This window comes from Haematobia irritans, chromosome 1 (genome assembly GCF_050003625.1).
Source record: "Haematobia irritans isolate KBUSLIRL chromosome 1, ASM5000362v1, whole genome shotgun sequence".
Lineage (NCBI taxonomy): Eukaryota > Metazoa > Arthropoda > Insecta > Diptera > Muscidae > Haematobia > Haematobia irritans.
The window spans coordinates 159,025,593-159,097,681 of record NC_134397.1 but is presented as its reverse complement, the minus strand read 5'-3'; the positions used below and the strand labels follow the sequence as shown (position 1 = coordinate 159,097,681).

General features: G+C 34.7%; 1 protein-coding gene across 4 annotated transcripts; it reads left to right on the top strand.

Moving 5' to 3' along the window:
* The first annotated feature begins 16,693 nt into the window (after positions 1–16,693).
* CanA1 (Calcineurin A1) lies at positions 16,694–70,428 on the top strand. 4 transcript variants are annotated; one of them, XM_075292047.1, is made up of 14 exons: positions 16,694–16,838; positions 17,876–18,159; positions 43,880–44,208; positions 44,285–44,396; positions 50,655–50,800; positions 50,864–51,003; positions 51,092–51,169; positions 51,230–51,323; positions 58,050–58,175; positions 58,557–58,638; positions 62,068–62,124; positions 62,613–62,700; positions 68,169–68,266; positions 69,925–70,428. In XM_075292047.1, the coding sequence occupies exons 2-14, from the start codon at positions 18,048–18,050 to the stop codon at positions 70,143–70,145; spliced, it is 1,683 nt and encodes a 560-aa protein (XP_075148162.1). In that variant the 5' UTR covers positions 16,694–16,838; positions 17,876–18,047; the 3' UTR covers positions 70,146–70,428. The 4 variants fall into 4 exon arrangements, with proteins under 4 accessions (XP_075148162.1, XP_075148165.1, XP_075148164.1 ...); XM_075292049.1 differs by having other exon boundaries at positions 16,695–16,824; XM_075292048.1 differs by having other exon boundaries at positions 16,704–16,838; positions 17,758–18,159.
* Positions 70,429–72,089: the final 1,661 nt, after the last annotated feature.

Below are 72,089 nucleotides of genomic sequence, written 5' to 3'. Positions count from 1 at the left end.
CTGCAAGGAGTGTCTCTCTAGACTCCCTATTAAGGGTCTTCAACGACTCCCCAATAAGAGTCTCTAAAGACTTCATAAAAAGTGTCTCTAAAGACTCGATAAAAAGTGTCTCTAAAGACCCCCAATAAGAGTCTCTAAAGACCCCCACTAAGAGTCACCAAAGGCTCTCTAAAGTCTCCTAAGACTCTCCAATAGGAGTCTCTAAAGACGTCCCTAAAGACTACCCAATTAGAGTCTCTAAAGACTACCCAACAAGAGTCTCCAAAGGCTCCCAAAGAAGTGTCTCCAACGACTCCTTAAGAAGTGCCTCTAAAGACTCCTTAATAAGTGTCTCTAAAGACTCCCCAATAAGAGTCTCCAAAGACTCCCCAATAAGAGTCTCTAAAGACTCTCCAATAAGAGTCTCTACAGACTCCCCAACGAGAGTATCCAAAGACTATATACCGCATGTTTTTGAGACATTTTCTTCATATATAGCATATTTTTGGTGCATTTTGATGGTTAGGGGAGATTTTCTGTTATTTTTCGCATATTTCAGGGAGAGTAAACATTTTTTACTCTATATTCTATAATGTTTCAAACATCAAATGCTAAAATATTTTTGAATGCTAAATATTCAAAAAACAAATGCTATACTATTAAATATATTTATTAAGTATCAAAAGCATCGACTGACCTTTAAATATTAGTTTATTATTCCACTGTTGCCAATTTCCACTTTTAATAAGTTGCTGCCTAACGATTTTGTCCTCCTTTCATTACCTATCAATATAAAACAAAACACAAATCATAAGCAAATTTTTTCAAAAAAGAATAGCGTCACCGAATATTACCTGATAATTGAAAATTCCCACAATTTTCATGAAAATTTTTCCAATTAAAGTCTTAACTGAGTTTTAAAAAATATTTAATTAAAAATTTAATTGATTCAACAAATTTTTTAATTGAAACAAAAATTAATAGTATCAATTAATTTTTTAATTGATTTTCAATTAATTTTTTAATTGATACTATCATTTCTGTGATTGAAGACATTTCCATTAAAAAATTATTTGGATCAATTCATTTCGTGATTGAATCAACAAAAAAATTTGTGTGTACATTTATAATGGAGCAACATACTAGCTAGGTAAGGAACATTCCCGGTTCCAATGATTTTATCTTTACACGCTAAAGATTTTGGTATTAATTCCTAGACATAGAAGCGGAGAACTGAATAAGGCTAATTTTAAGACACAATTCTCTTTTATATTTAAGTTTTGCGTACCTGATTCCAGGAAACAAAATTGAATTTATTTGTTTTATTTTTCTTAATATTTTTTATAGCCACCACCATAGAATGGTGATGGGGGTATAATAACTTTGTAATTGCGTTTGTAACACATCGAAATATCGATTTCCTACTATATGAAGTATATATATTCTTGATCAGGGAGAAATTCTAAGACGATATAAGCAAGTCCGTCTGGATGTCTGTTGTAATCACGCTACAGCCTTCAATAATAAAGCTATCTTGCTTAATTTTTGCACAAGATCGCTTTTTGGTTCCAAGCAGGTCAAGTTCGAAGATGGGCTATATCGATCCAGGTTTTGATATAGTCCCCCATATAAACCGACCTCCCGAATCACTTAGTTATAATCTCAAAACGACTTAATTGAAAAATGTATCGACTTTTGGACAAAGAAAAAAACTTTGTCAGGGAAATGCATCTTCTATGCTAACAAAAATTCACATTTGTATTTTAAGGACATGACATCTTTGGCCTCACGACAATATTTTTTTCAGTGTAATGTTCTTCTGTCCATCAAACTATTACATCGTTTTTTTACGATTTACATACATCACATTTCGAAAATGTGGCACTTTTGACTGGAATCGAAATCGCCAAAGAAACATAAATTTGAGGAACGCAATAGGATATGCGCAACTGGAAAATCGATGTATGTAAAAACTATATCGAAATACGATCCGATAAGTGAACACTAAGCTATATTTCCATATAACTCAGATTAAAAACAAACAAGTATATAAGGCCGTAAGTTCGACCAGGCCGAATCTATGTACCATCCACCATGGATTGCGTAGAAACTTCTACCAAAGACTGTCATCCACAATCGAATTACTTGGGTTGTGGTAATACTTACCGATGGTAAGGTATCGTCTTCCAAATTGTAAGTTAGTCCATACGTGGTATATGTTGGACAAAAAAAGATAGCCAGAATTGAAATATGGCGGTCGATTTATATGGGAGGCTATATATGTTACAATTAAGAACCGATATGGACCATTTTGTGTGTGATTAGGGATCGATTTATCTGAGTGCTATATATAACTATATGGACCTAGTTAGTCATGGTTGTTAACGGCCATATACTAGCACAATGTACCAAATTTCAACTCGGATGAAATTTGCTCCTCCAAGAGGCTCCAAAACCAAATCTCGGGATCGGTTTATATGGGGCCTATATGTAATTATGGACTGATATGAACCAATACCTGCATGGTTGTTAGAGACCGTATACAAACACCACGTACTAAATTTCAGATCGGATGAATTTTGCTTCTCCAAAATGCACCGGAGGTCAAATCTGGGGATAGGTTTATATGGTGGCTATATACAATTATAGACCGATGTGGACCAATTTTTGCTTGGTTGTTAGATACCATATACTAACACCATGTACCAAATTTCAGCCGGATCGGATGAAATTTGCTTCTCTTAAAGGATCCGCAAGCCAAATCTGGGGATCGGTTTATACCGATCCATGTACCAAATTTCAGCCGGATCGGATGAAATTTGCTTCTCTTAGAGGATCCGCAAGCCAAATCTGGGGATCGGTTTATATTGGGGCTATACGTAAAAGTGGACTGATATGGCCCATTTGCAATACCATCCGACCTATATCAATAACAACTACTTGTGCCAAGTTTCAAGTCGATCGCTTGTTCGTTCGGAAGTTAGCGTGATTTCAACTGACGGACGGACGGATATGCTTAGATCGACTCAGAATTTGACCACGACCCAGAATATATACTTTATGGGGTCATAGAGCAATATTTCGATGTGTTACAAACGAAACGACAAAGTTAATATACCCCCCATCTATGGTGGAGGGTATAAAAACGGCTTTTACAGAAAAAATTGTGTAGCCTTATACCGATGATATAAAAACAATTGAGAAAGCGGTTAATGGGGGGAGCCGTATGTATGCTACCTGAAACCAAATCTACAGAATTACCCAGCAAAAACATAAATGTTTTCTTTTTGGACTTTTGTAAATAATACTAGTAAATAGATTATCGCAAATACCTTTTCAAATATTTTTTACAAATTTCCATTATTTTATTTGTTCTGACTGATAAGTGCCCGGTCTGACACATATATGGCGTCGCTAGTATTAAATGTATATTATTTTTATATAGTACCAACCTTCAAATGATTCGATTGTAAAGTTATACGAAAAGATGATGCACAGTGCGGGTGAAAAATGGTTAAATTTGGGAAGAATAATTCTCGTATGTAAATTTCATAAGAAATTAACATAAAAGAACCAAATTGAATCATCTCACCCGCCCAGATCTCGCTAAAGACTATGGAAATGTGTAATGGCCAACACTGAAACATATATGTATAGTCAGGTTTGCGGGATGCGTATCTGGCATTTTCTTTTCAGTAACTTAATGATGTCATAGCAGAGAGATAGCAGAGGCCTTAAAGATATCAAAGGTCATATCATTCATCAATATTTGGATATGCGGAAGCTCTGTTCAAAATGGATGCCGCGCGAGCTCACATTTGACCAAAAACAACAACGTGTTGATGATTCTGAGCGGTGTTTGTAGCTGTTAACTCGTAATACACCCGAGTTTTTCCGTCGATATGTGACAATGGATGAAACATGGCTCCATCACTACAATCCTGAGTCCAATCGACAGTCGGCTGAGTGGACAGCGACCGGTGAACCGTCTCCGAAGCGTGGGAAGACTCAAAAGTCCTCTGGCAAAGTAATGGCCTTTGTTTTTTGGGACAACGCACCGTGCCACAAGTCATTGAGAACGATGGCAAAAATTCATGGATTGGGCTTCGAATTGCTTCCCCACCCACCGTATTCTCCAGATCTGGCCCCCAGCGACTTTTTCTTGTTCTCAGACCTCAAAAAGATGCACGCAGGGAAAAAATTTGGCTGCAATGAAGAGGTGATCGCCGAAACTGAGGCCTATTTTGAGGCAAAACCGAAGGAGTACTACTAAAATGGTATCAAAAAATTGGAAGGTCGTTATAATCGTTGTATCGCTCTTGAAGGGAACTATGTTGAATAATAAAAACGAATTTTGACAAAAAAAATGTGTTTTTCTTTGTTAGACTAAGTCCCAGCCAACCTGTTACAGTAAAATTCAAAAAATGTGAATAAAGGAAGCCATTGAAAATTATTCTTTTGGCGGGCTCATCTTGTGAGAGTTCTTCCATCCTATAAAAACAACAATGAAAAGTGAAGAGAAAAATCATTGTCATATTAACCACTCCGTACCTCATTATTGCTATTTTTGAGAAGAGTATGAACAAATTATTTTTGAGAAATAATTGATATAAAGAAAGTTTCATTGGGCTTTTGAGATTCCCATAATGTGTCGGTAAAATAACGACAATTTACTGAAATTTTTGAATTTGTAAATGCGATTTATGAAATTTTTCCTTCTCAGATTTTGTCTTTACTTTAAAAATTTTGGTATTGATTCCGAGCCAAAGACGCGGAGAATACAAGTAAGGATAATTTTAAGACACAATTCTCTTTTAAATTTGGGTTTTGTGTACTTGTTTCCTGGAAGCAAATTTTAATTTTTCGCCTTTTCAGCTTTTTTTCGTCGTATGCTATTAAAGTTCTTTAAAAACGAGTTAACGACAACTTTATTTTCCTAATTAAGACTCGACTTTCAGTAGAAATTATGCTATGTTTCAAGTAGAAAACGTCTTTAAAATAAAGTGTTGAAAAACATGTCCTATATTTGAACGATTTTTTGCTTTGTAGTCAAGATGCAAAAAGACAACAAATTTAAAGACAATTTCATTAAATTTAAAGAATTTTTCTGAATTAATAAAGTCAAATTGACCTTAGCCCAAACATTTTTTCTTTCATGTTATGATACCCATTTTTAAGTGAAATAACTTAACTATAAGGACAATACGACTTCAGTGAAAAGTTTATCGACTTTTGGACAAGGAAAAAAACTTTATATTAGAGAAATGCGTCTTCTATGCTAAGCAAAATTTATATTCGTATTTTAAAGACATGAAATCTTTGACCTCACGACAATTGACCTTAGCCCAAACATTTTTTCTTTCATGTTATGATACCCATTTTTAAGTAAAATAACTTAACTGTAAGGACAATACGACTTCAGTGAAAAGTTTATCGACTTTTGGACAAGGAAAAAACTTTATATTAGAGAAATGCGTCTTCTATGCTAAGCAAAATTTATATTCGTATTTTAAAGACATGAAATCTTTGACCTCACGACAATATTTTTTTCAGTGTAAAAACAAAAATCAACTAAAAGTAAAGAACAACTCATTGGCGTCTAATCATTACCATATTAATCATGCCGTAGTTCATTCTTACTATTTTTGAAAAGTGTGCGAAAACGTTATTCTGTTTCACTAAGCATTGGACTAATTTGTACGGGCATTGAAATTTATAACCATTTTTCGTTCATAAAAATTTCTAAACATAAAGAAAATTTCATTGGGCTGGAGTAAATTTCTTAAAATATTGTAAAAATAAACCAAAACAAAGTCAATTTAAAAACGGACTTTTTCCTGTGTAGATTAATCAATATGACGCCTTAATTTGAGTTGCAGAGTAATTATTTTATCTGATCTATATCGTTTGGAATAATTAAATATATATTGAATATGTTTCGATACGATCTATGATACATCTATCGTACATAAATGTCCATCTACACATATCAAAAAGAAAATACACGACATCAATCGACCTTAAAATCTTCAAAATCTATATCTGTTGTATTAAGTATGTGTCTTGTGTGAAATGTTGTCGTTTTTTTTTCATTTTGTTGTTGTTCTTTAATAATGTGTAGATAAATACATCTGATTTCTTTTTAATGTGGCTAAAATGAAAATGATTTTCATTCGACAAAATAACGAACACATTCCCAAAGCACATACTAATGAATCTAAACACATTGCAGACGTACACGCACACACACTCGCCCACAGTATGCCCCTACAAATGTATGTCAGCCAGAATAAACAACGATGAACGGACTATGAAAACAAACCATATAGCAAACAATAACAACATTCGCATCGAAGTCGACGACGACAAGCCAAAATAACAACAATCACATGAAGAGCGAAAAGATAACAACAATGACATTGTCACAAATTATACTTTCATCAAGCGAGATGAACCATTTCCCACACACATCAATAGCCGCGTCTACATCTGAAACGGCGGCAAAACGCCCAAAAAAAATCTCTGCTCTTCGATATTTGTCCGATAGCCTACAAGGTAGAGTGGCAACCAAAATCAGCAGCATGTTCATTCACACTAGCATTTCGATTTTCCTCATCCGCCATCCCATTACTCTCCCACACTCTCCTTAAACCCCAGTGATCGTTGTAGCATTTTTTCCTTTATCGAAAAATTATTTGCGAATTCACTTCATTTGTATACGAACAAATAATCGAAGCCAAAACGAAGAGTAGCAAAAATAATAACAACAATAATAGAAAGAGATTTCGGAAAATTAAGCAAAATTAAACACCCACATAATTAAAGAGAGCATAATTAAAGTGAGTTGTGAGAAAGGCGAGGGGGTGTTGGGTATATCGATCAAATGTATTTTTTCGTATGAATATTTAATTCACACAAAAGGTTAAACCATTTCCTATGGAAATCTGAATGATAATGAAAACAATTAATAAGGTTTGGGAGCCCATACCACTAGGACTTATATACCATTATTAAATGGATTCCCCTTATCGATTGCCAAGACTGAATACGTTTCATAACATACGGTTCTTAGAGATGGGATGGGATGTGGGTTAGGTTAGATTATAGAGGATGGCACCAAATCCGTAGAAAGGAAACATGGTGTCCACTTGGACCATATTGGTCCATTGTGATTCCTCATAGTTGTTTCTTTCCTCTTCGTTATCTATCTTCCTCTGCCAGGATCAGTCACATCCAATTTCGTTCTTGGAAAAGAAAACTCTTGCCTAGGTCTTCCATCCAGAAGCCTTGATAAAGGCGAGTATATCTTTCAGATTACAGTCACGTACCTCAGTAATATCCTGAAAGAAAAAGGAACCCAATTTCTTGTTTCTTCTAAAAGATAATGCCGGACACTGGCACAGAAAGTGGTAGTACCCTCGGGGTCAAGGCACCATCTACAAATTTCATCGGTCTTTAAGCCAATCCTTACCATGTGCTTCCCAAATGTGTTGTATCCTGTTAGGGTGCCTATTAACGGTCTCAAATCCTCTCTATGTGTCGCCATTACAAATCCTGAGTTTCTACTAATTTTGTCGTTCCATATCAGTTTGGTCTGCTTGCAACCCACAGAGGAAGTCCATCATTCCTTCAACATATAATTGTATTTGACGTTGACCCTGTAAGTATATAAAAATAGCGGGGAAAACGTCCGTGACGATGTTATCCATGCCGCGTGCACCTTCCTTAGCCATCACATCTGCCTCCTCAATGTCCTTTATTCCATAATATCCATGTACCCAGCACAGTGTTATATTATGCTGTTCAGCGAGAACTCTGAGTTCTCTACGACAACGGCTGACTACCTTCGACATTATGTTCGTATTATCCAAGATCTTCATTGCTGCCTGCCTGTCGATGAAGAAGCAGATATCGCATCTAACTATCAGCCTCATCAACAATGGCTCCGCAGCTTTGGCAATATCAAATACCTCCGCCTGAAAGATGCTACATTGCCTGTCCATTCCATATGACTCCCTGATGCCTAACTCCTCGCAGTAGATACAACTGCCCGTACCTTCAACCATTTTCGATCCGTCCGTGTAAATGTTCAGATCTCCAAAAAGTATACGCTTTTCTCGTCTATACTTGGGATAATCAATCTCAGCTTGCCCTCATATACATGCCGAGTCGCCATATAGTCCGTCCTTAAACGTTGCCCAACTGAAGGGACAAGTTCTGTATGCTTGCAGACCGGGTTTCCAAGTGAGTCCAAGCTCTTTAGTCTCATGAGTATCACCTCGACTGTCTTCCTGATATTCACATAAATCGGACAAATTCATATAAAGGCCTCCAGAGCTGCAGTGACCGTTGTCCTCATCCTGCTGAATTTCTATATATGATTCCGGTGGTTCGTAATGGTCCAGCAGACGTTGAGCCATAGGTAGCTACTGGTCTTGTAACCGTTGTAAAAAGCCAGTGAAATATGGAAGGCTTCATCCACCAGCATTTCTCGATCAGCTTTTGGCACACGTACAGTGCCGCATAGGCCTTCTTTTGACGGACTGCAGTATTTTCCAGCCAGTTTAGTCAGGAATCCAAGATAACTCCCAAATACTTGGCCGATTCGTAGAGACTCAATCTCGTCGCTTGAAATTGAGGGTCCTTATACACAGTGGTTTTTCGTTAACGCCCAAACCACAGTTTCTTTCCCCAGCCGGATAGAACCTGCAAGCCTCACTCATTATATCTGAGATTGTGTTCAGAAATTTGGGATGGGATGTAACTTTGGAGGATAATATAGTGTAAAACAGACGGTCGATGTTGGTTTCTGTGTCATAAATGAGAACTTAAGCCAAATATTCACTAATACCACTACACGGTTGAAAAAGACTGTTTTTCATATGTTTGGCTATAAACATTATATGTTTGGAACACAAATTTTTAAACACAATATTTTTGAGTGCAAGCATATAATGTTCATAAACTAGCATAACATGTTTGGGACATATATGTTAATATGTTAGAACATATTATGTTTGGGACATAAAATGTTTGTAAATATAATATGCTTGAATGCAAACATATATTAATTTAGAAATAGCCTATAAACATATATGTGTTTAGTAGCTTGGAGCGCTATTTAACAGGGAGCGATATTGAATTAAGTTGGTGGTTGTTGCTTGTTATTACAAAATTAACATTTTATTTTTCCTTGGGCAATTTATCAGCTACTTCTTTGATCCTTACAAACTGTGTGGTCCGCTGTTCGAATCCCCGTCCGGCAAAAGGTAATATTAAAATAAAAAAAATCATACAATTGAATAATTTCTTCTACAATGTTTGTATTACAGAAAAAGGTGCTAAGAACTAAAAAATCTCGTGGAAGTAAGAAAGATGTCGGGGAATATACAATTGGGCAGAAACAAAATTTTGAGCATTCAGGTCGAAAACCTATGTTGTTAGCACCTATATTACCTGTTTATTTTCATAATTAATTATGATTGTAAATATATAAATAAATAAATAAAATTTTGAGCACAATATTGTTTGGGAGAATTTTTTTTTTAAGCATATACTAGTTTTGGGTGCAAAATGCTTCCAAACATATTATATGTTCACATAATAACATATTGTTCTTTGGAAGACAACATTATTGAATTTGGATGCAAAAATACAAAATGTTTGGAACTTAGACTACCCAAACATATATTGTTTAGACCAATATGCTTTCAAACATATTATATATTGGAAGAGATCAAACATATAAATGTTTGGGCAATACCCAAAAATGTATATGCTTGAAGCAAAATATGTTTGGGAGTATATGTTACAGAAGCGATTTTTTGTGAGCGTGTATAATCAGCTGAGACCTCAGATCTGTCTTAGACGGAGTGAGCCCCTTTAGATAAAGATTCTGTCATTTGCTAAAAGAGAAAACATATCCGCTTTAGAAAATCCGTGCGAAACTAGGATCCTACGGGCTGCTAATCACTACCTACAGCCTCACTCGCACCGCCAATAGCTTGACAGATGTTAGGCATTTTTGCGTATTTTTCCAGTAAAAACTTGCAAGAGAGTAAAAATTTACAACATCACTATTTCTCAAATGTCAAGTTTGATCTCTCTCCTCGGAGCTAAAAGGGAGTCGCAATTTATAGCTTCATATTGCAGAAAGGGCTAGAAAAGTCAAGTTGGCAAAAAAGGACATAAACCTATATGGTATTGCGGTTAGTTGACAGGGATTTCATCAGCCGTCATGTTTAGATAAAGTTTAGGCGTATTTGTGTATCTGAGACGCATTCCATAAGACAAGAACAGATTTTCTTAATGTCATGAGGGATATATTGCTACATTAGGCAAGCAGTCAGCTATCGCTGTGTTTAAAAAGAAAGATATGGGTCCAAGTGCACTGGATTACGCTTTGGCGAAAACTTTAATTCACAAGAAATTTGAAACAGTAATTCCCAACATTGAAACGCGATAAATATAGACCCCGGGGAATAAAAGTTATATAGGTTTCTATACCAATTCCAAATTGGATGGAGAAGTGGATTTTGGTCTATACCAATGTATTAAAGTATTACAAACCTAAGTTCGCAAAAAGATTACCTAATCATTGTAGTTGAGACTTAGGGTCCTACTAATGTTGACATTAATATATAAATACTTGAAATGTGTGTTACTCCACCCGAAAACGGCCATAGACTGTCCAAAGGTCTCAACATGAGCACTGCACCCAGATAACGAATATGATTACCTCTAACATATAATAAACGGTAATGGACGAGTTTGCAAAAGCTATTGGTGGGAAGTACGTATTGTCATGATGTGGAGGAATATGAATCAATCAATCTTGCGTGAGTGTACTGTGAAGCAAGTAAGCGAATTTTAGGGGAATATAGCTTTAGATTAATATGAGATTCGTAATATTAATGTTTTTGGAAAAATCTGTTTAGTTCGACAGAAGGAAAGTAAACGGAAGTACATTGTAAAAATTTGTTACTTCACTCTTGCACAATATTTAATGTTTCGGCATAAACATAACCACTATTACTAGTGAACTATCTTCCTCTAAGAGGAACAAAGAGGGTGTACCTCAATTTTGGTGTGCTTTTAAACATTTATATACCCTATGGGAAATTGGACTGGCACCGGTGATCCAATTTGTCGCAGTTTTTATATAGCGATAATTTAATGATTTCCATACTCGCTTGATATAAAAATCGTACGTTATATGCTTTTGTTTCAGTTACACGATAAAAGTAACGTATGCATATGACGCATGAAGTTGACGAACTTTTAACTTTTAAATGCGTCGAGTGCGTTGACAACATTGAACAACATGTAAACAAATCAACAAGCGAAAAACAATCGAAAATATTGACGAGGAATTATAGAGGAAGTTTAAAAAACACAAAGTCCAATACTTTAAAAAGTGTGTAGAATATAAAAACATAATAAAAAGTGCAGATGCGAGGAATGTAATCAGCAAATTTATTTGTGTTCCGACGCATGCTGTGTAACTCAATTGAAGAACACGCATGACCGCATGGTATGTAATTCCACCTTAAGACCTGTCTATGGAGTGCTACTACTAAAATGCCCCTAGGACGTGTCCTTAGGAACGAGTCCAAGGCGTGTCCTAAAGTGTAAATTACCCCGGAGCCACCGTGGTGCAATGGTTAGCATGCCCGCCTTGCATACACAAGATCGTGGGTTCGATTCCTGCCTCGACCGAACACCAAAAAGTTTTTCAACGGTGGATTATCCCACCTAAGTAATGCTGGTGACATTTCTGAGGGTTTCAAAGCTTCTCTAAGTGGTTTCACTGCAATGTGGAACGCCGTTCGCACTCGGCTATAAAAAGGAGGTCCCTTGTCATTGAGCTTAACATGGAATCGGGCAGCACTCAGTGATAAGAGAGAAGTTCACCAATGTGGTATCACAATGGACTGAATAGTCTAAGTGAGCCTGCCACCTAAGTCTAAGTGAGGCTGCCACCTAACCTAACCTAACCTATGTTACCCCATCAATTAACATGTAAAGTGACCGGTCCCTTCCATACGTATTGACCAGAACTCCATGCACACCAGGGACTATTCCTGTACCGGTCCTGTGGTTGATCCATTTCCCGTAGGGTAGTTAAAGCTTCTCTACCGCCAAATATCAAATGTTCATCTGTTCGAATGATTGTCCCATTGTCACATCCGGTCGAGATTTTAACGAAGAGATGAGATCAATATTATTGATTGCCGACCGGAATCTCCAACTTTTAGGGTCGCGAATTCAATAATAGTTTCGACAGAACACCAAAAGGTTTCTCTAATTTCCGGTCATTTCAAGTGGCTTCGCCATAATGTGAAATAGCGTTTTACTGTCTAAAAAAGAAGGTCCCTTATTATGGAATACATAGGGCAGCACTCTGTGATAAGGGAAAAGTTCATAATGGACTGAATAGTCGAAATGCCACCAGTATACCTTAGCTAACCTACGAAGATAAGAGAAAAGTTCGGTAAATCGATTAATCGTATCGAAACAACTAAACCCATCTGCATTGACTTCTGAAGATATCAGGAGGCAAATTATGCGTCTGCACTGAAAAAAGTATTGCCGTGTGGTCAAAGATTTCATGTCCTTAAAATACGAATGTAAATTTTGCTTAGCATAGAAGACGCTTTTCTCTAATATAAAGTTTTTTTCCTTGTCCAAAAGTCAATAAACTTTTGAATGAAGTTGTAATGTGCTTATAATTAAGTGATTTTACTTAAACATGGGTATCATAATATGAAAGAAAAAATGGTTAGGCTAAGGTCAACTTGACTTTAATAATTCACAGAAATTCTTTAAATTTAATGAAATTGTCTTTAAATTTGTTGTATTTTTGCATCTTGACTACAAAGTATAGGACATGATTTTATTTTACAGACTTTTTTTACTTGAAACATAGCATAATTTCTACTGGAAGTCGAGTCTTAATTTGCAAAATAAAGTTGCCATTAACTTGTTTTTAAAGGACATTGATAGCATATGAAGAAAAAAAGATGAAAAAGCGCAAAATTAAAATTTACTTCGTAGAAGCAAGTACACAAAACCCAAATTTAAAAGAGAAATTTGTATTAAAAGTATTCTTACTTATATTCTCCGCTTCTTTGGCTCGGAATCAATACTAAAATTTTTAAAGAAAAGACAAAACCTTTGGAACCGGGCATGCTTTTTTTCAGTGTGATTGGAGACAACCGGGATAAGAGAATTAGGATTGCATTGAAGACAGTCTAATCCAGTCCAGACAGTCATCCAATCCCCCTGACATCTGATACGACTTCTCAGAGAGACCAGATTGGTACGGTTCCAGCAGATATAAAAACAGTACATATGTCATCATTTTGGTTATACAGCCTCTGTAACTCACACACTCACCCTAATTAAATTAATTACTTTTTTGTTTTGCAATTTTTTTTCTAATTTTGTTGCCTTTGGGAATATGGAAGGTGTTATTTTTATACCTTCCACCATAGGATGGGGGTATATTAACTTTGTCATTCCGTTTGTAACACATCGAAACATTGCTCTAAGACCCCATAAAGTATATATATTCTGGGTCGTGGTGAAATTCTGAGTCGATCTGAGCATGTCCGTCCGTCCGTCTGTTGAAATCACGCTAACTTCCGAACGAAACAAGCTATCGACTTGAAACTTGGCACAAGTAGTTGTTATTGATGTAGGTCGGATAGTACTGCAAATGGGCCATATCGGTCCACTTTTACGTATAACCCCTATTTAAACGGGAGTAACAAAGGCGAAATTTACAAAAAAAAATCTGAGTCAACTTTCCACCATTTATGGTCCACATGGGTCAGTGCAAGTAACTCAGGGATTTGGACTTTCTCATGATGCCGAAATGTTAGACCCATATATAATATTGTGCCCAATTTTTTATACCCTCCACCATAGGATGGCGGTATATTAACTTTGTCATTCCGTTTGTAACACATCGAAACATTGCTCTAAGACCCCATAAAGTATATATATTCTGGGTCGTGGTGAAATTCTGAGTCGATCTGAGCATGTCCGTCCGTCCGTCTGTTGAAATCACGCTAACTTCCGAACGAAACAAGCTATCGACTTGAAACTTGGCACAAGTAGTTGTTATTGATGTAGGTCCACTTTTACGTATAGCCACCATATAAACGGACCCCCAAATTTGGCTTGCGATCGCTCTAAGAGAAGCAAATTTCATCCGATCCGGCTGAAATTTGCTACATGGTGTTAATATATGGGTTCTTGGTCCACATCGGTCCATAATTATATATAGCCCCCATATAAACCGATCCCCCGATTTGGCTTGCGGAGCCTCTAAGAGAAGCAAATTTCATCCGATCCGGCTGAAATTTGGTACATGGTATTGGTATATGTTTTCTAATGAACATGCAAAAATTGGTCCACATCGGTCCACAATTATATATAACCCTCATGTAAACCGATCCCCCGATTTGGCTTGCGGAGCCTCTAAGAAACGAAAATTTCATCCGATCCGGCTGAAATTTGGTACATGGTGTTGGTATATGTTCTCTAATGACCATGAAAAAATTGGTCCATATCGGTCCATAATTATATATAGCCCCCATATAAATCGATTCCCAGATTTGTCCTCCGGAGCCTCTTGGAGGAGCAAAATTCATCCGATCCGGTTGAAATTTGGAACATGGTGTTAGAATGTCGTCTCTAACAAACACGCAAGAATTGGTCCATATCGGTCCATAATTATATATAGCCCCCATATAAACCGTTCCCCAGATTTGATCTCCGGAGCCTCTTGGAGGAACAAAATTCATCCGATCCGGTTGAAATTTGCAACGTGGTGTTAGTATAAGGCCGCTAATATCCATGCCAAAATTGGTCCATATCGGTCTATAGTTATATATAGCCGATCCCCAATCACACAAAAATTGGTCCATATCGGTTCATATTCACGGTTGCCACTCGAGCCAAAAATAATCTACCAAAATTTTATTTTTATGGAAAACATTGTCAAAATGTTATTTCTATAGAAAATTTTGTGCAAATTTTATTTCTATAGAAAATTTTGTGCAAATTTTATTTCTATAGAAAATTTTGTAAAAATTTTATTTCTATAGAAAATTTTGTGCAAATTTTATTTCTATAGAAAATTTTTATTTCTATAGAAAATTTTGTACAAATTTTTTTTCTATAGATTTTTTTTTTTCAAATTTTATTTCTATAGAAAATTTTTTCCAAATTTTACTTCTATAGAAAATGTCAAAATTTTATTTCTATAGAAACTATAAACTTAATTAAACTTAAACTTAATATATACTACGTATGGACTACCTTTTATTTAGAAGACGATGTTAGGAAGTTTTAAGATACCATGCCATTGGCAAGTGTTACCGCAACCCAAGTAATTCGATTGTGGATGACAGCCTTCAGTAGAAGTTTCTACGCAATCCAAGGTGGAGGGTACATATGCTTCGGCCTGGCCGAACTTACGGCCGTATATACTTGTTTACTCTTAAGAGGGAGCCACCGTGGTGCAATGGTTAGGCGGGCATGCGCCTTGCATACACAAGGTCGTGGGTTCGATTCCTGCTCCGACCGAACACCAAAAAGTTTTTCAGCGGTGGATTATCCCACCTCAGTAATGCTGGTGACATTTCTGAGGGTTTCAAAACTTCTCTAAGTGGTTTCACTGCAATGTGGAACGCCGTTCGGACTCGGCTATAAAAAAAGGAGGTCCCTTGTCATTGAGCTTAACATGGAATCTGGCAGCACTCAGTGATAAGAGAGAAGTTCACCAATGTGGTATCACAATGGACTGAATAGTCTAAGTGAGCCTGATACATCGGGCTGCCACCTAACCTACGGGGAGAGCGAGTTAAAGCAAATAGTCAGAAAGTTGCAGAACATACAAGGAAATGGTGTCCTAATATATTTTACAATATCTCTATACACTAAAAACAATATGGTACACAGAAAAAAATGGCATAGTTAAACTAATGCTAAATTTAACAATAAGTCGATAGAGTTCTTAATTAAGGTGTTTTGACGTATTTGGCTTTTTTTCTTGCAAAAATAAAAATTTTGTACAAAAATGTTATTTTGCGAAACAGTTTTGAATTTTTTGAAAGAATTCAAAAAATTGCAAGAAAAGATTTCGCTATACCCATTTTTCAATATCAAGAACACAAAACTTCATTTTTTGCGTTTTAAATGCACTCTTAAAACAATTCATATATTCTTTGGCTCGGAATCAATCGTAGAAAAAAGAGATCTTTTGAAGTGTGCAAGCTTTTGTTCCAGTGTATGTTCAGATCTTTCTGTAGAAAGGTGTTGAATGATGATCGTCAACAAATGATCAATGGCAAATGAGAAATTATATTCAATAAAATCAATCAATATTTTTCGATCAAAACTAAATTATTTCATAATTACAATGTAATTAACACTGTTTATCTTATAGACTAATAAATTGAGACAAAAAATCTCAAAAGAACGAGATAAATAATTATTCTCTCTTCATTTGTTCTTTCAATTTGACTCATTCCATCTTTCTCTCTCTCTCGTTCTCAGTTTCTTGGGGAGCGAAATGGATTGTCTATTACATTTTCAAATGAAAATAACAAAAACAAAAGAAAAAAAATCATACAAATCTTTTGACTGAATACAATTCAAGGGCAATGAAAAATTCAACATTTGTTGGCACATCGATTGTTTAGAGTGTGGTGCCTTCTCAATATTTCTTCTCAGTTTCGCGAATCGGTCTTTGAAGTACACTCACCAAAGACGCACCAAGCAATTTTTTTTGTCGTTTTGAAATAATCCACACACGGATCGTTGTGGGGATGCGTGCGTATTAAAAAGTATTGGAAAGATTTTCAAAAAAAAAATAGATTTTTTACTAAATAATTGTTAAAAAGTGTTTGAAAAAAAATAGTGAAAAATAAAGTGCGGGAAATTGTGCAAATATAAACAACAATCACAACAAGATAATAATAAATAAAAATTGTATAGCCCCCTTTAAGATTACAACAATGTCGGTTTGAATTTATAAAAGAAATAATAAAGACATCAAATAAATTCGGGGGCACAAAAAAAATGTTAAAAAAAAATTATTCGTGTTAAACACATAAAAATTATATTCGTTTAATTTTCTTTCTTTTTTTTTATAAGTTCAAGTTCAATATCAGAAATTTAAAAATATTTTCTAACCAAAAAAAATAAAAAAAAAAATTTGTCACACATTTTGTCCGGTGACAATTTCTTTTTAGTGGGTGTGCAATGTGAAGGAGAACATTTACACATTCACACAAAAAAAAATCCAAAAATTTTCGGTTACATTAAAGAGAAAATTTTTATATTTTTTTCTTAGTTCTTTCACCGAGGTTTTGAGTGACAGAAATTGTCAATTATTTGAAAAGGATATAAAATTTGTTTTTTTTTCGAGGAAAATCAAGACAAGTGACAAATTATTAACTGACGAGAAAATCATTGTGACAACAGCATTTCTTTGTCTAAATTTCCTGTATGTTTGTGTTTTTGTTTGTTGAGTGTGCCAAGTTAATTAATTGTCATGAATAAAATTTAAGAAAAATTATATATATCAACTAGATATTAAAATGAATTTAACAAAGTGTATTTTTAATGAACTAAAATAATATTCAGAAAAGTTCTCATGTCCAAGTGTATTTGCAAAAGTGATTCGGAAAACGAAAAATAATTTCAAAAAATTATACAAATACAAAATCAATTAAATATATATTATACATGTGTCTTCTTCAGCCAAATTCAATATACATATTAAGATTAGAAAATTAAAGCAGATTTTTTGTTTTCGAATAAAAAAACCATATTTATAGCAAAAAAAAAAAATAAATGTTCTCTATTTATAAAAATCTAGAAATTTGAATATAAAAAACACACACAAAACACGGACAACAAATAATATCCTGAAACAACACATAATTCAAAATAAAAATTAGCAAAGTGTTTATTTTTTTTTTCTCGTGTGATATTTGCTAAAGGCAATAAAATATTTCAAAAATTAAAAATATTTTCAAATTTTTGTGAAAATGTCTTCGACAACTACAACAGCAACAGCATCATCCTCATCGACAGATCCCACCACCGGAAACAAACCAACCAAGTGTAAATACACAAAGACCAAGGAGCGTATGATAGAGGGTAAACAAATATTTTTGATCAAGTTTATTTAAACAAATTCGATTCAATGAATTCGTTACACATACAAATACACATACTCCTCCCATCATGCAACACCTCATCAATAATTAATTAGCCAAAAATTAATGGGCCAACCTTTCTTTTGTTTAGTACTAATTCATTATAGAAGTAGAAAAAACAAAATTCTATTTTCTACGTTTTACATTTTCTCTTTATTGCCCTTCAACTATTGGGCTTTCATTGAGGATGGGTTATTGCCATTATCATTGCCAAAGAATTTGTCTACACCTATTCCCACCCACGAGCAATCCTTATTTCATCTTAATAACCATGAAAAATGATCTTGTTGAGAGAATCAATAGAAAACATTTTAGTTTTACTGAAACGCATCCATTGGGAATGAAAACAAATCAACAAGTGTTCGATTACTAGAATTTATGGACGATCACTGTAAATGAAAGGTTTTTTTAGAGATATATACAAATCCCTCATAAATAAGTAAAACATTATGTGAAACGCCTATAGATGCTCTTAAAGGCATACTGTGTGGATTAGGTTACGTTACCCAACAATAAAATGTTGCCAAAAAAAAGCAATATCCTTTTAGGATCCGGAATTGGCGAAAAATTACCCCAGAAGTAATGGATTTTACACGGGCTTTTTATACAGCGGAAGTTCTTCAGATGTGATGCTATTATTCGGATTTCCTTTAAAAAAAACTGCGAAAAACTTTAAAAATATATCAGTCATACAATAGCAGGTGAAGTGCGCCCATGAGTGCTAAAGGGTGATACGGTCAAAATTTGGTCAAGGGAAAACGCGTGTAAATCGGTGAAATCGTTTATTTAAAAAATCAAATTAAATTTCTTTTTCAAGTTCAATTAGTATAAAATTCAGGAAAAATATTCAGTTAGGCTTTCGCTTTTCCAAATCCGAATTGCCGGGCCTCACGCTTGACACCTGCCATCAGATTTTGTACAGCCACCTTGTCCACCTTCTTCGCCGCAGAAAGCCAGTTTGCCTTGAACTGCTGCTCGTCCTTAGCAGTTTTTTTGGTCTTCTTTAGGTTCCGCTTGACAATAGCCCAGTATTTCTCAATTGGGCCGAGCTCTGGCGTGTTGGGAGGGTTCATGTCCTTGGGAACCACCTGCACGTTGTTGGCAGCGTACCACTCCATGGCCTTTTTACCGTAATGGCAAGATGCCAAATCCGGCCAAAACAGTACGGAACAACCGTGTTTCTTCAGGAAAGGCAGCAGACGTTTATTCAAACACTCTTTCACGTAAATTGATTGGTTGACAGTCCCGGAAGCTATAAAAATGCTGCTTTTCAAGCCACAGGTACAGATGGCTTGCCAAACCAGATATTTCTTTGCGAACTTTGACAGTTTTATGTGCTTGAAAATATCTGCTACCTTTCCCCTTCCTTTTGCCGTATAAAACTCCTGTCCCGGAAGCTGCTTGTAGTCGGCTTTGACGTAGTCGTCCATTACCACGCAGTCAAACTTCGTCAGCATCGTCGTGTACAGCCTCCAGGATCGCGCTTTGGCCGTCGTATTTTATTTATCATAACGATTTGGAGTCACTACCTTCTTGTAAGTCGATAGTCCGGCTCGTTTTTTGGCTCGATGCACGATTGTAGACGATACACCCAGCTTATTTGCGGCATCTCGGAGATAGAGGTTAGGGTTTCGCTTGAAACTACTGGCAACTCTCTTTGTCGTCTCAGCGGCTTCCGGATTTCGATTTCCCCCCGATCCAGACTTCCTGGCTGTCGACAAACGTTCCCCAAACAATAATTACATTTGTAACGGTTGATTTGGCAACTTTTAGCGATTTTGCCAGCTTTACGTGCGAGTAGCTCGGATTTTCGCGATGCGCGAGCAAAATTTTGATACGCTGCTCTTCTTGCTTGGACGGCATTTTGACAACTGAAGTGAATTCCAAAATCAAAATAGGAGCAACATTCTACACACACACACCTTCAAATTGAGGGGTGTTCAGGTTTTTTAAATGCAAAATTGAAAGAAATACGTCAAAAGTTTATATTGACCAAATTTTGACCGTATCACCCTTTATCTAATTGTAGGTTTGGCTCAATAACAAAGCACCTGCTTTTTATTTCCAACCCAGCAAAAAAAATTGGAATACTTCCAAAGGCACAACTTTAAAAGCACTTCCAGAAGATGCACTCACAATGATGTGCTTTATTTTAACTACCCAGGAAGTTCTTTTAATTCAATTTTTTATAACTTGGTTTTTTCATATTTTAATGGGCAATTTTTACATCTTTGTTTCAAATACCCAGCAAAAAAAGCGTAGCCAAAAAAGTAGTGAAACTGTTCTTTTTGGATCCGGAAGTGGTGCCAAATTGACGCAGAAGCGATGAATTTAACATGGGCTTGTCATAGGACGGATGTTCACCATTTCAACAGACGCTGCAGTGAATTTGCACCACTTCTTAAGGTGTGAGGTGAATTCAGTATTTTGGATGTGAATTAAGAGTTTTTCTGATATTTTGACAAATTAATAGTTGTTAAATTTTTTTATGATTTTTAATGCATTATAACACTTGTCTGGAACGTTTGTCATCAAATATTTTCATAAATTCGTAATTTTTCTAGAAAGGTTTTAACATTATTTTTTTTGGGTAAATTTAAATAATTTGTACAATTTTTTAATTCTTAATATGTTTTTAGCCTATTTGAAACAAATAAAAATAAATTTCCAATTTAAAATATGAAAAAAGCGAATTATAAAAAAATTGACTCAAATAAACTTCTTGTGCCGTTAAAATAAAGAACATCTTTGGGAGAGCATTTTTGGAAGTTCTTTTAAAGTTGTGCCTTGAGAAGAACTTCCAAATTTTTTTTGCTGGGTAGGTTAAAAACAGAGTAAGAATTCATTAAATGCTACAAATCATTTAAATTTTTTCGAAAAAAAAAATCCTAAGTCCAATCTGAAAAAATTGTGCATTTTTAAAAATATTTGAGGTCAAGCGTTAGAATCCCTTAAAAATTATAAAAAATTATAAAAATGATTTATTTGACAAAATATCACAGAATTTTTTTAATTTACATCCAAAACATTGAACTCGGAAGTGATGCAAATTCACTGCAACGGCTGTTGAAATGGAGGACTTCCGTCCTATGACAAGCCCATGTTAAATTCATCGCTTCTGCGTCAATTTTGCACCACTTCCGGATCCAAAAAGAACATTTTCCTTACTTTTTTGGCGACGCTTTTTTCTGGGAAGTTCTCTTAGAAAGGGTTTTACGTCGCATCCTGGTATCCCCCATCAATTTTTTTCTACTTCCGGTGCAGTTCTTTTCGACAAGTTCACAAACATTTCTTTTAAAGGGCATCTCGGGTTTCACTATCCGTAACAATCCTGGGACAAGTCTTAGAAAGTACGGAATTAAAAGTAATAAAAAAGTAAAAAATAATGAAACAAATCATCCCCGCTGGGATTGGAACTTGTGCCGTTTGACTTTTTCACTTCTATGGAAGTTCTTGTTTTTGCAAATTACGATATTTTTTAATTGCTTTGATTTTTACTGAAAAAAACTATATTTAACAAAAAAATATACCGAAAAAAAAAAACAAAATAAAAACGATTTATAACATAACAGGTTGGCAGATAAGTCCCCGGTCTAACAGAGAAAAACATATTTTTTTGTCAAAATTCGTTTTTATTATTCAACATAGTTCCCTTCAAGAGCAATACAACGATTATAACGACCTTCCAATTTGTTGATACCATTTTGGTTGTGTCCTTCGGTTTTGCCTCAAAATAGGCCTCAGTTTCGGCGATCACCTTTTCATTGCAGCCAAAATTTTTCCCTGCGAGCATTCTTTTGAGGTCTGAGAACAAGAAAAAGTCGCTGGGGGCCAGATATAAAGAATACGGTGGGTGGGGAAGCAATTCGAAGCCCAATTCATGAATTTTTGCCATCGTTCTCAATGACTTGTGGCACGGTGCGTTGTCTTGGTGGAACATCACTTTTTTCTTCTTCATATGGGGCCGTTTTGCCGCGATTTCGAGCTTCAAATGCTCCAATAACGCCATATAATAGTCACTGTTGATGGTTTTTCCCTTCTCAAGATAATCGATAAAAATTATTCCATGCGGATCCCAAAAAAACGGAGGCCATTACTTTGCCAGCGAACTTTTGAGTCTTTCCACGCTTCGGAGACGGTTGACCGGTCGCTGTCCACTCAGCCGACAGTCGATTGGACTCAGAAGTGTAGTGATGGAGCCATGTTTCATCCATTGTCACATATCGACGGAAAAACTCGGGTGTATTACAAGTTAACAGCTGCAAACACCGCTCAGAATCATCAATACGTTGTTGTTTTTGGTCAAATGTGAGCTCGCGCGGCACCCATTTTGCACAGAGCTTCCGCATATCCAAATATTGATGAATGATATGACCAACACGTTCCTTTGATATCTTTAAGGCCTCTGATATCTCGATCAACTTCATTTTACGGTCATTCAAAATCATTTTGTGGATTTTTTTGATGTTTTCGTCGCAACCATCTCTTTCGGACGTCCACTGCGTTCACCGTCCTTCGTGCTCATTTCACGACGCTTGAATTTTGCATACCAATCAATTATTGTTGATTTCCCTGGGGCAGAGTCCGGAAGCTCCTTATCAAGCCACGTTTTTGCTTCCACCGTATTTTTTCCCTTCAGAAAACAGTATTTTATCAAAACACGAAATTCCTTTTTTCCATTTTTTTCACAATAACAAAAGTTGCTTCACAAAAGACGCTCTATCTCACAAACTAACACGAATCATTTGAAGGTTGGTACTATATAAAAATAATATGCATTTAATACTAGCGACGCCATCTATGTGTCAGACCGGGGACTTATCAGCCAACCTGTTAACAAAAATATATATTTTTTTTAAATTTCATTCATCTCAGGAAGTAGTTAGAATGTCATGCCGTGGTGTCATATTAGGTTCATGTCACAATCATTTGAATAGACGTTTTGATGCATCGTGTTCAATGGCGTTTGTGGGTGAGTGTGCTAAGGCGTTCTGTTATGGTGCGAATAGACCCAGGTTCAATCCCGGTGGAAGCGAAGAAGTTTTTCAATTTGTAAAACTTAGATAATAAGAAAATAAAAGTGCAACAAAAAATACTGATAAAAATAAAATGTGAATTTGCATTTTAAAAATATGAAAAAGCGAGTTATAAAAACATTGACTCAAATTAACTTCCTGTATAGTCAAATGAAGAACATCTTCGGGAGGACATTTTTGGAAGTGCTTTTAAAGTTGTGCCTTTAGGAGAACTTCCAAATTTTTTTGCTGGGATATTCTACAGAACTTTGAAAAAAAAAAACAGTTACTTTTTAAAAATTGGAAACATTTTATTTTTTGAGTCGAAATCTAACAACAAATTTATTTAACAAAACGAGTCAAAAAAGTAAAAAAAAAAAATGAAACGTTAATAAACTTTAACCCAGGGGACCAATTGTGGAGGCCCGTTAGTAGGGTTCCGGTCCACTTAGGGTCTCAAAATTTGGTCTCTATTTAGTTAATATCTCGGCTCTAATCATACAAATTTCAAAGAGTAATCGATAACCGTTCCCAAATGACGGACATTTTGTTATTTGTGTTATCCCACCCCTCTATGCAATAAGATATTTTTGATCCCTTTGTACTAGAAGTACATGAAGGAGTGGTCCGATCGGTACCAAGCTTCAAATTTTTCTTAGTTCTGACCATCAACAAGTCCCTTCAAAGTTTCGCTTTTCTATGACACATCCTTCCGTTTTTGTCCGACAGCGTTTAACTAGGAATGGGACAAAATACCGCAGAGCCTCTTTCATGCAGAGTGTGATGGCTTTGTTTGGTGATGGAAGCCAAAATTCGTACCAAAGATAGCCACGTCCAACAAATCTGAACAGATTCGAAAATTTTTTATGTTTTCTATGAGAAATGGATCATCCCCAGGACCGATACAGAACTAATCCCCGGTGTGCATAGACTAGGTCCAGTTCTGATCAAAACATATGGAAGAGGCCGGTCACTTCGACATAGATTTTGTCATTGACGGGATAAATGTACACTTTTGGCAAATTACCCCAATTTCCTGTAGGTTTATTTCCGACATTTTTTTAATGGGTACCACAGAAATTCTGTCAATTTTAAATAAATTTTTTATTATTTATGTTAATTTTTCACAAACGAATGTAATTGTTAGCAACGAATTTTTGTTCATTATTCTTAGCCATTAAAATAGCATTTATCACGTATAAACTAAGCGGTTAATTATTTTCATTAAAATCACCTAAATTGAATTTATTAAACAATTAAAACAACATTAAAATAAATTTATCTTGTAAAATATCGTACAATTAAACTTTTCATTTTATTAAAAGTCTCAAGTTGTTTTTATTATCTGTAATAATCATACGCTCCCCTGGCTGCATTAGCATTGTACCATTGGACGAATGAGTGATATTTTTCAACACATCACAAAATTTTATATGACAAAGAGATATTAATCTTAAGTAATTGTAGTTTAAAGACGATTTAATTTATAATCTATTTGTCTTAGCCACGGTACTGATGATTAATTGGTATACAAAGCAAATTGTGCTTCACCGACACACAATGAACATTTTATGTTTCTATTCCGCCTGGGTGAATGCTCACTAAATACCCCCGCCAAGCCAACCAAAAAAAAAAAACATAAAATAAAAATAAATTTTTAAAAATAAATATAAATAGCTACAATAAGTAGTCATAAGATTTTGGCAAATAAAATAAAACGGCAACTGGTGGTTGGTTTGGAAATGCTGAAAAAGTTGACAAGAATTTCTTTTAAACCATCTGTTAATAAATATATGGTCAGAGTACAAAAACAACGATCGGCGTAAAATATATCTGCTATTAATATCCATTTAGACCCACTTTAAATATGGCAACGGACTCAAACTCCCCTTTTAAGTCATTTCATCATCCGTCCGTCTATTTTCAAAGTATTGACCGTCCGACTTTAACTCGCTGTTGTTTTCAAAATATTGGCCACAACTTTCATCCGATTTTCCTGAAGTTTATTGAAAAGAATATTTGGAATTTTTGCTCAATTGAGAAATTTATGGCCTTTAACAGATGCAGTTTTTGTGATTAATATCAAAGCATTCTTAATTATTCTTAATTAATATTTTGCTTCCCTAGAAATACTCTGTTCGGTTTTCGCGTTGAAACTCCATACAAAACCAAAAAATGCGAAAAACTAGCAAAATTGTTTCCATTTGTGGTACCTAATTTTTTTCGACGTTTATAGCATGGCGCCAATTGCAATGTGAATTAAGAAATAATTTATTTATTAAAACTATTTGTGTGGGTTTATAACGCAAACAAGGATCATATTTTTGTTCCGAAAATATACAAAGGATCAAAGGAGTAGCAGATCAATTGCCCAAAGAAAAATAAAATGTTAATTTTATAATAGCAAGCAGCAACCACCAATTTAATTCAATATCGCTCCCTGTTAGCTAAATAAACACAGCTTTCTATGTGCGAAATAATGGTTTCTATAAAAAAAAATTGCAAGAACATAAAGGGTGATACGGTCAAAATTTGGTCAATATAAACTTGACGTATTTCTTCCAATTTTGCATTTAAAAAACCTGAACACACCTCATTTTGAAGGTGTGTGTAGAATGTTGCTCCTATTTTGATTTTGGAATTCACTCTTCAGTTGTCAAAATGCCGTCCAAGCAAGCAGAGCAGCGTATCAAAGTTTTGCTCGCGCATCGCAAAAATCCGAGTTACTCGCACGCAAAGCTGGCAAAATCGCTAAAAGTTGCCAAATCAACCGTTACAAATGTAATTAAAGTGTTTGGGGAACGTCTGTCGACAGCCAGGAAGTCTGGATCGGGGGGAAATCGAAAACCGGAAGCCGCTGAGACGACAAAGAGAGTTGCCGGTAGTTTCAAGCGAAACCCTAACCTCTCTCTCCGAGATGCCGCAAATAAGCTGGGTGTATCGTCTACAATCGTGCATCGAGCCAAAAAACGGGCCGGACTATCGACTTACAAGAATGTAGTGACTCCAAATCGCGATGATAAATAAAATACGACGACCAAAGCGCGATCCCGGAGGCTTTACACGACGATGCTGACGAAGTTTGACTGCGTGGTAATGGATGACGAAACCTACGTCAAAGCCGACTACAAGCAGCTTCCGGGACAGGAGTTTTATACGGCAAAAGGAAGGGAAAAGGTAGCAGATATTTTCAAGCACATAAAACTGTCAAAGTTCGCAAAGAAATATCTGGTTTGGCAAGCCATCTGTACCTGTGGCTTGAAAAGCAGCATTTTCATAGCTTCCGGGACTGTCAACCAAGAAATTTACGTGAAAGAGTGTTTGAATAAACGTCTGCTGCCTTTCCTGAAGAAACACGGTTGTTCCGTACTGTTTTGGCCGGATTTGGCATCTTACCATTACGGTAAAAAGGCCATGGAGTGGTACGCCGCCAACAACGTGCAGGTGGTTCCCAAGGACAAGAACCCTCCCAACACGCCAGAGCTCCGCCCAATTGAGAAATACTGGGCTATTGTCAAGCGGAACATAAAGAAGACCAAAAAACTGCTAAGGACGAGCAGCAGTTCAAGGCAAACTGGCTTTCTGCGGCGAAGAAGGTGGACAAGGTGGCTGAACAAAATCTGATGGCAGGTGTCAAGCGTGAGGCCCGACAATTCGGATTTGGAAAAGCGAAAGCCTAACTGAATATTTTTCCTGAATTTTATCCTAATTGAACTTGAAAAAGAAATTTAATTTGATTTTTAAAATAAACGATTTCACCGATTTACACGCGTTTTCCCTTGACCAAATTTTGACCGTATCACCCTTTAGTACTGGCCTTTAGATGAAATTCGTAACTTTATGTTGTTTGAGAATAACGGATAATATCTATCCATTTTTATACTCGACACATTTCCGTATATAAGGTCCACCTTACACTCAAAAAAGTGAACCCTCTATTTAACTAAAGCCAATTTAACTTGTTTTTAGTTCATGGAAATATTATGTTTTTATAAAGTTTCCTTTACTCTAATAATTTTTTGCGTACTTAGGTTAAGTGCACTAAAAATCGTGGAAAAATTATACACAAATAAAGCATTATGATTTACTAAGGTTAGGTTAGGTTAGGTTAGGTTAGGTGGCAGCCCGATGTATCAGGCTCACTTAGACTATTCAGTCCATTGTGATACCACATTGGTGAACTTCTCTCTTATCACTGAGTGCTGCCCGATTCCATGTTAAGCTCAATGACAAGGGACCTCCTTTTTATAGCCGAGTCCGAACGGCGTTTCACATTACAGTGAAACCACTTGGAGAAGCTTTGAAACCCTCAGAAATGTCACCAGCATTACTGAGGTGGGATAATCCACCGCTGAAAAACTTTTTGGTGTTCGGTCGAAGCAGGAATCGAACCCACGACCTTGTGTATGCAAGGCGGGCATGCTAACCATTACACCACGGTGGCAGCCCGATGTATCAGGCTCACTTAGACTATTCAGTCCATTGTGATACCACATTGGTGAACTTCTCTCTTATCACTGAGTGCTGCCCGATTCCATGTTAAGCTCAATCACAAGGGACATACTACAAAGGCGCCCATCTTGAACTTCGTATGGAACTAAAGACATTCTTGCAGTTTTTAACTCCAATTGTTTCCTTCAGACTACAAAATGTTCTTTTACGAGCGAAAGAAAAATAATTCTATGTAATAAATATTCTTGAATTTTTCGAAAAATATTTACTTATTTTTGTGATAAGGGCGTGATTTCTACGTTTGTAGTACTGTTTAGTTAAAATTTTCTAAAAATAATCTAAATTTTCTAAAATTAACCAAAATGTTTCTTCCTGGTGGGTTCACTGTTTTTTCGGTGTACTACAGACGCTCACTACATGTAGAAGACTCAACATTCTTTCGATTTTCCAGATATTTGTAATACGAGCTTAGCTGCTAAAATCAAAAATGAATCAGTAAAAGCAAAATACAATTATATAGTTTTGTTTAATTATTTCTTATTTCGGCTTGATGTCTTAAGAAAAATCCTTTTACGAGTTTTAATTATAAAATATATTTTTTTCAATATTTCGACTAACGTCGCACAGAGGGGCAAAATCGCAAAAAATTGAGATTAATTTAAAAATGAGTTTTTTTGGCTAATTGGACAGGCTAATTGGACAAAAACTATAAGCCCAATACCCCAAATCGAGAAATCGGTTTATATGGGGACTATATCAAAACTTTGACCGATATAGCCCATCTTCGAACTTGACCTGCCTGCAACCAAAAAACGAATCTGTGCCAAATTTCAGGACGATAGCGCAATTATTGAAGGCTGTAGCGTGATTACAACAGACAGACAGACGGACATGCTTATATCGTCTTAGAATTTCTCACTGATCAAGAATATATATACTTTATATAGTCGGAAGTCGATATTTCGATGTGTTATACACGGAATGACAAACTTATTATACCCCCATCACCATTCTATGGTGCTGGGTATAATAAACTCATTACTAAGTGAAAATTGTATTAATTTTTTTCCCCAAAAAACATCCGACTGAGCCAGAACTTTTTTTAAAGGGGGCGTGGCGCCGCCCTATTCCACCTTGGATGTACTTCATACTGTACGATCAACATATATACCAAATCTCATATTCATACCTCAGATAGTTCATGAGATATATCCGTTCCAAGTTTAAATGGGCGGTGCCACGCCCAATCATAACCAAGTATAGCCAAGGACTATTAGCAGGCCAACAGTAGTTATGATTGGGAGGTGCCACGCTCAATCATAACCAAGTATACCCAAGGACTATTACCATATCAACAGTACAATATTGGGAAAGTTTCATGACAATCAGTCCATTACTATGGCCGCTAGAGCTATTTTTAATAGTGGGAGTGGCACCGCCCACTTTTCCAAAAGATGTCTAGCGTATGTCACTCAGTGATAACGTAGCATTGAAATAGTGAAAAATTTTTTAAATCGGATAAGTAGTTTAATTAATCTCCATTTTTGCGATTTTGACCCACTGTGCGTCGTCTGTTTTCGACGGTGAATTAAAATTTTAACACATAAACAAAAAGAAGAAAAAGAAAGTTTTCGTCCGTTCCTAAAGAAAGTTAATAAATAAATACATTAAAACAAAAGGTCTATTAAATTAAATGTATATATTTTTGACAGATTCTATTATAACTTGAAAAGTACTAATTCAAAAAGTTTATTTTCTTTAAAAAAAAAAAAACTAATTTAAATGAGCGGAAGGTTATTATAGAAGTTGATAAGAGCAACGATTTTCTTCCATTTTTCATAATTTTTGAGCCAGAAATACATACAAGTTGTATCAGAACTATTTTGTATGATCGTTTTGAAGTCATTCACAAATTGATCATCTTGATTTGCATGCACACACATCATTGTTTATGGTACCCCTTTCCCCGCAGTGAACTTTGTTTGGTTTCAAATAATAATTCTAACAATAAATGACAACTTCTTTGGTCTAAAATATCGTTTCCCAGAAACATATTTAGAAATTTGACAGTTCTCGTCGGATAATATTTAAGGTATGAAGACTAAAAAAAAATTGAGGAGAGGAATAGCACCCCAGTACCCCCCTAGCTACGCCAATGGAGTGAACAGTATTTTGGCTCTCTTTCTTTCTCGTACATGCTATTGCGTTTCACATTTTATTTCATTTTTATTGAAAAGTATCTTCCTTCAAAAGGCTAGTACTATGTTCGGTTTTCGCGCCAAAACCAACCTGTCTCAGAGGCCAATTGTTTTTAATCAATTAATTAATTTATAACCATAGGATGGTGGTTTGTAACACATGGAAATATTGGTCATAGACCACATAAAGTATATATATTCTGGGCAGAGATGGTCTGTATCAAACTTTTTTAGGTTTGCGACTGTCGCAAAGTTGTTAACGTCGTAAACGTCACATACGTGTCGTAAATGTAGAAAAAGTAACAAAAGTCGCAAACCCAAAATACTTTAGTCGCGTCAGCTAGGCAGCAAATTCGACGATATCCAAGACGATGATATGTGCGATAGGGAAATGTGGGGTTTTAGGCAATAGGGAAAATGTGGGGTTTTTATCCCCACATTTTCCCTATTGCCTTTTGCACGAGTACAGGGTAACCGTGGATTTTCTCGTCCTTTCTTAGCTTCAAGTTCAGTCTCCTGTCCAATATAACCCCAACGTATTTTGCACACTCACCAACGAGAATTTTGATACCTCCTAAGAAAATAGGCTTGACCGTGGGAAAACTTTCTCAAAATTCTGCAGAAACTCACAGCGAATGCTGTCAAACCCAAACCCAATAACATACAACCCCAAGGTATTTTGCACACTCACCAACGGGAATTTCGAAAATAGATAATAGGCTTGACCGTGGGAAAACTTCCACAAATTTCTGCAGAAACTCACAGCGAATGCTGTCAAACTAAATTAAAAAATGTTCAGGATTTCTTCTATTCAAAATTAGGTTTTCTACAGTAGGTTTACGACTTTTGCGACATACGTATTATACCGTCGCAAATGTCACAGTTTGTGACAGGCCAACCCTGATTCTGGGTCGTGGTGAAATTATGAGTCGATCTAAGCATGTCCGTCCGTCCGTCCGTCTATTGAAATTACGCTATCTTCCGAACGAAACAAGCTATCGACTTGAAACTTCGCACAAGTAGTTGTTATTGATGTAGGTCGGACGCTATTGCGAATTGGCCATATTGGACCACTTTTACCTATAGCCCCATAAAAACCAACCACCAGATTTGGCTTGCGGAGCCTCTTAGAGAAGCAAATTACATTCGATCCGGTTGAAATTTGGTACGTGGTGTTAGTATATGGTCTCCAACAACCGTGCAAAAATTGATCCATATCGGTCCATAACTATATATAGCCCCCATATAAAACAATCCCCAGATTTGGCTTGCGGAGCTTCTAAAAGAAGTAAATTTCATCCGTTCCGGTTGAAATTTGGTACGTGGTGTTAGTATACTGTCCCTAACAACCATGCAAGAATTGGTCCACTTAGGTCCATAATTATATATGGCCCTCATATAAACCGATCCCCAGATTGACCTCCGGAGCATCTTGAAGGAGCAAAATTCATCCGATCCGGTTGAAATATGGTTTTAAACAATCAGGAAAAAATTTGTTCATATCGGCCCATAATTTTATATGCCCCCATGTAAACTGATCCCCAGATTTGAACTCCGGAGCCTCTTGGAGGAGCAAAATTCATCCGATCCGGTTGAAATTTAGTACGTGGTGTTAGTATATGGTCTCTAAAAACTATGAAAAAATTGGTCCATATCGATTCATAAACATGGTTGCCGCCCGAGTCAAAAATAATCTACCAAAATTTTATTTCTATAGAAAATGTTGTCAAAATTTTATTTCTATAGAAAATTCATTTTATTTCTATAGAAAACATTTTCAAAATTTTATTTCTATAGAAAATTTTGTCAAACTGAATTATATACCTATTTAGCCGATCACCAATAACACAAAAATTGGTCCATATCGGTTCATAATCATGTTTGCCGCTCGAACCAAAAATAATCTACCAAAATTTTAGTCCCGTAGTAATTATCTAAATATTTTATATACACATACACAAATTAAATTTTAGAATGCGCAAAATATTAAGGACAAATTTCTTTAAAATAATGAATTTTAATTAAAATAAAGTTTTTAATCTTAGCTTCAATTTTTTTTTTCATTATATATAGGACACAAATTTTGTAAATTTGAGTCACATGTCGTTGAACTAAGACAAATCTTTCTTAAGTTAAATATATACATTTTTTATTGAAAGATATCGTCATCAAATTGACTGATATATTTGAATCTTTAGATTTAAAATAAATACGCTTCAAATATAGGATTTGCATCTTTGGTTTAAAGTTTTTTTTTTTTTTGGAATTAAGAAATCATTTTTTACCTATTATAATTTAGATTTTTAAACTGGCATTTGTTTGTACGTGAGTAGATTTATTAATATACAGCGAAAGGAGAATGAAAATTTGATAAACGAGATCCGGTGAAAATTAAGACTTTGATGTTGTCAATAAGTCAAATTGGGAGATGGAGCTATATCGGAGTTATACCAGAATATGGACTGGTACTCCCAGCAAATGACACATTTATATGTGGTCCCATACCATTATGAAGTTAAATCGAGAATATGGACTGAGATACGCCATACATTGCAGATCTATTTGTGTTCTATACAATACAGCGAATCGGGTTAAAATTTTTGTGTTTATGAGGGCATATGGGGAAATCGGTCTATGTGGGGGCTATGCCAAAACATGGGCCAGTATCAACTATATTCAACACATCTCTGGTTGCAGCTAAATTAAATAAAAAAATACTCAAGAAATCAAATTGGGGGATATATTTATATGGGGGCTAGCGTGATTACAATAGACAAACGGGCAGACAGATACTTTTAGATAGTCTTATGTAAAAATTTAACCCAGATCCAGAATGAAATATACTTTTTATGGTCGAATATGGTCAAATCGAGCAAAAGTGGATTTTGAAATCCTGGTTTTTTACACACATTTGTTTTTGTCGTTTAATTAAAAAACTAGCGCCAAACAATATAGGTTGAATTGAAATCATGTCAGTTACTCTGTATGTGGGTCATTTCAAAATTTGAGACGATTTGCATGATCAATGCCATTTATCATTGTGACAATTGGAAACAAGTATATACGGCCAGGTCGAATCTTATGTATCCTCCATCATGGATTGCGTAGAAAATTCTACTAAAGACTGTCATCCACAATCGAATTACTTGGGTTGCGATAACACTTTTCGATGGCAAGGTATCAAAAAACTCTTAACACCGTCTTCTAAATTGTAAGTTAGCCCATACGGGGTATATATTAAACAAAAAAGTCAGATTAAATACAGATTTTACAAAATTTTCTATAGAAATAAAATTTTGACAAAATTTTCTATAGAAATAAAATTTTGACAAATTTTTCTATAGAAATAAAATTTTGACAAAATTTTTTTATAGAAATAAAATTTTGACAATATTTTCTATAGAAATAAAATTAATATTTTCCCACTTAAGTTGTCTCCACAATTTTTAAATCACCCCCCATATATTATTAGATTGCCTTATTCAAATTCTATTTTTTAGTTAAATGACGTTCATAGCTAGTGTAAAATAATTAACATCTGCTTGTATTCCCAAAATGTATGCACATAATAGGCTTCATCATGTGATGTGCATATCTTCTGCACTCATATTGCTAATGATATCTGTCATTAGGATAGAACAGAATAGTTTGTAACCGCAATCATTTTCGAAACACTTTGCTTGGTAAAATACTTATTCTGCCATACTATCACACATTCCCAACTCAAACAGACATAAATTTTTAGCAAATGATGCCAAAATTTATTTAAATGCATTACGGTAGTTTTACTTCCCGGAATTGATTTAAGAATTCCTTCTATACGTAAAACATAATTGACAACACTAAAAAAAGTGAAGCATCTATTTTACTAATGCCAATTTAACTTTATTTTAGATCATGGATTTATAATGTTTGGAGAAGGTTTCCCTTAACCCTTATCCTGTACTTAAAAAAAATACCGCATATTGTATTAGTGGATCAAATTTGTCCAATATAATTTTATAATTTTGACCCACTTATACAGAATGCGGAACTTTTTTTATAGGACTCAGCTAAACAGAGCTTTAAACTCAACTAGTGCTTTGAATAAAATTCTAGGAAAGTCTAAAGTCGGGCGGGGCCGACTATATTATACCCTGCACCACTTTGTAGATCTAAATTTTCGATACCATATCACATCCGTCAAATGTGTTGGGGCTATATATAAAGGTTTGTCCCAAATACATACATTTAAATATCACTCGATCTGGACAGAATTTGATAGATTTCTACAAAATCTATAGACTCAAAATTTAAGTCGGCTAATGCACTAGGGTGAAACACAATGTTAGTAAAAAACAATATGGGAAACATTTAAATCTGAAGCAATTTTAAGGAAACTTCGCAAAAGTTTATTTATGATTTATCGCTCGATATATATGTATTAGAAGTGTAGGAAAATTAGAGTAATTTTTACAACTTTTCGACAAAGCAGTGGCAATTTAACAAGGAAAATGTTGGTATTTTGACCATTTTTGTCGAAATCAGAAAAACATATATATGGGTGCTATATCTAAATTCAACCAAATTTGGCACGCATAGCTACACGGATGAAAAAGACCGTTTTTCATATGTTTGGCTATAAACATTATATGTTTGGAACACATATTTTTAAACACAATATTTTTGAGTGCAAGCATATAATGTTCATAAACTAGCATAACATGTTTGGGACATATATGTTAATATGTTAGAACATATTATGTTTGGGACATAAAATGTTTGTAAATATAATATGCTTGGATGTAAACATATATTAATTTAGAAATAGCCTATAAACATATATGTGTTTAGTAGCTTGGAGCGCTATTTAACAGGGAGCGATATTGAATTAAGTTGGTGGTTGTTGCTTGTTATTACAAAATTAACATTTTATTTTTCCTTGGGTAATTGATCAGCTACTTCTTTGATCCTTACAAACTGTGTGGTCCGCTGTTCGAATCCCCGTCCGGCAAAAGGTAAAATTAAAATAAAAAAAAATCATACAATTGAATAATTTCTTCTACAATGTTTGTATTACAGAAAAAGGTGCTAAGAACTAAAAAATCTCGTGGAAGTGAGAAAGATGTGGGGGAATATACAATTGGGCAGAAACAAAATTTTGATCATTCAGGTCGAAAACCTATGTTGTTAGCACCTATATTACCTGTTTATTTTCACAATTCATTATGATTGTAAATATATAAATAAATAAATAAAATTTTGAGCACAATATTGTTTGGGAGAATTCACATAATACACATATTGTTTTTTGGAAGACAACATTATTGAATTTGGATGCAAAAATACAAAATGTTTGGAACTTAGACTACCCAAACATATATTGTTTAGACCAATATGCTTTCAAACATATTATATATGGGAAGAGATCAAACATATAAATGTTTGGGCAATACCCAAAAATGTATATGCTTGAAGCAAAATATGTTTGGGAGTATATGTTACAGAAGCGATTTTTTGTGAGCGTGTACAATGCTAATTCTACTCCCTGTGCAAAATTTCAACTAAATCGGAGTAAAAAATTGGCCTCTGTGGTCATATGAGTGTAAATCGGGCGAAAGTTATATATGGGAGCTATATCTAAATCTGAACCGATTTCAACCAAATTTAGTAGACAGTTGGAATGTTAATTCTAATTCCTGTACAAAATTTTAAGTAAATCGGAGTAAAAAAATTGGCCACTGTGGTCATATGAGTGTAAATCGGGCGAACGATATATATAGTAGCTATCTAAATCTGAACCGATTTCAATAAAATTTGGCACACTTGACTACACTACTAACTGTACTCCTAGTGCGAAATTTCAAGCAAATTAGGGTAAAACTCTGGCTTCTGGGACCATATAAGTCCATATCGGGCGAAAGATATATATGGGAGCTATATCTAAATCTGAATCGATTTCAATAAAATTTGGCACACTTTACTATGATACTAATAGTTCTCCTTGTGCAAAATTTCAAGCATATCAGGGTAAAACTCTGGCTTCTGGGCCAATATAAGATCTTATCGGGCGAAAGATATATATGGGAGCTATATCTAAATCTGAACCGATTTCATCCAAAATCAATAGGGTTCTATTCTGACCCAAAGCAGAAACTTGTGCCAAATTTGAAGTTGATTGGACTAAAACTGCGACCTAGACTTTGATCATAAAAATGTGTTCACAGACAGACGGACGGACGGACATGGCTATATCGACTCAGGAGCCCACACTGAGCATTTTTGCCAAAGACACTATGACTCTATCTCGTCTCCTTCTGGGTGTTGCAAACATATGCACTAACTTATAATACCCTGTTCCACAGTGTGGCGCAGGGTATAAAAATAAAAGTTAACAAGTTTTAAGTCGAAAATAATGATACAAAAAAATATACTCATATAAATTAGTTCGGGCAATTTTGACCCACTAGTATAGGATAAGGGTTAATCTAATAATTTTTTGCGTATGTTAGTTAAATGATCTAAAGAACGGGAAGAAATTATACACAAATGAGGCATAGAGATATACTAAATCGTACTTCTCACAAAATAGTTCATTATTTCAATAAATTTGTAAATTTTTAATACAAACTTCGTATCACACTAAAGACATTCTTGCAATTTTGAACTCCAACTGTTTCCTTCAGACTACAAAATTTTATTTAATAAGTGAAAAAAATAATTATGTCTAATAAATTTTCTTGAATTTGGCGAAAAATATTTAGTTATTTTGTGACATCGGCGTGATGTTAGCGTTTGTAATACTCTAAATTTTTAAAAATTAACCAAAATTTTTCTTCCTCCACCATAGGATGGGTGCTATAGAAAATTTTAGTTTTATAGAAAAATTTGTCAAAATTTTATTTCTATAGAAAATTTTGTCAAAATTTTATTTCTATTGAAAATTTTGTCAACATTTTATTTTGTCGTGAGGTCAAAGATTTCATGTCTTTAAAATACGAATACAAATTTTGCTTAGCATAGAAGACGCATTTCTCTAAAATGAAGTTATTTTCCTTGTCCAAAAGTCGATAAACTTTTCAATGAAGTCGTATTGTCCTTATAATTAAGTGATTTGACTTAAAAATGGGTATCTTAACATGAAAGAAAAAATGTATAGGCTAAGGTCAACTTTACTTTAATAATTCAGAAAAATTCTTTAAATTTAATGAAATTGTCTTTAAATTTGTTGTATTTTTGCATCTAGACTACAAAGAAAAAAATCGTTCAAATGTAGGACATGTTTTTCAAAACTTTATTTTAAAGAAGTTTTTTACTTCAAACATAGCATAATTTCTACTGAAAGTCGAGTCCTAATTTGGAAAATAAAGTTGCCGTTAACTCGTTTTTAAAGGACTTCTATAGCATATGAAGAAAAAAAGCTGAGAAAGCGAAAAATTAAAATTTGCTTCCTAGAAGCAAGTACACAAAACCTAAATTTAAAAGAGAATTGTGTCTTAAAAGTATCCTTACTTGTATTCTCCGCTTCTTTGGCTCGGAATCAATACCAAATTTTTTAAAGTAAAGACAAAATCTTTGGAACCGAGTATGCTTTTTTTTTCAGTGTGGATTAATTTACAATTGAGAAGACGGTGTTAAGAAGTTTTAAGATACCTTGCCGTCGGCAAGTGTTACCGCAACCCAAATAATTCGATTGTGGATGACAGTCTTTAGTACAAGTTTCTATGCAATCCATGGTGGAGGGTACATAAGATTCGGCCTGGCCGAATGTGAATTTTGCTTAGCATAGAAGGCGCATTTCTCTGATATAAAGTTTTTCCTTGTCCAAAAGTTGATCAACTTTTCAATCAAGTCGTTTTTTACTTAGAGTTAAGTGATTCAACTTACAAATGGGTATATTTACATGAAAGAAAATTTTGTTTGACTAAGGTCGTCTTGGCTGTAGTAATTTTGAAAAATTCTTCAAAATTAATTAAGTTTTCCTTAAATTTGTTGACATTTTGTACCTTGACATTTTTGCAATGTAAAAAAGCATTCAAAAATAGGCAATGTCTTTCAACACTTTATTTTATAGACAATTTTAAAACATAGAATAGTTTTTACTTGAAGTCAAGTCTCCATTTGAAAGAATCGGATAAGCTTTTCTTCAGTGTGCAAGAAAAATTATATCCATAATCACCCCCTCGACATAAAACATATGCCGTATACATTTTGAGTAAATTACTTGCGACTCCTACACTCAAAGTTTACTTGGATCCAAAGATTTTGACCTTCTCTTAAGGTTTTTGGTATTGATTCCGAGCCACAGATACGGCTTCTTTAAAATAAATATAATAAATATATATATAATAAAATAAATATAATAAATTTTTAGCGACCTATCTGGCCTTAAATCTAGGACCAATAAAATTAAAATTAGGATTCAGATCTCATTTATCGAATTTTTATTTTATTTTCGCGGTATATTAATAAAGCTATTAACGTACAAACAAATACCAGTTTAAAAATCCAAATTATACCGGATACCTCAAAGTAAAAATGTTTTCTTAATTCCAAAAAAACCAAAAGATACTAAATCCTCAAAATAAGTCTTTGCCTATATTTGAAGCTTTTTTATCTTAAATCTGAAGATTCAATATTTCAGTTAATCTAAGGAAAATTTCTTTAAAAAAATTCAAAAAATGCGACTTTAACGGAGGGTCGCACATTGACAAAATTTGTGTCCTAAATTTAATGAAAAAATTCTTTGAAGCAAAGATTATAAACTTTATTTTAATTAAAATTTCATTATATTAAAGAAATGTGTCCTTAATATTTTGTAAATTTCGCATCCTAAAATTTAGGTTGCGTAATCTTTAAAATAAACTCATTTATTAACGACCTATCTGGCTTTATATCTAGGATCAATCAAATTAAAGTTAGGATAGATCTGTATCCTAATTTTATCAAATTATCAAATTTTTTATCAAATTTTCATTCTCTTTACCTGGTATATTTATAAAGCTATTCACATACAAAAACTGTCAGTTTAAAAATCTAAAATATAACGGATACTTCAAACTAAAAAGTATGTTCTAAATTTATTTTGGCTTATATATAAATCGTTTATATCTTAAATCTAAAGACACATCAGTTGATTTAAGGAAGATTTTTTAAAATCAAAAATTGGTGTCTTCACTTTAAGGGAAATTTGCCTTAGTTCAAAGACATAGGACTTTAAGAGAGATACCCAAACTTCGAAAACTTGTGTCAAAAATTTATTGTCATACACGCAAAAAATAATTCTTTCCTCCCAAAAGAAATTTTAGACAAACAAAAATCGTTTCTCGTTTGCTTTTCGCTGTAACGAAGTTTATTTGGAAGAAAAGTATATACTTTTTGTGATAAACGTTTATTCATTTCCAGGAAAAATAAAGTCTAACACAAAAAAACAATCTTTTGCATTTTCTCTCACATCTTCCTCTCTTCCTCGAGGTTTTTTAGTTCTTAGCGCCTTTTTCTGTAATATAAACAATGTAGAAGAAATTATTCGATTTTATGATTTTTAAAATTTTACCTTTCGCCCGGAGGGCGAAACCGCGGACCATGCAATTTGTAAGCCCACAAACTATCCACTGGGCTACATACACCACGTACCGAATTTCAACCGATTCGGATGAATTTTGCTCTTCCAGGAGGCTCCGGAGGTCAAATCTGGCTATCGGTTTATATGGGGGCTATATATAATTATGGACCGATATGGACCAATTTTTATATGGTTGTTAGAGACCATATACTGACAGCACGCACCAAATTTCAACCGGATCGGATGAATTTTGCTGCTCCAAGGGGCTTTGGAGGTCCAATCTGGGGATCAGACATGCTTAAATCGACTCAGAATTTCACCACGACCCAGAATATATATACTTTATGGGGTCTTAGAGCAATATTTCGATGTGTTACAAACGGAATGACAAAGTTGATATACCCCCATCCTATGGTGGAGGGTATACAAACAAAAAACAGCTGTGGTGTTCGGTCGAAGCAGGAGTCGAACCCACGACCTTTGGTATGCAAGGCGGACGTACTAACCATTGCTATACGGTGCCCAACTAAATTATTTTTCTGTAAAATAAAGTCCTCGCCCTCGAGCCGATTAAACAAACTGTTGATGACAATTGTCATCAACTGCCAGATTTGACCTCCGGAGCCTCCTGGAAGAGCAAAATTCATCCGAATCGGTTGAAATTCGGTACGTGGTGTAAGCATATGGTCTCTAATAACCATGCAACAATTGGTCCGTATCGGTCCCTTATTATGATCCCCAGATTGGACCTCCAAAGCCCCTTGGAGCAGCAAAATTCATCCGATCCGGTTGAAATTTGGTGCGTGCTGTTAGTATATGGTCTCTAACAACCATATAAAAATTGGTCCATATCGGTCCATAATTATATATAGACCCCATATAAACCGATCCCCAGATTTTAACTCCGGAGCCTCTTACAAGAGCAAAATTCATCCGATTCGATTGAAATTTGATACAGTGCTCTAGTATAAGGCCCCTAACTTCCGTGCAAAAATTGGTCCATATCGGTCTATAGTTATATATTGCCGATGGCCAATCAAACAAAAATTGGTCCATATTGCCAAAAATATCTACCAAATTTTATTTCTATAGAAAATTTTGTCAAAATTTTATTTCTGTGGAAAATTTTGTCAAAAATTTTATTTCTGTGGAAAATTTTGTCAAAATTTTATTTCTGTGGAAAATTTTGTCAAAATTTTATTTCTGTGGAAAATTTTGTCAAAATTTTATTTATAAAGGGTGATACGGTCAAAATTTGGTCAAGGGAAAACGCGTGTAAATCGGTGAAATCGTTTATTTAAAAAATCAAATTAAATTTCTTTTTCAAGTTCAATCAGTATAAAATTCAGGAAAAATATTCAGTTAGCCTTTCGCTTTTCCAAATCCGAATTGCCGGGCCTCACGCTTGACACCTGCCATCAGATTTTGTACAGCCACCTTGTCCACCTTCTTCACCGCAGAAAGCCAGTTTGCCTTGAACTGCTGCTCGTCTTTAGCAGTTTTTTGGTCTTCTTTAGGTTCCGCTTGACAATAGCCCAGTATTTCTCAATTGGGCGGAGCTCTGGCGTGTTGGGAGGGTTCTTGTCCTTGGGAACCACCTGCACTTTGTTGGCGGCGTACCACTCCATGGCCTTTTTACCGTAATGGCAAAATGCCAAATCCGGCCAAAACAGTACAGAACAACCCTGTTTATTCAGGAAAGGCAGCAGACGTTTATTCAAACACTCTTTCACGTAAATTTCTTGGTTGACAGTCCCGGAAGCTATGAAAATGCTGCTTTTCAAGCCACAGGTACAGATGGCTTGCCAAACCAGATATTTTTTTGCGAACTTTGACAGTTTTATGTGCTTGAAAATATCTGCTACCTTTCCCCTTCCTTTTGCCGTATAAAACTCCTGTCCCGGAAGCTGCTTGTAGTCGGCTTTGACGTAGGTTTCGTCGTCCATTACCACGCAGTCAGCACCGTCGTGTACAGCCTCCGGGGTCGCGCTTTGACCGTCGTATTTTGTTTATCATCGCGATTTGGAGTCACTACCTTCTTGTACGACGATAGTCCGGCTCGTTTTTTGGCTCGATGCACGGTCGTAGACGATACACCCAGCTTATTTGCGGCATCTCGGAGAGAGAGGTTAGGGTTTCGCTTGAAACTACCGGCAACTCTCTTTGTCGTCTCAGCGGCTTCCGGTTTTCGATTTCCCCCCGATTCAGACTTCCTGGCTGTCGACAAACATTCCCCAAACACTTTAATTACATTTGTAACGGTTGATTTGGCAACTTTTAGCGATTTTGCCAGCTTTGCGTGCGATTAGCTCGGATTTTCGCGATGCGCGAGCAAAATTTTGATACGCTGCTCTTCTTGCTTGGACGGCATTTTGACAACTGAAGAGTGAATTCCAAAATCAAAATGGATCAACATTCTACACACACACACCTTCAAAATGAGGGGTGTTTTTAGATGCAAAATTGATAGAAATACGTCAAGTTTATATTGACCAAATTTTGACCGTATCACCCTTTATAGAAAATTTTGTTAAAATTTTATTTCTATAGAAAATTTTGTCAAAATGTTATTTCTATAGAAAATTTTGTCAAACTGAATCATACGCGTATTTAATCGGCCTTTTTCGTTTTGTTTAATATATACCCCTATGGACTAACTTACAATTTAGAAGACGGTATTAAGAAGTTTTAAATTTGGCTTTAAATTTGTTGTCTTTTTGCATCTTGAGTACAAAGCAAAAAATCCTTCAAATATAGGACACGTTTTTCAATTATTTATTTTAAAGATTTTTTTCCTTGAAACATAGCATAATTTGTACTGGAAGTCGAGCCTTAATTTGGAAAATAAAGTTGTCGTTACTCGTCTTTAAAGGACTTTGATAATATATGAAGCAAGTTAGCTGAAAAAGCGAAAAATTAAAATTTGCTTCCTAGAAGCATGGGACGATTTTAAACTTATCTTTGGACCCATTTAAAGTTACGTTACGATTCATATCACCTTTGAAGAATTACGGTCCAATTATGCCACCAGTCAATAAACCGAACCAAATGGTGACTTTTTCTTGATGAATTTGTAACTTTTTCAAAAAAATTCTACTTTTTTACTTATCCATTGAGCCAAAAATAGTTTCATCGCCCAATATTTCGATAAAAAAAAGCAAAAAGCGAAATCTCATTCTAATAATAAAATTAAATAATTTGCGAGGGTGGTTCGTTTCATGGTTAAATTATAGACCAAACTTAAGATGTTTGACAGTGAAACAAAACACGAAACGTACGTCAGTTGTTTAAACCACACTGAAGAAAATATTGTCATGAGGTCAAAGATTTCATGTCTTTAAAATACGAATTTAAATTTTGCTTAGCACAGAAGAAACATTTCTCTAATACAAAGTTTTTTCCCTTGTCCAAAAGTCGATAAACTTTTCAATGAAGTCGTATTGGCCTTATAATTAAGTGATTTCACTTAGAAATGGGTATCATAACATGAAAGAAAAAATGTTTGGGCTAAGGTCAACTTGACTTTAATAATTCAGAAAAATTCTTCAGATTTAATGAAATTGTCTTTAAATTTGTTGTCTTTTTGCATCTTGACTACGAAGCAATAAATCGTTCAAATATAGGACATGTTTTTCAACACTTTATTTTAAAGACGTTTTTTACTTGAAACATAGCATAATTTCTACTGGAAGTCGAGTCTTAATTTGGAAAATAAAGTTGTCGTTAACTCGTTTTTAAAGGACTTTGATAGCATATGAAGAAAAAAAGCTGAAAATGCGAAAAATTAAAATATGCTTCCTAGAAGCATGTACACAAAACCCAAATTTAAAAGAGAATTTTGTCTTAAAAGTATCCTTACTTGTATTCTCCGCTTCTTTGGCTCGGAATCAATACCAACATTTTTAAAGTAAGGACAAAATCTTTGGAACCGGGCATGCTTTTTTCTTAGTGCAGTGTTGCAAAAAAAGAAAAGCTAAAAATCATCCTTTACAAGTCTAGAAAAAATATTGTACGAATTACTTCATTTATGATCTTAACCACAATACAAACAATTCAGTGGTGATTTTTTATGTTTAAGAAAATTACTTAAACAATATCCCTGGAAGAAATCGTCCCACCTTTCGGCATAATTTTCTTTGGCAAAATTGAAAATTACTTCTAAGAATTCTTTGTCGATACCAATAAATTTGTATTTTCTCCATTCGAATTTATTTCTAAAATAAGATGGATGTTATCCCACATAACATCATTCAACCATTTGTCGATAAAAACCCATTAATTAGGTCCAAATTGTAAAACAGACATCATTCACATTAAACAGATCCATAATAAATTTTGATTCTATTTACTGCCACCTGTCATCATCTCAACTGTTTGTGTATTTATTAGGAAGCCGTTTGTGTTCATTTTATCTCATTTATTTTTCAAATTTATTTATTACATTCCAAATAGAGGTGCCACTACCACCTTCTCACAAACTGACAATGGATGAGGTTTTCGATCCAAAGACAAATAAACCAAACTATGATGCTTTGCGACAACATTTCCTAATTGAGGGACGTATTGAAGAAGAACCAGCCCTACGGATTATCACAGAAGGTGCAGCCATACTGCGAGGAGAAAAAAACATGATCGATGTTGAAGCCCCCATAACTGTTTGTGGTGATATTCATGGACAATTTTTCGATTTGGTCAAATTGTTCGAAGTCGGTGGCCCACCAGCTTCAACGAGATATTTGTTTTTAGGTGATTATGTTGATCGAGGCTATTTTAGTATTGAGGTACGTATAAATTAAAATTCTTTGGCATGATTTCTAGTAATTTTGTTTTGCCTTTTCTTCATTGTCTATAATGTAGTGCGTCTTGTATTTGTGGTCATTGAAAATTTGCTACCCAGATACGCTTTTCTTATTGCGCGGTAATCATGAATGCCGGCATTTAACGGAATATTTTACTTTTAAGCAAGAATGTAAGTATTTATATAGCATTTCGTATTCTTATAAATTCGGACAAAATTAGATTTTAAAATAAAAATCTTTTGCCAGCTTGGCCGATAAAAGAGCGAAGAATAGCTCAATAATTTTATTTCTATAAAAATTTTTGTCACAAATTTTATTTCTGCAGGAAACTTTCTCGACATTTCATATCTATATACTTAAAAAAGAACCCCCCGGAGAGAAAATGTAGCTTCTTATGAATTTTTTTTTTTTTGTCTAAACTACAACTACAAAAGCCGATATGCTAAAAATAAGTAAATATTTTGGGACAAATTTCAGAAAATGTATTACACATAATTCATTTTTTTCTCTTGTTAAGAAACACAGCAATAAATAATTCTTTTTTCTTTGCGTGTATTTTGAAAAAAAAAAGTTTAGTTAGAATTTGTAAAAATGTCATTAGCAACATGCGAAGTTCAAAACGGACACATGTCTAATAATATTTACAAATTTTAGAAGATTCTGAACTACATTGTGCGAAATTTATTTATATATAATTTTTGTTTCTATTTTTAGTTCATGTAACTAAAATAAACCAAAGATTATTAAAGTGAAGGGAACTTTCTCATATTGGGTTAATTTTAACTAAAACACTATAATATCCATGGACTACAAATAGTCCTTTAGTGTCCTTTTGATTTTCGAGTGTAGGAAATTTTCTCAAAAATTGATTTCTATTGGAAATTATGTCAAAGTTTCCTTTCTTTTATTGGAAAGAAAAAAAATATAGAATTTTCAAATTTCCATTTTATAGACACTTTTATCCAAATTTTTATACCCTTCACCACTACTGTGGTACAGGGTATAATAAGTTTGTACATTTGTATGTAACGCCAAGAAGGAGTAATCATAGACCAACCTTTTAGTATACGGATCGGCTTAGAATTAAATTCTGAGTCGATTTAGCGATGTCCGTCTGTCTGTCTGTCTGTTGATGTATTTTTGTGTGCAAAGTACAGCTCGCAGTTTTAGTCCGATTGTCCTAAAATTTGGTATAGGGTTCTGTTTCGGCTCAAAGACGATCCCTATTGATTTTGGAAAAAATCGGTTCAGATTTAGATATAGCTGCCATATATATTTTTCACCGATCTGGTCATAATTGGCGTGTATATCAACCGATCTTCCTCAAATTCCGTACATCCGAATATTTTATGAGTCTCGATAAACTTGGAAAATATCAGCCAAATCGGTTCAGATTTAGATATAGCTCCCATATATAGCTTTCGCCCGATTTACACGTATTTGCCCACAGAGGCCAATTTTTTGCTCCGATTTAGTTGACATTTTGCACAGGCAGTAGAATTAGCATTGTAGCTATGCGTGCCAAATTTGGTTGACATCGGTTCAGATTTAGATATAGCTCCCATATATATGTTTTTCTGATTTCGACAAAAATGGTCAAAATACCAACATTGTCCTTGTTAAATCGCCACTGCTTAGTCGAAAAGTTGTAAAAATGACTCTAATTTTCCTAAACTTCTAATACATATATATCGAGCGTTAAATCATAAATAAACTTTTGCGAAGTTTCCTTAAAATTGCTTCAGATTTAAATGTTTCCCATATTTTTTTACTAAAATTGTGTTCCACCCTAGTGCATTAGCCCACTTAAATTTTGAGTCTATAGATTTTGTAAAAGTCTATCAAATTCTGTCCCGATCGAATGGTTTTTAAATGTATGTATTTGGGACAAACCTTTATATATAGTCCCCAACACATTTGACGGATGTGATATGGTATCGAAAATTTAGATCTACAAAGTGGTGCAGGGTATAATATAGTCGGCCCCGCCCGACTTTAGACTTTCCTTACTTGTTTCATCTAATAATATGTATTTCTATAGAAAAATTTTCTATTTTTTCACAACTTTTTATACCCTGCGCTACACTGTGGAGCAGGGTATTATAAGTTAGTGCATATGTTTGTAACACCCAGAAGGAGACGAGGTAAACATATGGTGACTTTGGCAATAATGCTCAGGGTGGTTCCCTGAGTCGATATAACCATGTCCGTCTGTCCGTCCGACCGTCTGTCTGTGAACACATTTTTGTGATCAAAGACTAGGTCGCAATAAAAGTCCAATCGCCTTCAAAATTTTGATATATTTTCTATAGAAAACAAGTAAGGAAAGTCTAAAGTCGGGCGGGGCCGACTATATTATACCCTGCACCACTTTGTAGATCTAAATTTTCGATACCACACCACATCCGTCAATTGTGTTGGGTGCTATATATAAAAAGTTTGTCCCAAATACATACATTTTAATATCTCTCGCTCTGGACAGAATTTGATAGACTTCTACAAATTCTATATTCTCAAAATTGAAGTCGGCTAATGCACCAGGTTGAAACGCAATGTTGGTAAAAAAAAATATGGGAAAAATTTAAATCTGAAGCAATTTTAAGGAAACTTCACAAAAGTTTATTTATGATTTATCGCTCGATATATATGTATTAGAAGTTAAGGAAAATTACAGTCAGTTTTACAACTTTTTGACTACACTGAAAAAAATATTGTCGTAAGGTCAAAGATTTCATGTCTTTAAAATACGAATGCAAATTTTTCTTAGCATCGAAGACGCATTTCTCTAATATAAAGTTTTTTTCCTTGTCCAAAAGTCGATAAACTTTTCAATGAAGTCGTATTGTCCTTATAATTAAGTGATTTCACTTAAAAATGGGTATCATAACATGAAAGAAAAAATGTTTGGGCTAAGGTCAACTTGACTTTAATAATTCGGAAAAAATCTTTAAATTTAATGAAATTGTCTTTAAAATTGTTGCCTTTATGCATCTTGACTACAAAGCAAAAAATCGTTCAAATGTAGGACATGTTTTTCAACACTTTATTTTAAAGACGTTTTTACTTAAAACATAGCTTAGTTACTACTGGAAGTCGAGACTTAATTTGGAAAATAAAGTTGTCGTTAACTCCTTCTTAAAGGACTTTAATAGCATATGAAGAAAAAAAGCTGAAAATGCGAAAAATTAAAATTTGCTTCCTAGAAGCAAGTACACAAAACCGAAATTTAAAAGAGAATTGTGTCTTAAAAGTATCCTTACTTGTATTCTCCGCTTCTTTGGCTCGGAATCAATATCAAATTTTTTAAAGTAAAGACAAAATCTTTGGAACCGGGCATGCTTTTTTTTCAGTGTAAGCAGAGGCGATTTTACAAGGAATCTGGACCGATTTCAATCAAATTTGGCATACATGTCTATACTACTAATTGTACTCCTAGTGCAAAATTTCAACCAAATTGGGCCAAAACTCTGGCTTCTGGGGCCATATAAGTCCATATAGGGCGAAAGACATATATGGAAGCTATATCTAAATCTGAACCGATTTCAATCAAATTTGGCACACATGACTATACTACTAATTGTACTCCTTGTGCAAAATTTCAAGCTAATCGGGATAAAACTCTGGCATCTGGGTCCATATAAGTGCATATCGGGCGAAATATATATATGGGAGCTATATCTAAATCTGAACCGATTTCTTCCAAAATCAATAGGGTTCTATTCTGACCCAAAAAAGGAACACGTGCCAAATTTGAAGGCGATTGGACTTATATTGCGACCTAGACTTTGATCACAAAAATGTGTTCACAGGCAGACGGACGGACAGACGGAAAGCGGACAGACGGACATGGCTATATCGACTCAGGGAACCATTAACCAAAGACACCATATGTCTACCTCGTCTCCTTCTAGGTGTTACAAACATATGCACTAACTTATAATACCCTGTTCCACAGTGTGACGCAGGGTATAAAAATTAAAAATTACATTTTATTTCTATAGATAGTTTTTTCACAAATTTATCGCAATTTTGTTTCTATCTATCTATACTCAGAAATTCCACTTACTACACAAAAAAAAATATATTGTCGTGAGGCCAAAATACGAATGCGAATTTTGCTTAGCAAATAAGATGCATTTCTCCTTGTCCAAAAGTCGATAGACTTTTCAATGAAGTCATTTTGTCCTTATAATTTAGTGATTCGACTTAAAAAAGGGTATCATAACATGGAGAAAATGTTTTTGGACTAAGTTCAATAATTTTTTTAAAATTAATGACATTGTCTTTAAATTATTGCCTTTTTGCATAATGATTACAAAGCAAAAAGTGTTCACAAATAGGACATGTTTTTCAATATTTTATTTTAAAGACGTTTTTAACTTGTAACACAGCATAATTTCTACTGGAAATCGAGTCTGAAATTAAAAATTCATATTATCGTTAACACGTTTATAAAGAACTTTGATAGCATATGAAGAAAACAATTTGAAAAACGAAAAATTAAAATTTGCTTCCTACACTGAAAAAAACAGACCCGGATCCAAAGATTTTGTCTTTACTATAAAAAATTTGGTATTGATTCCGAGCCAAAGAAGCGGAGAATGCAAGTAAGGATACTTTTAAGACACAATTCTCTCTTAAATTTTGGTTTTGTTACCTTGCTTCTAGGAAGCAAATTTTAATTTTTCGCTTTCTCAGCATTTTTTCTTCATATGCTATCAAAGTCCTTTAAAAACGAGGTAACGACAATTTTATTTGCCAAATTAAGATTCTACTTCCAGTAGAAATTATGCTATGTTTCAAGTAAAAAATTTCTTTAAAATAAGGTTTTGAAAAACATGTCCTATATTTGAACGATTTTTTATACCCTCCATCATAGGATGGGGGTATATTAACTTTGTCATTCCGTTTGTAACACATCGAAATATTGCTCTAAGACCCCATAAAGTATATATATTCTGGGTCGTGGTGAAATTCTGAGTCGATCTAAGCATGTCCGTCCGTCCGTCCGTCCGTCTGTTGAAATCACGCTAACTTCCGAACGAAACAAGCTATCGACTTGAAACTTGGCACAAGTAGTTGTTATCGATGTAGGTCGGATGGTATTGAAAATGGGCCATATCGGTCCACTTTTACGTATAGCCCCTATATAAAGGGACCCTCAGATTTGGCTTGTGGAGCCTCTAACAGAAGCATATTTCATCCGATCCGGCTGAAATTTGGTACATGGTGTTAGTATATGGTCGGGAGCCACCGTGGTGCAATGGTTAGCATGCCCGCCTTGCATACACAAGGTCGTGGGTTCGATTCCTGCCACGACCGAACCAAAAAGTTTTCAGCGGTGGATTATCCCACCTCAGTAATGCTGGTGACATTTCTGAGGGTTTCAAAGCTTCTCTAAGTGGTTTCACTGGAATGTGGAACGCCGTTCGGACTCGGCTATAAAAAGGAGGTCCCTTGTCATTGAGCTTAACATGGAATCGGGCAGCACTCAGTGATAAGAGAGAAGTTCACCACTGTGGTATCACAATGGACTGAATAGTCTAAGTGAGCCTGATACATTGGGCTGCCACATAACCTAACCTAACCTAACCTAGTATATGGTCTCTAACAACCATCCAAAAATGTGTCCACATCGGGCTATAATTATATATAGCCCCATATAAACCGATCCCCAGATTTGGTTTGCGGAGCCTAAAAGAGAAGCAAATTTCATCCGATCCGTCTGAAATTTGGTACATGGTGTTGGTATATGGTCTCTAACAACCATGCAAAAGTCGGTCCACATCGGTTCATAATTATATATAGCCCCCATATAAACCGATCCCCAGATTTGGCTTGCGGAGCCTCAAAGAGAAGAAAATTTCATCCGATCCGGCTGAAATTTGGTACATGATGTTGGTATATGGTCTCTAACAACCATGCAAAAGTTGGTCCACATCGGTTTATAATTATATATAGCCCCCATATAAACCGATCCCCAGATTTGGCTTGTGGAGCCTCTAAGAGAAGCATATTTCATCCGATCCGGCAGAAATTTGGTACATGGTGTTGGTATATGGTCTCTAACAATCATGCGAAATTTGGTCCACATCGGTCCATAATTATATATAACCCCCATATAAACCGATCCCCAGATTTGGCTTGCGGAGCCTCAAAGAAAAGCAAATTTCATCCGATCCGGCTGAAATTTGGTACATAATGTTGGTCTCTAACAACCATGCAAAAATTGGTCCATATCGGTTCATAATTATATATAGCCCCCATATAAACCGATCCCCAGATTTGGCTTGCGAAGTCTCCAAGAGAAGCAAATTTCATCCAAGCATTTCTTTCATATATTTCGTCAATATCATCGGCCAATTTATATAAAACTGATCATAGTATCTTCATATGTTATTTGGTTAATTTTTTTCTCTTCATTTCAGGTGAAATAAAATACTCAGCCAAAGTCTATGATGCCTGTATGGAAGCTTTTGACTGTTTGCCTTTGGCAGCTTTATTAAATCAGCAATTTTTATGCATACATGGTGGTCTCTCACCAGAAATCTTCACACTAGATGATATTAAGAAAGTAAGTAAAATTTCATAAAAATCACAATATTCACTAATAAAACTACCCCAAATTTTATTACAGTTAAATAGATTCCGTGAACCCCCTGCCTTTGGACCAATGTGCGATCTTCTATGGTCCGATCCTTTGGAAGATTTTGGCAATGAAAAAAACAATGACTATTTTACACATAATTCAGTGCGTGGTTGTTCGTATTTTTTCAGGTATGTTACTCACAGTTTTCAACCATTTTGAAATTTATTTAAATAATTGTATGTTTATAATCAATAATAATTAAATTTATTTTTTTAGTTATTTGGCGTGCTGTGAATTCCTGCAAAAGAATAATCTATTATCTGTTGTCAGAGCGCATGAGGCTCAAGATGCGGGGTATGTTTCTCTTTGGCGAGTTTAGCACAAATAATTGATTCGCTTATTTTGCTCTTTCAGCTACCGCATGTATCGTAAAAATCAAGTTACCGGCTTCCCTTCACTGATAACAATATTTTCAGCTCCAAATTATTTGGATGTTTACAATAATAAGGTATTTACAACAAATATGGAGTGAATTTTATGTATTTATGAGATAGGTATATATGAGATAGGAAGCTAATTCCAAAGCTAAGGGCCGGTATTAGGTTAGGTGGCAGCCCGATGTATCAGGCTCACTTAAACTATTCAGTCCATTGTGATACCACATTGGTGAACTTCTCTCTTATCACTGAGTGCTGCCCGATTCCATGTTAAGCTCAATGACAAGGGACCTCCTTTTTATAGCCGAGTCCGAACGGCGTTCCACGGTGCAGTGAAACCACTTAGAGAAGCTTTGAAACCCTCAGAAATGTCACCAGCATTACTGAGGTGGGATAATCCACCGTTGAAAAACTTTTTGGTGTTCGGTCGAAGCAGGAACCGAACCCACGACCTTGTGTATGCAAGTTTATATTATTTAAAGTTTATATTATTTATAATGGATTATTACAGAAAAGTAATCGCGAAAAATTGGCCAGTCGTACGTGGAATTCAGGGACAAGAAGTCAAAACCTCGTAGAGTTAAACAGGGAATTCCCCTGTTTATCTCCGGCACTGTTTAACTTCTACCTGTCCTCGATTCCACCCCCTCCTGACGGCGTCGAGATTGTGTCTTATGCGGACGATTTCACAATCATGGCATCCGGGCCCATTGTTGATGACATTTGCGATCGATTGAATGTCTACCTCGCTGATCTTACCAGTTATTTCACTGCAAGAAATTTGAGGATATCTTCCAACAAATCCTCAGCCACACTATTCACTACATGGACGGCGGAAGTACGCAGGCAGTTGAATGTCAGAGTTGATGGCGAAACAATTCCGACAACAAATTACCCCAAGATTCTTGGGGTCACATTCGGCAGCCTTTATAAGTCGTCCGCCCATGCCACTGAAATTTGTGGTAAGCTCCGCGGTAGAAACAAGGTCCTCAAGTCGCTTGCCGGCAGCACTTGGGGTGCGGACAAAGAAACCTTGTTAAATACATATAAGGCAATTGGCCGGTCAGCGGTAAATTATGCAGCGCCAGTGTGGACACCTCAAACGAGCGATACGCAGTGGAATAACATACAGACCTGGCAGAACGCTGCCCTAAGGTAGAACCGCAACAGGATGTCTCCGCAGTACACCCCTGGATCACCTTTATGCGGAGACCAAGATCATCCCAGTGCGTCGACACAACTACATGATGTCAAAGCAGTACCTCTTGAGTTGCCATCGAAGTTGTCATCCGAATCACCATCTTGTGGATAGACAACCTCCACCCAGGAATATAAGAGTTGATCTTCACCTTCTAGAACCCGAGAACCAGCGTTACAAAAGAGAGCCTCTAGACCAGACCGGTCTGAACAGGATTCATGAGGATACTGTAGCTGAAGCGATGAGAAGCTACAAGGTTAATCCTGTTCTCGGAGTCCGACCGCCGCCCATAGCACCGGAGGAGAGAGACCTCCCACGTAGTGGGTAGTGTTGGCCCAACTAAGATCAGGCAAGTGCAGCCGCCTCAATTCATACTTATCAGTAATTGATAGCAGCATAGCTGACGTGTGTCCCATCTGTAATCAAGGGCCACATGACACTCGCCACCTTTTTGCTTGCCCAGCTAAGCCTACCCGTCTCACTACCAGATCACTCTGGACACACACCATCCTTGTCGCAGACAGGGTTGGCCTGTCACAAACTGTGACTTTTGCAACATACATTTGCGACGGTATAATACGTATGTCGCAAAAGTCGTAAACCTACTGTAGAAAATCAAATTTTGAATAGAAGAAATCCTGAACATTTTTTAATTTAGTTTGACAGCATTCGCTGTGAGTTTCTGCAGAAATTTGTGAAAGTTTTCCCATGGTCAAGCCTATTTTCTTAGGTGGTATCGAAATTCCCGTTGGTGAGTGTGCAAAATACCTTGGGGTTATATTGGACAGGAGACTGAACTTAAAGCTAAGAAAGGACGAGAAAATCAACGGTTACCCTGTACTCGTGCAAAAGGCAATAGGGAAAATGTGGGGACTAAAACCGAAAATTGTGAACATTCCTAAGAATTGAAACTTCTTCGCACATAATATCGTCTTGGATATCATCGAATTCGCTGCCTAGCTGACGCGACTAAAGTATTTTCAGTTTGCGACTTTTGTTACTTTTTCTACATTTACGACGCGTATGTGACGTTTACGACGTTTACAACTTTGCGACAGTCGCAAACCTAAAAAAGTTTGATACAGACCATCTCTGGTCGCAGAGTTCCTTGATCTGGTTACCAGCTGAACTACACAAGCATAGAACAAAATGGATGAAACTACATTAAAAACTGTTACGGCAACAACAACAACAACAAAAACGAGTTAAGGACAACTTTGTTTTCAAAATTAAGACTGGGAGACGAGATAGAAATAGGGTGTCCTTGGCAATTATGCTCAAGGTCGGTCCCTGAGTTCATCTAGCCATGTCCGTATGTCTGTGAACACATTTTTATAATCAAAGTCTAGTAGGTCGCAGTTTTGGTTCAACCATTTTCAAATTTAGCACAAGTATCTACTTGGGTCAGAATAGAACCCTAATATTTTGGGAAGAAATCGAGTCAGATTTAGATAAGGCTTCCATATATATCTTTCGTCTAATTTACACTCATATAACTACAGTGGCCAAAATTTTGTTGAGACCTTGGAACACTACCATTGTCACAGTCGTTCCTTAACTAGGTGAAGATTTAACCATAGCTGTGATGAGGTGTTTCGGATCCTGGCCCAGCTTGGAAACTGGAACTGGATCAGTGATTTTTTCGGAACCCGGAGTTCCTGGAATAAAAGAAGGGTACGATGCAAAGGAGAAGTTGGAGCGCCAAAGCCGAATACTGCCATCGGCCACCAGACATGAGACGGGACAACCTGAATACTCTTTTCAACCTAACATAACCTAACCCTTTGCAACAGTAATTTTAGGATACGTAAATAATAATAAAAATATAAAATAAAGGAAAAGATAAATGTTTGTACAAAGATTTATTTAGGCAGAGGCCAACTATCATAAACCTTTTTTCGGAAGGTTCGAGCGTGGTTCACTTTGGGTTTAGTTAACTACCCGAATTTATTCTGATAATTGGTTGATAGTTTTGCTGCAAGTAGAGGATGCTGATGAGGAATGTGGTAGTTCCGAAACGTGCATCTATCCAACCATCTTGCAGTCCATAGGGCTTTGTCCAAATAAATTTGACAAACATTCTTTTCGTCTGTTAATTAAGCTACTCTTGTAACATAGTTTAGTCAACGCAATGGTTTTAAATCTGAGATCAAAACAACAAATCTGATTGAAGTACAAACCAACAATAAAAAACAAAAACAAAAAAAAAATAATTTTTTAATAAAAATATCATAATCTTAGCCTTAGGATTTTCTTCAAAAAATGTTGGTCACTAATCTGTGAAATTGGCGTGCCTCCGTTGAAGTCGTATGTCTTTCAAGTAAGGTAAAGTTTCCTTAAAGTGAAATATTTTTGAATTACAGAAATAATCTTTAAATTAACTGACATGTTAAATCTTTGGATTAAAACAAGTAAGGAAAGTCTAAAGTCGGGCGGAGCCGACTATATTATACCCTGCACCACCTTGTAGATCCAAATTTTCGATACCATATCACATCCGTCAAATGTGTTGGGGGCTATATATAAAGGTTTGTCCCAAATACATACATTTAAATATCACTCGATCTGGACAGAATTTGATAGACTTCTACAAAATCTATAGACTCAAAATTTAAGTTGGCTAATGCACTAGGGTGGAACACAATGTTAGTAAAAAACAAGTAAGGAAAGTCTAAAGTCGGGCGGGGCCGACTACATAATACCCTGCACCACTTTGTAGATCTAAATTTTCGATACCATATCACATCCGTCAAATGTGTTGGGGGCTATATATAAAGGTTTGTCCCAAATACATACATTTAAATATCACTCGATCTGGACAGAATTTGATAGACTTCTACCAAATCTATAGACTCAAAATTTAAGTCGGCTAATGCACTAGGGTGGAACACAATGTTAGTAAAAAAATATGGGAAACATTTAAATCTGAAGCAATTTTAAGGAAACTTCCCAAAAGTTTATTTATGATTTATCGCTCGATATATATGTATTAGGAGTTTAGGAAAATTAGAGTCATTTTTACAACTTTTCGACTAAGCAGTGGCGATTTTACAAGGAAAATGTTGGTATTTTGACCATTTTTGTCGAAATCAGAAAAACATATATATGGGAGCTATATCTAAATCTGAACCGATTTCAACCAAATTTGGCACGCATAGCAACAATGCTAATTCTACTCCCTGTGTAAAATTTCAACTAAATCGGAGTTAAAAATTGGCCTCTGATGTCATATGAGTGTAAATCGGGCGAAAGCTATATATGGGAGATATATCTATCAAATTTCTAGGACAATCGGACTAAAACTGCGAGCTGTACTTTGCACACAAAAATACATCAACAGACAGACAGACAGACGGACAGACAGACAGACAGACAGACATCGCTAAATCGACTCGGAATTTAATTCTAAGACGATCGGTATACTAAACGATGGGTCTCAGACTTTTCCTTCTTGGCGTTACATACAAATGCACAAACTTATTATACCCTGTACCACAGTAGTGGTGAAGGATATAAATATGGGAAACATTTAAATCAGGAGCAATTTTAAGAAAACTTCGCAAAAGTTTATTTATGATTTATCGCTCGATATATATGCATTAGAAGTTTAGGAAAATTAGAGTCATTTTTACAACTTTTCGACTAAGCAGTGGCGATTTTACAAGGAAAATGTTGGTATTTTGACCATTTTTGTCGAAATCAGAAAAACATATATATGGGAGCTATATCTAAATCTGAACCGATTTCAACCAAATTTGGTACGCATAGCTACAATGCTAATTCTACTTCCTGTGTAAAATTTAAACTAAATCGGAGTTAAAAATTGGCCTCTACGGTCATATGAGTGTAAATCGGGCGAAAGCTTTATATGGGAGATATATCTAAATCTGAACCGATTTCAACCAAATTTGACACGCATAGCTACAATGCTAATTCTACTCCCTGTGCAAAATTTCAACTAAATCGGAGCAAAAAGTTGGCCTCTGTGGTCATTTGAGTGTAAATCGGGCGAAAGCTATATATGGTATATATGGGAGCTATATCTAAATCTGAACCGATTTCAACCAAATTTGGCACGCATAGCTACAATGCTAATTCTACTTCCTGTGCAAAATTTCAACTAAATCGAACCAAAAAATTGGCCTCTGTGGTCATATGAGTGTAAATCGGGCGAAAGCTATATATGGGCGCTATATCTAAATCTGAACCGATTTCAATAAAATTTGGCACACTTGACTACGCTACTAATTGTACTCCTAGTGCAAAATTTCAACCAAATTGGGGTAAAACTCTGGCTTCTGGGACTATATTAGTCCATATCGGGCGAAAGATATATAAGGGAGCTATATCTAAATCTGAAGCGATTTCTTCCAAAATCAATAGGGTTCTATTCTGAGCCAAAACACATACTTGTGCCAAATTTGAAGTCGATTGGACTAAAACTGCGACCTAGATCTTGATTACAAAAATGTGTTCACGGACAGACGGACATGGCTATATCGACTCAGGAGCACACCCTGAGCATTTTTGCCAAAGACACCATGTGTCTATCTCGTCTCCTTCTGGGTGTTGCAAACATATGCACTAACTTATAATACCCTGTTCCCCAGTGTGGCGCAGGGTATAATTAGGAAAACATTTTTTTATTATGACAAAAAGATAAGGGAAATTTGATGGTACACTGAAATCAAATATTTACGTGGTATTGAAGACTACGCAACCTAAATTTTAGAATGCCGAATTTTCACAACATTAAGGATCTATTTCTTTAAAATAAAAGAATTTTAATTAACCCTAATTTTTTTGCCAGCTGATTAAATTTTCAATGTTAACGACACGAAAGCAAGAAAACTAAACAAGAAAAATTTATACGGTAAAATGCAGTATATGCTGCAAAGTCTCTTGAACAGTTTTAACTAAGTTTTCTTTTTATTTTACCCATTTTTGTTGTCTTAAGGTGTGTTTTGCTAAAAGCTTCTTTATTAAATGAAGACCGCCTAAAGGCGGGTTTGGGCATTAGAGGGTTAAAAGAAAGTTTATAATCTTTGCTTCAAATGTTTTTATTAAATTTAGGACACAAATTTGCGTTCCTCTGTAAATTTTCCTTAAAGTAAAGAAACCCCTTTGAATCTTTAGACTTAAGATAAAAACGCTTCAAATATAGGCTAAGACTTATTTTGAGGATTTCTTACCATTGGTTTAAAGTTTTGTGGAATTAAGAAAACATTTTTTTTAGTTTGAAGCATCTGTTATAATTCGGATTTCCAAACTGGAAATCCAATACAAAATTGGAAAATCAACATTTTTGGGTCCAAGTGATCTTTTTGAGTTTATCAGGCACCACACCAAACTTCCGATCGTTCCGATCGTTATTTGATTCGTATTATACTTAATTTTGAAACTTATTTAAAAACTAGTAATATTTTACAATTGACATATGTTTAGCACCATTTTCCAAACATTTTTATTGACAATTTATTTAAACATTATATTATACTTCTCACATGTATGTTTATATCTGTATGTTTCTTTATTTTTTCTTTGTTTACATATTTCACTTTACCTCCAACAAATATAAATTATTGTCATTTGACAAAAGGCAGCTGTACTTAAATATGAGAATAATGTTATGAACATACGACAATTTAATTGTTCACCTCATCCATATTGGCTGCCAAATTTTATGGATGTCTTCACATGGTCATTGCCATTTGTTGGCGAAAAGGTAAGAGAATATCCATCCATCTAACCAAGCATATATCGAATCAACCATCCATCTATCCATTGGTCATGCCCACGCATTTATACACCTTTGTATTTTGTATTATACACATACATAAATATACATACATACATATATTTATTTTATTTTATTTATGTATTTTATTTTGACAAACAAAAATAAAATTTATTATTATTTTTTTTTTCAAAATCATTTTCATCCCACAACATTAGCCCAAATATTATAAAATCATTAGAAAGATTAAAGCATTTTCTTTTTGAAAATTTAATTGGATTAAAAATATAAAAATATTTTATGTTTATAATTTGAAATGTTTTATTTTTTTTCCTTATTTTTTATTTTATTTTACTGCTGCTATGATAGGTCACCGATGTTCTTGTGAGCATTCTCAATATTTGCTCTGACGATGAACTTTTGGGCGGACCAGATGATGAACTAGAGGAAGGTCAGTATGTCACGAAAAATATCAATAGACACAAATCATTTTTGAAATACTTAAAATCAAAGCACAAAGAAATGCATTTAAATAAATAAGTTCTCTGTTTGGGGAAATATGTATATTATTCCACAAAACTACAGTGCTTTGATGGGCATGTTATGTATCGAAGACCATCCTATGGTAAACCCCAAACCTAGTTTTACTCTGTTTTACTCAAAAATTGAGAAAACACAGATTTAAAAATTTTACCTATTACACTGAAAAAAAAAATATTGTCGTGAGGGCAAAGATTTCATATCCTTTCATTTCATCCTACAAATGCAAATTTAGCTTAACATAGAAGACGCATTTCTCTAATATAAAAATTTTATACCCTCCACCATAGGATGGGGGGTATATTAACATTGTCATTCCATTTGTAACACATCGAAATATTGGTTTAGGACCCCATAAATTATATATATTGTGGGTCGTGGTGAAATTCTGAGTCGATCTAGCTATGTCCGTCCGTCCGTCTGTGGAAATTACTCTAACTTCCGAATGAAACAAGCTATCGGCTTAAACCTTGACACAAGTAGTTGTTATTGATGTAGCTTGGATGGTATTGCAAATGGGCCATATCGGACCACGTTTACGTATAGCCCCCATATAAACCGACCCCCAGATTTGGCTTGGGGAAGCTCTAGGAGGAGCATATTTCATCCGATCAGCTTGAATTTTGGTACGTGATGTTAGTATATGGTCTCCCCCATATAAACCGATCCCCACATTTGACCCCCGGGGAAGCTCTAGGAGGAGCATATTTCATCCGATCAGCTTGAATTTTGGTACGTGATGTTAGTATATGGTCTCCCCCATATAAACCGATCCCCACATTTGACCTACGGAGCCTCTTGGTGGAGCAAATTTTGTCCGATTTTGTTAAAATTTTGTACGTTATATTAGTATATGGACTCTATCAACCATGCAAAAATTGGTCCATATTGGTCCATAATTATATATTGCCTCCACATAACCCGATCCCCAGATTTGGCTTTCGGATCTTCTTGGAGGAGCAAATTTCTTCCGATTCCGTTGAAATTTTCTATGTTGTGTAAGTATATGGCCATTACAGGCATGCAAAAATTTATCCATATCGGTTCATAATTATAGGTTAGGTTATGTGGCAGCCCGATGTATCAGGCTCACTTAGAGTATTCAGTCCATTGTGACCACAGTGGTGAACTTATCACTGAGTGCTGCCCGATTCCATGTTAAGCTCAATGACAAGGGATCTGCTTTTTATAGCCGAGTCCGAACGGCGTTCCACATTCCAGTGAAACCACTTAGAGAAGCTTTGAAACACTCAGAAATGTCACCAGCATTACTGAGGTGGGATAATCCACCACTGAAAAACTTTTTGGTGTTCGGTCGTAGCAGGAATCGAACCCACGACCTTGTGTATGCAAGGCGGGCATGCTAACCCGAAATTGGAAATCTAGAAGTAACAGGTTGGCAGATAAGTCCCCGGTCTGACACATAGATGGCGTCGCTAGTATTAAATGCATATTATTTTTATATAGTACCAACCTTCAAATGATTCGTGTCAAAATTTGACGTCTGTAAGTCAATTAGTTTGTGAGATAGAGCGTCTTTTGTGAAGCAACTTTTGTTATTGTGAAAAAATGGAAAAAAAGGAATTTCGTGTTTTGATAAAATACTGTTTTCTGAAGGGAAAAAAAATGGGGAGCAACAACTTGGCTTGATAATGAGTTTCCGGACTCTGCCCCAGGGAAATCAACAATAATTGATTGGTATACAAAATTCAAGCGTGGTGAAATGAGCACGGAGGACGGTGAACGCAGTGGACGCCCGAAAGAGGTGGTTACCGACGAAAACATCAAAAAAATCCACCAAATGATTTTGAATGACCGTAAAATGAAGTGGATCGAGATAGCAGAGGCCTTAAAGATATCAAAGGAAAGTGTTGGTCATATCATTCATCAATATTTGGATATGCGGAGCTCTATGCAAAATGGTTGCCGCGCGAGCTCACATTTGACCAAAAACAACAACTTGTTGATGATTCTGAGCGGTGTTTGCAGCTGTTAACTCGTAATACACCCGAGTTTTTCCGTCGATATGTGACAATGGATGAAACATGGCTCCATCACTACACTCCTGAGTCCAATCGACAGTCGGCTGAGTGGACAGCGACCGGTGAACCGTCTCCGGAGCGTAGAAAGACTCAAAAGTTTGCTGGCAAAGTAATGGCCTCTGTTTTTTGGGATGCGCATGGAATAATTTTTATCGATTATCTTGAGAAGGGAAAAACCATCAACAGTGACTATTAAATATATGGCGTTATTGGAGCGTTTGAAGGTCGAAATCGCGGCAAATGAAGAAGAAAAAAGTGTTGTTCCACCAAGACAACGCACCGTGCCACAAGTCATTGAGAAGATGGCAAAAATTCATGAATTGGGCTTCGAATTGTTTCCCCACCCCCCGTATTCACCAGATCTGGCCACTACTTTTTCTTGTTCTCAGACTTCAAAAGGATGCTCGCAGGAAAAAAATTTCGCTGCAATGAAGAGGTGATCGCCGAAACTGAGGCCTATTTTGAGGCAAAGCCGAAGGAGTACTACCAAAATGGTATCAAAAAATTGGAAGGTCGTTATAATCGTTGTATCGCTCTTGAAGGGAACTATGTTGAATAATAAAAACGAATTTTGAGAAGAAAATGTGTTTTTCTTTGTTAGACCGGGGACTTATCCGCCAACCTGTTATTCTAGGCTGAAAATGGTGATTATCGGACCATGTTTTGATATAGCCCCCATATAGACCGATCTCCCTCTTTTACTTCTTCTTCTGGAATCCGTAGATTTTATCCAATTTGTCTGAAATTGGAAATCTAGCGGTATGCTAGAAATTTAACTAAAATCAACTAAATTTCATGAGCTAAAATAAGGTTAGAGAGGCTATAAAAATTTCATCTGGATGCTCACGACGACTATATTCAGTTTAACTACCACTTAGTAGATTCTAAATTATAATACTCATAGATCCATCAAAAGCACTGTAGGAACGAAAACTATGCATTTCGTTTGCTTTTAGTAAACAAAAAAAGATTTAAATTTAATCCAAAATACTCTAAGTCTTAAATTATATAGCGTAAACACTTCGATGTTGTGATATTTGATGTTGTAAACTTGTCGTAAATTTAAAAACATTTTCTTTACGCAAATGCAATGTAAACCATTTCATATTGTTTATATCTTACAAAAACAAAACTCAATAGAATGAAGAAACAAACATAAATATTTTTCTCTTTTATTTATTCTTTTCTTATATAAATTTTGATCTATTACAAATTGAAAATTTACCTCTGTATGTGTGTGTTATACGTTTTGTATGCATGTCGCCAAAAAAAACTCTATATATTCCTTTCGTATATAGCAATGAGAAAGAAAATCGTTCTAGTACCCACGACCCAAAGTGACGTGCCCAAGAAAAGTAAGTTCCCTACAGGCTCAAGTAAAAATATAAAACTGTAGTAGTCTTCAGCTGTAGTCTACAATGCCGAATAATTATAAAAAAAATAATCGCATTCGCATATCGCTTTTTGCGGGAATAAACTTTTTTCTGTTTATTCATAAATGAAATTTGCAGCAAAATGTTTATGAATTTTTCGAAATTAATCGGAAAATTATTTTCACTGTGTAATAAATGCATATAAGCTTTTCTGCTAGTAGCGAAGCCAACAACCACTCACCCAAAATATTCTCTTTAATGGTGATTGTTGAATTGAATAGAAATGCAAAGCTTTTGCCATACGCTAAATGTAGACAGCAGCAATTTTAGCAAAATATTTACGTGTGTGTGTTGGTCTGTCTTGCTATAAAATTAGTTATAGTAAAAAGCTTTTTGTTGTAGCTTAATTCAGTATATCGTTCATTTCAAATACTAGTACTTATTTGTTATCTTTCATTATAAAATTTTAGCTTCGACCATGTCAGCTCTACGCAAGGAAATTATTCGCAATAAAATCAGAGCTATCGGTAAAATGTCTCGTGTCTTCTCTGTACTCAGGTAATTATTGATATAATCTTTCATTTTATGACTATACTAACTAACAACAATGATATGTATATACGATATCTAGAAGAGAACATCTATGATGATCCGACAAATATTGGTTAACATTCATTTGTTGTTCAGTTTTTGGTTGTCATTCATTTGTTTTTCAGTTTTATTGTCATTGTTTAAATTGAACTGTGAAACAAAGTAATGTGGAATAGCTTTGTTATATATTTTTACGACTGAAGTAACATTATAACATTTTTTGGTTTTGTTTTATTATACCCAAGGTATATTAAGAAAAGTACTTTCAGTAAACAACAATTTCAGCCGCCATATATCCACTTTGATTGTCAGTCGTTCAACAAGTGGAAAACTTACAATAGAGAAAATCTGAAAATATATGCATGTATGCTTCGAAATATGAGGAAATATACAAGAAACCACAAAACAAAAGATTACTTGGATCATTTTTTAGCGACCTACTTGGCTTTAAATCTAGGATCAATAAAATTAAAATTAGGATACAGATCCCATTTATCGAAATTTAATTCTCTTTTCGCGGTATAGTAATAAAGCTCTTCGTGTACAAACAAATGCCAATTTAAAAATCAAAATTATAGCGGATACTTCAAAGTAAAAAATGTTTTCTTACTCAGTAAAAAAATTTGGAAATTCTTCGAAACTTTAAAAGCTCTCCAAAAACGTCCTCACGAAGGATTTCTTCATTTTAACCACGCAAAAAAATAATTCATTCCTCCCAAACGAAATTTTAGATAAAAAAAGTTCGTTTCTCATTTGCTTTTTCTTTTGGAAGAAAATTATATACTTTTTGTGATAAACGTTTATTCTTTTCCAGGATGTAAAAACAATGTCATAAAGACTAACTCAAAAAAAATCTTTTCTGGCTAATTGCATTTTCCCTCACACCTTTTTCTGTAATACAAACAATGTAGAAGAAATTATTTGATTTTATATATTTTTTTTAAATTTAACCATTCGCCTGGACGGAAAATCGAACCGCGGACCATGCAATTTGTAAACCAACACACTATCCACTGTGATATGTAGCCGTTATTATCATCAATAGACAATTATCCATATAAGTTATATTTATATAGCATAGCTTGCGGCGCCCACGAGACGATTAAATAAACTTTATTTAACATACATTTAGTTGGGCATCGTGGAGCAGTAGTTCCTACGTCCGCCTTCCATACCAAGGGTCCTGGGCTCGATTCCTGCTTCGTCCGAACACCAAATTTTTTTTTTACATATATTCCAGATATGTTCGGAAGATTCCGAAAAGGTGTTCAACATTACATACTACTAAATTAAATGTTTACTATCAAACTGTAAAATGTGTCTTATTAAAGACTTAAAGTCAGAAAAGAACAGTGTTTGTTATAAACGAAATGGACTGTGTTGTTGGTTCAAAAATAATTGTTTTTATTAAAAAAAAATTGTTTTTATTGAAAACATAAAAATTTTGTAACAAACGAATTTTTTGGTGATAAAAATTTAAACTTTCGAAGAAAAACTCTAACAAAAGAAAAACGTTTTCGGTACACGTTTCCCAAATTTTTTTTTCTTTCCGTGCAGGAAGTTCTTTTAATTCAAATTTTTTGTAACTCATATTTTTAGTTGATAATTTTAATTGTTTTGGTTTCAAATTGGGACTAAGAATTAATAAAATCGTACAAATTATTAAAATTTTGTCGAAAAAAAAAATGCTAATTCAATTCTAGAAAAATTGCGAATTTTTGGAAATATTTGAAGTCAAACGTTTCAGGAAAGCGACAGAATGCATTAAAAATTATAAATAAAATTTAAAAAGTATTTTTTTTTTGGGCAAAATATTACAAAATTTTTAATTTCACAACCAAAACACTGAATTCGGACCACACCTTAAGAAGTGATTCAAATTCAGTGCAACAGCTGTTAAAATGGTGGACATCCGTCCTGCGGCAATTTTGCACCACTTCCGGATCCCAAAAGAACATTTTCACTACTTTTTTTGCGACGCTGTTTTTACTGGGTAGTTCCAAAAAAAAAAACGTTAAACCAAAGATGCTAGATCCCCAAAATAAGTTTCACCTTATATTTGAAGCATTTTTATCTTAAATCTAAAAATTCAATATTTCAATTAATTTAAAAAGGCTTTCTTTAAATCAAAAATGTGTTTCTTTATTTTAAGGAAAATTGGCTTTAGTACAAAGCCATGTGACTTTAAGGAAGAGACGCAAATTTCCAAAATTTGTGTCATGAATTTAATGAAAAAAATTTTGAAGCAAAGATTATAAATTGTTTTAATTTTAATTAAATTAAGTATAATTAAGTTAATATTAATTAAAATTGCCTTATTTTTAAGAAATTTGTTCTTAATATTCTGTTATTTGCGCATCCTAAAAGTTAGGTTGCGTAATCTTTAATATCACGTAAATATTTTTTTCAGTGAAAAATTTTAATAATTCTCACCTTCAATTATGAAGACCATTTTTACTTTTCTGTCATCATTTAAAAAATTAAATATTTCAAATTTTTTTGTATAAAACAATTGACAGTTAAACATTGGCGTACCTTGCTAACAACGTTCTCTTAATGAATGGGGTCATTAATAAAATATATTTTGAATGTTCTGCTCAAATGAAAAAATTGTAATCACCTGATTGCATGAAAGTACCTTTCTAAATATACCTTGAATTATACCCTATATTGAAAAAAAACCTTGCATGGTTCCAAAGATTTTGTACATTCACTAAGAATTTTGGTAATGATTCCGAGCCAAAGAAGCAAAGAAAACATTCAAACGCTGAAGAAAATTGTGACCTATAATGAATGCCCAGCAAAAAAATTTGGAAGTTCTTCCAAAGGCACAACTTTAAACGCACTTCCAGAAGATGCACTCCCAATGATGTTCTTTATTTTAACTACCCAGGAAGTCCTTTTAATTCAATTTTTTATAACTTGGTTTTTTCATACTTTTAATGGGTAATTTTAACTTTTTTTTGTTTCAAATACGTTAAAAACGGAGTAAGAATTCATAAAATGGTACAAATCATTTAAATTTTGTCTAAAAAAACCAAAATCCAATCTGAAAAAATTTTGAATTTTTGAAAATATTTGAGGTCAAACGTTTCCGACAAGCGTTAGAATCAATTAAACATTATAAAAAATTATAACAATTATTTATTTGACAAAATATCACAGAATTTTTTAATTTACATCCAAAACATTGAATTCGGATCACACCTAAAGAAGTGATGCAAATTCAGTGAAACGGCTGTTGAAATGGAGGACTTCCGCCCTATGACAAGCCCATGTTGAATTCATCGCTTCTGCGTCAATTTTGCATCACTTCCGGATCCAAAAAGAACATTTTCATTACTTTTTTGGCGACGCTTTTTTTGCTGGGTGATTATGCAAACTAAGTTTTAGTACACGCAATTTATACAATATTAGTTACAAATGTCTTTAAAACAAGGAAATTTTAATAAAAAAGAAAATTTATAATCTTTGCTTCAAATTTTCATTCATGTAATTTTGGACACGAATATTAGGAATTTGCTTCGGAAAAATTATAAAGTCCTATAACTGAACTAAGGCAAATTTATCTTACAGTAAAGAAAAACGGTTCAGAAAAACAGTCCTAATTTAATTAATTTTACATTTCGATCTAAAATGTATTTTGGTCGATTGGCAAATGACAAATTTAAATTATTATAATTCAAACATTTTATGAATGTTTTTGTTTAATACTAATTAAAAATGAACTGAATGAAAAACACAAACTAAACAAGCATATACGGCCAGGCCGAATCTTATGTACCCTCCACCATAGAAACTTGTACTAAAGGCTGTCATCCACAATCGAATTACTTGGGTTGCGGTACCACTTGCCGATGGCAAGGTATCTTAAAACTTCTTAACACCGTCTTTTCAATTGTAAATTAATCCATACGGGGTATATATTAAACAAAAAAGGCCGATTAAATACGTAAATAATTCAGTTTGACAAAATTTTCGATAGAAATAAAATTTTGACAAAATTTACTATGGAAATAAAATTTTGACAAAATTTTCTATAGCAATAAAATTTTGACAAAATTTTCTATAGAAATAAAATTTTGACAAAATTTTCTATAGAAATAAAATTTTGACAAAATTTTCTATAGAAATAAAATTTTGACAACATTTTGTATAGTAATAAATTTTGACAAAATTTTCTATAGAAAGAAAATTTTGATAAAATTTTCTATAGAAATAAAATCATGACAAACATTTGTATAGCAATAACATTTTGGCAAATTTTTTGCATGGTTGTTAGAGACCATATACTAACACCACGTACCAAATTTCAACCGAATTGCTCATCCATGAGGCTCCGGAGGTCAAATCTGGAGAACGGTTTATATGGGGGCTATATATAATTATGGACCGATGTGGACCAATTTTTGCATGGTTGTTAGAGACCATATACCAACACCATGTGCCAAATTTCAGCCGGATCGGATTAAATTTGCTTCTCTTTGAGGCTCCGCAAGCCAAATCTGGGGATCGGTTTATATGGGGGCTATATATAATTATGGACCGATATGGACCTATTTTGGCATGGTTGTTAGAGACCATATACCAACACCATGTACAAAATTTCAGCCGGATCGGATGAAATATGCTTCTGTTAGAGGCTCCACAAGCCAAATCTGGGGATCGGTTTATATCGGGGCTATATATAATTATGGGCCGATGTGGACCAATTTTTGCATGATTGTTAGAGACCATATACCAACACCATGTACCAAATTTCAACCGGATCGGATGAAATATGCTTCTGTTAGAGGCTCCACAAGCCAAATCTGAGGGTCCCTTTATATGGGGGCTATACGTAAAAGTGGACCGATATGGCCCATTTGCAATACCATCCGACCTACATCAATAACAACTACTTGTGCCAAGTTTCGAGTCGATAGCTTGTTTCGTTCGGAAGTTAGCGTGATTTCAACAGAGGGACGGACGGACGGACATGCTTAGATCGACTTAGAATTTCACCACGACCCAGAATATATGTGTTCAAACGGAATGACAAAGTTCTATGGTGGAGGGTATAAAAATCTGCTACGGTGACTCGAACCTGGATTGCCTGCACCATATTCGTTAATAATCGGCTTAGCGCATTGCACCACCGACGGAGTTGACCTTAGAACGTCTAACGAATATTTTAAGAATTTGTGGACGCCCGTTTACAATTGTGGAACTTTTTTCTATTAGTGTAACCTAGATACATAAAGAGACCTATATGTTTTATAACTGTGCGTTTTTTATTTATTTGTTTATTTATTTATTTATTTATTTTTTTTTTTTTTGATAATAACACCTATATTAATATCTTAAATATTTCCCTTTAATTTATTTTGATTTATTTAATTTCTATATTAGTAAATGATTTTCTACAATATACTTCTCTAAATTCATTTATGTAGGGAGGAATCTGAATCTGTTCTACAATTGAAGGGACTCACACCTACAGGTGCTTTACCTGTCGGTGCATTATCTGGAGGCAGAGACTCATTAAGAAGTGGTAAGTCACCGATTTTTTTAATAACAAGAAAATTGACGTTAATACTTGATTTGAAAACAGATAAGAATCGTTTTCGATTTAATACGTACTTGACAACTTAACAGCAATGAATGAGACAGTAATTAAAGCTGTATAAACTTGTTGTCAAATTCTAGCAATAACAATTGAATTGATTGTTATGGTATACACGTGTAATGCAATCACGTGAGTTTTTTAACATGAATATGGTAAATGGCATAGGTACTTATGTGAAGAATTATTCTACATATTTGCAAATATGCAAAATATTGAAACGCGCAAATAATAATAAAAATTATAATGAGAAGTTATTAAAAATTTATTTTTATTAACAGTTAAAAAACAATTGTCATGTAAAGGGTGATTCTTTTGAGGTTAGGATTTTCATGCATTAGTATTTGACAGATCACGTGGGATTTCAGACATGGTGTCAAAGAGAAAGATGCTCAGTATGCTTTGACATTTCATCATGAATAGACTTACTAACGAGCAACGCTTGCAAATCATTGAATTTTATTACCAAAATCAGTGGCAGAAAATCCGCTTTTTTATCGACAAATTTTGTTCAGCGATGAGGCTCATTTCTGGTTGAATGGCTACGTAAATAAGCAAAATTGCCGCATTTGGAGTGAAGAGCAACCAGAAGCCGTTCAAGAACTGCCCATGCATCCCGAAAAATGCACTGTTTGGTGTGGTTTGTACGCTGGTGGAATCATTGGACCGTATTTTTTCAAAGATGCTGTTGGACGCAACGTTACGGTGAATGGCGATCGCTATCGTTCGATGCTAACAAACTTTTTGTTGCCAAAAATGGAAGAACTGAACTTGGTTGACATGTGGTTTCAACAAGATGGCGCTACATGCCACACAGCTCGCGATTCTATGGCCATTTTGAGGGAAAACTTCGGAGAACAATTCATCTCAAGAAATGGACCGGTAAGTTGGCCACCAAGATCATGCGATTTGACGCCTTTAGACTATTTTTTGTGGGGCTACGTCAAGTCTAAAGTCTACAGAAATAAGCCAGCAACTATTCCAGCTTTGGAAGACAACATTTCCGAAGAAATTCGGGCTATTCCGGCCGAAATGCTCGAAAAAGTTGCCCAAAATTGGACTTTCCGAATGGACCACCTAAGACGCAGCCGCGGTCAACATTTAAATGAAATTATCTTCAAAAAGTAAATGTCATGGACCAATCTAACGTTTCAAATAAAGAACCGATGAGATTTTGCAAATTTTATGCGTTTTTTTTTAAAAAAGTTATCAAGCTCTTAACAAATCACCCTTTATTTGTTTATTTTATTGGGTAGTCGAAAAAGATATTTCGTATTTTGTCAATAGATGTCATTGGAGTCGCTTACCTCTACCAATTACACTGTGTCATACAATAGGGTGTTCGTAAAAAATGTGTGAAATTTAAAAAAAAATGTAAAAGTTGTTCCAAAATGTGTGAAGATAATAAAGGAATTCATAATTTTGGATTTCGGCTACCCATTTGTAGTTTTTATTTTTAATTTAATTTAAATAAAATGATTTAAATTTCATTTACATTTCAATTACTATCATAATTCTCAATCGCCCTTATATACTATTTAAAAATTTACTAATTTCCCTCTTTGATCTCTGTCATTATTCTGCAGCTCTACAAGGCCTAGGCGCCACACCAGAAATTCATTCATTTGCCGAAGCCAAGGGTCTTGATGCTGTCAATGAGCGTATGCCACCCAGACGCCATCCAGTGATTTTGAATAACAACAACAACAATAATGACAACACCTCGGAAAGCACATCAGCTGTCAAAAAGAATGGCACTGCTGGAAAAGTGGCCAAACGATCAACGACTCCAAGCAAAAGTTCATAGTGTTTAAATAATGACACAGGTGACATGACACAAAAGAACACACACACACACACACACCACCCACCCAACTACACTAGCAGACGTAAACGTATATACAATGCCCACCAATACACGCGTATACATACTTAACTAATTTTGGACCTAACCGACAATGATTTAATTTAGTTAAATCATCATTTTCTAGTGAAATTATAATATAATTACATACATTTATTTTTTTTTAATTTAATAATTAGTGCTTTTGAAATAATTATTTGTTAAATAAAGCATAGAAAATCACAAATGACTTTTAAATATAATGATATTTACATTATTAGGGGATACCATTTAAAACGAGCCGAAATCAGTTTTTTTTTTTTAATTCTGCTACAAATTAAAATATTTGAACATTAAAGAAGTAAGTAAGCGATTAAGGTCGAGGTAAGTTGACTGCATAATACCCTAAATCAATCATATACTGAAAAAAAAGTAATTTTCTTTCTGGGAAAAATTAACTACCAAAATTTAAATCTAAACCGATGCGGACTCATTGTTTTACACTTCAAAAAAAGGGCTATTGTTAGTAAAAGAAGTGAGGAAAGTCAACATCTCAAATACCTCAAATTTGTTGCGTGTCATATATTAAGGTTTATCTTCCCATATACATATATTTAAATCTGAACCGATTTGGATGAAACTTTTTAGATTTCTACAAAATCTATAGACTACAAAAAATAATAATAAACAAGTATATACGGCCGTAAGTTCGGTCAGGCAGAATCTTATATAGAAACTTCTACTAAAGACGGTCATCCACAATTAAACCCCAGCAATTGCCCAACCCAAGTATTGCGGCTGATGGCAAGGCATCTTAAAACTTCTTAACATGATCTTTTAAATTGTAAGTTAGTCCATGCGGGATATATATTAGGCAAAACAATGGCCGATTAAATACGTATATATTCAGTTCTAGACCGGTATATATAGGGTAGAAATAATTACGAACCGATATGAACTTTTGTGCGGTAATTATAAAGCCAGGGGTCGCTTTATATGGGGGCTACATACAATTATGAACACCATTCTACCAAAAATGGCAGATTTTTTACTGTTTGGTAGATTGGTAGAATTCTTGATGTTTTGGATGATCTTACAAAATATTCCTCTCCAAATAAGAGTTGCTTCATAAATTTCCTATAGAAATAAAATTTTGACAAAATTTTCTACAGAAATTATATTCAGAAAAAAATTTCTATAGAAATAAAATTTTGACAAAATTTTATATAGAAATAAATTTTTAACAATATTTTCTATAGAAATTATATTTTGAAAAATTTTTCTAAAGAAATAAAATGTTGAAAAAATTTTTTATGACAATAACATTTTGGTAGATTATTTTTGGCTCAAGTGGCAATCGTGATTATGAATTGAAAAGGTCCAATTTATCTCGGGGCTATATATGACTATAGATTGATACGGACCAATTTTTGGCATGGTTGTTATCGGTCATACACTGAAAAAAATATTTACGTGATATTAAAGATTACGCAACCAAAATTTTAGGATGCGAAATTTACAAATTTCTTTAAAATATTGCAATTTTAATTAAAATAAAGTTTATAATCTTTGCTTCAAAAAATGTTTTCATTAAATTTAGGACACAAATTTTATAAATTTTCGTCCCTCCGTTAAAGTCGGATGTCTTTGAGCTAAGGCTAATTTTCCTTAAAGTAAAGAAACACATTTTTGATTTAAAGAAATTGTCCTTTAATTAACTGAAATATTGAAACTTTAGATTTAAGATAAAAAACTCTTCAAATATAGGCTAAGACTTATTTTGAGGATTTAGCGTCTTTGGTTTAAAGTTTTTTTGGAATTAAGAAAACATTTTTTACTTTGAAGTATCCGTTATAATTTGGATTTTTAAACTGACATTTGTTTGTACGTGAGTACCTTTATTAATAA

Coding starts and splice junctions, on each gene's coding strand:
- CanA1 (XM_075292047.1), top strand. CDS start 18,048: ATGTCTTCGACAACTACAACAGCAACAGCATCATCCTCATCGACAGAT. Junction 51,004..51,091: donor GGTTGTTCGTATTTTTTCAG/GTATGTTACTCA, acceptor TTATTTTTTTAG/TTATTTGGCGTGCTGTGAAT. Junction 51,170..51,229: donor CATGAGGCTCAAGATGCGGG/GTATGTTTCTCT, acceptor TTGCTCTTTCAG/CTACCGCATGTATCGTAAAA.